The following is a 72,089-nucleotide window of genomic DNA, read 5'->3' as shown; positions in this document are numbered from 1 at the left end:
GGCCTTGTGCGCAATCCTCCTACAACAGTCGTTCGTGAGGCAACAGTCATGGAACGTATGCTTCGGCAGCGGCTCTCGCAGTATGAACGCCAGACCACCATGACTGCTGCATGCTCTCTCGTACCTGCAAATGATGACAGGGAGTCACTTACCGAGCTAATACGACAAATTGTTCGAGAACTGCAGAAGTCCTATGCATCGGCTCCGGCACCTCCCAGTGCCGCGGTTCTTACGGATGTCATTCGGGAAGAAATCGGCAAAGTGGTTCATCCCTCGCCATCAACACGACCCGAACCTCCCACGTTCTCGTACGCGGATGCTCTTCGGGCTTGCGCGCCGTCTACGGGCCGTTTTTCGCAGCCGCCTGCTGGGATTTCTCGACGCTCCCCAACTCCGATCCACCGCACGAATCCGCAAGCACCCTTTCATTCTGGTCCGCGCAAATCTACAGTATGGCGCGCCCCCGACAACAGTCCGTTGTGCTATCACTGCGGGGAGGCTGGTCACATGTATCGCGATTGCCAGTACCGACGGATTGGTCTGCGGGGATACCATCCGGACGCCCGTTTCCCGCGCTATGGCGAACGCCCGCACGAAATCGAGCAATGCTTAGAAAGTAACCGGCTTCCTCCTGCCCAACAGCGAAGACAGTCACGGTCGCCTTCACCTCGTCGGTACGCGTCACCGAACCGTGCTCGACCCGCCTTTGATTCCGCTGGAGTCAACGGTGGAAGCCCGCGCCGGGGAAACTGAAAACGGCGACCTCCGGGGGTGAGGCCGCTGTCATGCGAACCGTCAAATATCCTCCGCCGACGCCATCCCCTCGCGACGTACCGCTGACGCCTTCATTCGAAACTGCAAAAAAACTTCTGCTGCTATTACTGCTTCAATCGACGGTTATCCGGTAACTGCACTTGTAGATACGGGAGCTGACTACTCGGTTACGAGTGCCTCACTGGCGACTCGGCTACGCAAGGTGCTGACAGCGTGGGACGGCCCACATCTGATTACGCCCGGAGGACACCTTGTGTCACCCACTGGACGATGCACCGCCAGACTTGCAATTTCTACTTCGGCTTTCGTAGCGTCTTTCCTTGTGCTGCCCAAGTGTTCTCGGCTAGTTATACTGGGCATGGATTTTCTCCAGGAATATGGGGCGATCATTAACCTTCGTGACTTGTTCGTGACTTTTTCTAACTATGTTTCTTCGGATTCGAATGTGGAGGATGAACATCACCGCGCGGCTTTACGCGTGGTCGAAGACTGCGTGACGTTACCGCCTCGAAGTAGCATCTTCGTCCTCGTTGAATGTCCCCAAGAACAACTAGGAATAGGCATCGCCGAAGGTAACCTCAGCATATTGCTGGATCGCGAAGTTGGCGTCGCACGAGGTCTCGTAGAGCTCCAACATAGGCAAACCACGATTCTAGTTACGAACTTCAGGGGCGAATACAAGCACTTTGCGAGGCATACCACCATGGCCTACTTTGAAACGGTGGCCGAGTCCAACGCCTGTGCTTCGATAACGACAATCTCGATTCCGGAACCCAGCGATGTGGACTTGACCAGTCACATCAACGTCAACCCACAGCTCGACCAAAACGAGAAGGAGAGGCTCCTTACTCTGCTATCGTCATTTAGCGACTGTTTCGCCACCACGTCGAAGGTCAAACAGACTCCTTTAATCAAACACAGAATCATCACTGAACCGACCGTCCAACCAGTTCGCCAACACTCTTATAGCGTGTCGCAAAGAGAACAGGATGCTATTCGTCATCAAGTGAAACAAATGCTCGACGATGATGTCATTCAACCATCGACAAGTCCTTGGGCTTCACCTGTTGTATTAGTTAAAAAGAAAGACGGTTCACTAAGATTCTGTGTCGATTATCGCAAACTGAACAAGGTCACGAAAAAAGACGTTTACCCACTTCCTCGAATTGACGACTCCTTGGATCGCCTGCGACATGCCCGTTATTTTTCTTCAATGGATCTGCGTAGTGGGTACTGGCAAATTGAAGTTGACTAACGGGCCAGGAAAAAACGGCGTTTATAACACCCGACGGTCTCTATCAATTTAAAGTCCTCCCATTTGGATTTTGTTCCGCTCCGGCCACATTTCAACGCATGATGGACACAGTTTTATCTGACCTCAAGTGGAACTCGTGTTTAGTCTACTTAGATGATGTAGTTGTTTTTTCCACCACGTTTGAACAACACATCCAGCGGCTTGAGGCGGTTTTTCAAGCTATCCGCACCGCCGGCCTCTCCCTGAAGCCCGACAAATGTCACTTTGGCTACGAGGAGCTCAAATTTCTAGGTCATATTGTCAGCAGCACCGGTGTGCGCCCTGACCCTGACAAAGCCCTGGCAGTTGCTCTGTTCCCCGTACCGAAGACAAAACACGATGTCCGCCGATTTTTAGGGCTTTGCGCGTATTACCGCCGTTTTGTACCCAATTTTTGTGAAATTGCCGAACCTTTGCAACGACTCATCAAGAACGACGTCACATTTGTTTGGGGCCCCGCACAATCCGATGCCTTCCACGACCTTCAGCGACGTCTACAGACACCACCGATCCTTGGTCACTTTGACACCGAGGCTGACACAGAAGTGCATACTGATGCTAGTAACGTTGGTATCGGAGCGACACTCGTACAGTTTCAAGCTGTTGTTGAGCGCGTTATTGCGTATGCCAGCAGAACCTTGTCTGCTGCCGAAAAAAACTACTCAGCAACTGAAAAAGAATGTCTGGCAGTCATATGGGCTATCCAGAAGTTCCGCCCATACCTGTACGGACGCCCCTTCCGTGTCGTCAGCGACCACCACTCTCTCTGCTGGCTGGCGAATCTCAAAGATCCTTCAGGCCGTCTCGCGAGATGGAGCCTTCGGTTGCAGGAATTTGATGTGACCATCGTCTATAAGTCTGGCCAGAAACACACTGACGCCGACTGTCTCTCCCGCGCCCCCGTCGAACCCGCACCACTAGATACTGACGACGATTCTGGTTTTCTTTGTACTCTCCCGTCTTTAAACCTTGCTCAACAGCAACGCCAAGATTCCGAGCTCCAGCCCTTGATTGAATACCTTGAAGGAAGCCGCCCGCAACCCCCACGGCAGTTCGCGCGTCACTTGTCCTCTTTCTGCCTACGTGGCGACATTCTATACAAGCGGAACTTTCACCCTACGGCAACCGTTTTCCTGCTCGTTGTTCCCGCTACTCTCCGCGACGACGTTCTACGTGCATGCCATGACGAAGCAACGTCCGGGCATCTTGGTTTCACGCGTACTCTCGCGAGGATCAAGCAGAAGTACTATTGGCGAAACCTCACAAAAACCGTGAAGCAGTACGTCAGAAGTTGTCGAGATTGCCAGCGCCGCAAAGTTCCACCACTGAAACCAGCCGGTCTGCTTCAGCCTGTCCGGCCTCCTTGCTCACCTTTTGAACAAGTCGGGATGGATTTCCTCGGCCCATTTCCCAAGTCTTCGGCTGATAACCGCTGGATCGTCGTCGCCACCGATTACCTCACTCGATACTGCGAAACACAAGCCGTTCAGCGAGCTACTGCTTCAGATGTTGCTAACTTCTTGATCAAAAATATCGTCCTTCGACATGGTGCTCCCGCTGTCGTCATCACAGACCGTGGTACGGCCTTCACTGCCCAGTTGGTCCGAGATATTCTGCAGCTGAGCGGAACAACGCACCGTATGGCAACTGCGTATCACCCGCAGACTAACGGTTTAACTGAGCGTCTCAACAAAACGATTGCGGATATGCTTTCCATGTATGTTGCCACGGATGATAAAAATTGGGACGAACTGCTTCCGTATGTGACATTCGCGTACAACACTGCCCTACAAGAAACCACCGGGTTTCCTCCTTTTCGTCTGGTCTACGGACGCGACGTCACCACTGTGCCCGACGTGATGCTCCTACCAACTTCGTCTCAACCTACCGCACCAGATACAGACGCCTTTGTTCAGCGTGCCGAAGCGGCGCGGCACCTTGCGCGGCAACGAATTCTATCCCGACAAAGTCAAGATGCTCGTCGTTTCAACCTATGCCATCGAGACGTCACATACAAGCCGGGAGATCTTGTATGGGTTTGAACCCCTATACGTCAACGAGACCGGTCAGAAAAATTATTGCGCCGATACTTTGGACCCTACATAGTTTTGCGTCGTCTAAGTCCTGTCAACTACGAAGCTATTCCAGCCGACACTTCGCACCACTCCCGTCGACCACGTTCCTCTGACGTTGTTCACGTTACCAGGATGAAGCCTTACCATTCGCGCTGACTCTCATCCACAAACTTTGTGATGCGGCCCCTGTCGCCTCGTCCGTTGTCTTTCTCATTTCTTTTATTTTTTTGTTGTGGCATTTCACATCTCCCCAACTTTATTTATTTATTTATTTATTCATTTATTTATTTTTGGAGGGAGGGGTAATGGCACGCACTAGTTACGCTAGAAGTCGAGAAAGAAGAAGTGTGCGTGGTAGCTGCTGCAAACACGAACTGTAAACGGCCGTTTGCTTAGTACTGACTGACTGGCTTTTCCTCTCGTGACAATATCGTAATAATAATAATTAATTGCTTTCTGTAGCTATCGAAGAGACGACGACGAAGTGTCCTGTGTGGAACGCTGCCTTTTTGTCTCTGAGAATTTGAAGCTACTTTGTGGGAGACGCCGCTCCCTTAACTACGGCGATGAGCGTGGAGTCGCCTGGAGAGGTTCCTGGTCCTTCTACGTCAACAGAGGCCGCACCGAGAAAGCGGTCTAGTCGCCCGAGTGACACCGACAGCGAGGACACTGTGATCTACTGAGGGACCAGTGATGAAACCTCGGATGACAGCGACTGCGGGCCTGTAGCGAAGTACAAAGCAAAGAGAAGACTCGTCAGGACATCTCCTTCCACAAGTAAGGCAACTGTGATCCCGATGCGAAAGCCATCCAACCTCACCATTTTATTTGTGCCTGTGGCTGCTAGCGAAAATCTAAACCGGATCAACCACCAAGCCACATCTGTATCGCTCGAGGCACTTGTTCCGGGTCATATCAAAGATGTAAGGATCAACGCCCGTAAGAACATTCTCGCTATAGATGTCACAAACCGCAGCGCGCTAGACATGCTGAGCAACGTTAAGGTGCTGGATAGCATCAACTTACGCTGCTATAAACAAGACCATCATGACTCTACGGCCGGCGTTGTGTATGACGTAGTTAATTCCATAAGCAATGCGGACCTGCATATACTCATCAAGCCGGCGACAGAGGAAATTGCCATATTGCAAGCCCGTCGCCTGGGAAACTCGCAGTGTGTCAAGTTAACTTTCAAGGGAGAGAGCCTGTCGTCACACGTCAAAGTCGGTCACTTCCGACACATTGTATGGCCTTTTGTTCCAAAGCCGCTTCAGTGCAGGAAGGGTCAAAGGATAGCGCACGTTAGTGCGGTTTGCACAAATACTGCCGTATGCTCACGGTGCTCTGGGTCTCACAGCTCCGACGCCTGTCGTGCAGAAAACCAAAAGGGCGCCAATTGTCAGGGCTCTCACGAATTGCCCACATGTGAAAAATGAGGCGAAAGTCTTGAGGCAAATGGTCAGGGATGGTTCCTCGCACAGAGAGGCTGCCGCTAAAGTGCGACGTCGACGTTCACGTCGCCGGAGATCTAGGAAACCCACTGTTATTGCTAAGGATGCAGTGCGTCCACTGTCAGTCCACAAACTTCCGCATACAACTAGCAATAGCAGCAATGAGATTCCTCAGCAGAAAGTCTCCAATATCATTGCCTCAGGCGAGGAGTGGCCGCCATTGCCACGGCTAGATCCACCAGCGGAGCGACAAGATGTAGCACGCTCGCCGAATCATGCTTCACCTTCTGGCAGCAACCAAGACAACCACAAACAAGTTGTCACCATGATAAGGGCCCTTGTGAACACGCTACGAGCTCTACTGACCGCCATACACACTCCGGCGGCTCGAGGCGCACTTGAAATATTGGATGCCCTGAATCCGGTACTGTCCGGTCTTGAGAAGCACCATGGCTGCTCCTCTACATTCGTTCCTTAAAGAGGTGAAGGAAGCGTCTATCTTCCAATGGAATGTCAGAGGCATTAAATCCCGCATTTCGGACTTTCATCCGCTTGTTCTTAAGAACAAATTTCCAATAATCATCATTTGTGAACCAAACGTTGAGAGCGCCATCCGCCTATCAGGATATGAAGCTCTCATGTCTGCCACCTGTAGCGACCGCAGCGAAGTCATCGTTTATATCAGATGCGATTTCACAGATGTTTTACGCCCAGTGGTACCTGATGACGACAACCAGTAAGTGTGTTCGACTATAAAATGCAATAACGTCGCACTCACGCTCATAGGTGCCTACATTTCACCTTCTAGTCGATTTAACAACGCAAGACTAGGTGCAATTTTAACAGCGATACCTGGACCATGGGTTATTACCGGCGACTTCAATTCGCATCACCCGCTATGGGGAAGCTTAAAGATGGACTGTCGAGGAAGGCGTGTACTATCCTTTGCGTCGGACCATGAGCTCTGCTGCCTAAATGATGGCAGTCCCACTTTTCTGCGGGAATTGACATACAGCAGCTGCCTGGACTTGACTTTTGTTTCAAGATGCCTCACTGCCAGTGTGAAATGGTTCAAGGACAACGCAACGCATGCTAGTGACCACGTTCCAACATATGTTAAAATCGACGGCATACGCAAGTCACGCTCTACTACAGTTCTTCATCACATCGACTCGCCTAAATACACGTTGCTCATAGAGAAGAATTGCCAAGAGATCCAGGACTGTCTGCCTGGCAACATCGAGAAGCTAATTAACGCCGCTGCTCAAGAAGCCACAAGATCTTTTAGGCCTATTCCTAAATTTTCTGAATTCGAAGCGGAATTGGAGCGGCTTCGAGCAATCCGCCGTCGCGCGGAAAGAAGGTACAGGCGCACCAAGTCCATCTACGACCTCAGGGAGGCGAGACGCATACAGAAGAAGATCCAGCGTCGGATCAACTCCCTGCAGTCTCTAAGATGGAAAACCTTCTGTGATACCCTTGATCTGCATAAACCCCTGTCACAAATATGGAGAACAGTGCGTGGTCTTCGACATCACCGCAAGAACGCCACCCCTTCAAACGCCTGGCTCTCTACCAAGGTCGCAGAGAGATCGACGTAGCGCAGGACTTCTGTTTAAGGTTGCTGGTCTACCGCCATCGTTCGCTAGACGTGATCCCCGTGATGTTCCAATCTCGTGGGATTCTCGTATGGACATTCTGTTTTCCATCGAGGAGTTGCAGGCGGTGTTGGCAGCGTGCAGACGTTCCTCATTGCCTGGGCCTGACGGGGTGACATAGGCAGCTCTGGTAAACCTCGGTCAAACAGCCCGGCATGCACTTCTAGACGTGTACAATAATTCATGCCGTGAAGGAGAAGTTCCTGCTGCATGGAAGTCCAGCCGCTTGTGCCTTTGCTCAAGCCAGGTAAATCACCTCTAGACGTGGCGTCTTAACGTCCCACTGCTCTGGCCAGTTGTCTAGGAAAGGTGATGGAGAGGATGGTGCTGACGCGTCTAGAGTGGTATCTAGAACACTGCAAGTTATATCCTGACGCTATGGCAGGCTTTCGACGCGAACGCTCTTCTATAGACAACGTCATAGATCTTGTCTCGTCTGTTCAGCACGAAAAAAAGCCTCAGGAGACTGTCAGCGGTGATGTTCCTGGATGTTAAAGGCGCATATGACAACGTAACCCATCAAGCCATCCTGGACGCCTTGGGCGATGTCGGCCTAGGCGGCCTTGTTTTTCGTTGGATATCCAGCTTCTTGAAGGACAGGTTATTTGTGCAAACAGAGGACTGTGCGTCATCACAACGCAAAACCTACCGAGGCGTACCACAAGGCGGAGTCTTGAGCCCCACTCTAACCTGGTGCTCATCGACCTGCTTCATACCCTTCCGGAATCCGTCCATGTGTCGATCTATGCAGACGATATACGCATTTGGTCATCAGGAGCGACGCGTCCTCAGGTGCGCGCCAGACTTTCACAAGCGGCCACAGTAACAGCAGTTTATCTTCGAGCACGAGGTCTGGAGCTGTCCTGCGAGAAGTTCTCTATAGTCGCTTTCACGCGTAAAGCAATGAAACCGTACGTTATCAGAATTAATGGACAGCCAATTGCCTACGAGAAGACGCACCGCTTTCTAGGAGTGATAATAGATCGAGACCTTTCCTGGAGTCCTCATATCTCCTACCTAAAAAGGAAATTAGTCATGATAACCCACGTGCTCAGATTTCTTGCGGGAAAGTCATGGGGTGCGTCTGTGAGTGCGATGCTCCAACTCTATAACGCACTGTTCCTCGGTCTCCGGCGCTATAGCTTACCTGTACTGGATGGGACCGGTAAGACCAACCTCCGTGCCCTCCAATCTGTACAAGCTCAAGCTCTGCGAATTTGCCTTGTTCTTCCAAGATGTGCGTCCACGGCAGCAACAATAGCCATTGAGCATGACCACCCCATCAACACGTATCTTCAAGTCGACACTTTAAGGATGCATATCAGGCACTTCGCCCGACTTCCATCGCATCATCACGCCTCCCTTCCTGCCGCACGACCTCGTTCAGCGTTTAGCAAGATTATTGCCGCCAACCACGGAACTTTACCGTCAAAATCCACGCCTGCAGCACGGCCATTTCAACCGCTGTGGTGCCTCCATGCACTCCAGGCTCTTCTTGTTATTCCCGGTACCAAAAAGAAAACTAAGATGTGAACTTTCGCCCTCAAACAAACCGTGCTTTCAGTGCTACTTGGAAAGCACAGAGGACGCATCCACGTTTACACGGACGGTTCTGTCTCCTCTAATAGTTCAGCTGGAGCCGTGGTGATTCCCGCAGAGTCTGTCACCCTCAAGTTCAAGACATCTCACATTACATCATCGACGGCTGCAGAACTCGCAGCTATTCGTGCTGCTCTAGAGTTTATTGTTCACAAATCATCACATTTATGGTCCATCTTATGTGACTCAAAGGCAGCTCTTCAGTGTCTGATGTCCCCTTTCAACCATAGACCAATTGAGCAACTAGTCGCAGACATCCGACTACTCCTCTATCACGCAATCAACAAGGGACACAACATCATCTACCAGTGGATACAGGGTCACTGCGGAATTTCAGGAAATGGCAGTGCGGATGACGCTGCCCGGTCGGCTCATGATGGTGCCCAGATTATACTCATACCGCTGTGAAGAACAGATGCAGCCACAAGTCTTCGCTCCCTCGCCTGCGAGCTTACACAGAATCCGTGGAACACCGGTGAATTCACGAACGCACGTCTCCACAGATTTGATCCACGTCTGCAACTCCGCCTAGCACTAGGGTTGCCACGAGCGGAAGCAACACTTCTGTGCCGCCTGTGGCTCGGTGTGGCATTCACGAACTCCTATCCATTCCGCATTGGAATGGCCGACAGCCCTACTCGTGACACCTGCGGCTGCGAGGAGACGATTGAACACCTCCTTTGTGACTGTCCCCGTTACAAAGTGCGAAGAAAAGTGCTCGGGACCGCTCTCGCAAAAGTGGACAATCGCCCCTTTACGGAGGAAAATGCTCAAGGACATTGGCCCAGACGGGTTTCGGCACTCAAGGCCTTAGGGGCTTTGTTGAAGTTTTTAAGGACATGCGAATTGTGCGACCGCCTTTGAACGTTGTAGCGCGTAGTTTCGCGTTACTGTGTGAATTTTCTTTTTTCCATTTTTTTTCTCTTCTTTTTTCTCCTTTTATTCCCTTTACCCCTTTCCCCAGCGCAGGGTAGCCAGCCGGTACTTACACTGGCTAACCTCCCTGTCTTTCCTCTCCTTTGTCTCCTCCTCCTCCTCCTCCTTCTGTAGCTATCGCAATATATTAATTATAGCCGGGTGAGCTTGTAAGAAGTGCCTACTTCAGATGAATTTGGAGGATGGCAGCTGTTTCGAGATAATACTTCCCATTGTGTGGAACGAAATACAAAAGCATTCCTGTTATTTTTGTGCTTGAATGCATAAACGAGCATTTTGTTTAAAAAGTAAGTGAAACAACAGTGCATTTTTAGGGCACGTCGATGGCGCATATCTCTGAACTGGCGTCGTTCTGGAAATTCATTTGAAGTGAATACGTCTTGAAAACTCGACGGATACAATTCATAAATTGCAGTGTATGCTGTAACGTAACTAATTCAAAAGATTATTAGTGAATTTTAGTGAAGTTGATTTTATGTTTCAATTTTTCGTGCAAGTAATGTTCGCCTCTCTGAATAATCTAGCTGAAGGACTAAAGTTATGTTATTTGCAACAGGCTTTGTTTAAAAATTTCATAAAACTTTACAATGATCATCGTGTCTGTTGTATTTGCAGCTGCTGCCGGTTCTATGGGACGAGTTAGATCAGCAGGGTCTCACAAACTGGCACTACTTCGCTGCTCTAACGTGGTCATTAGAATGGTTGAGTCCCGGCTGCTGAACCTGAAAACCAGCAACGAGCGTGGGAAAGCGCATTCCAAAAAAAAAGGAAAGGGAGGCTGGGGAACCAGAGCCGGTGCACCATGCGCACACAGTGAACCTGAAGAACAATAATGGTTTCGCCGTTCGTTTCCCAGCTTACATGAAGTTGACATAGCTATGACAAAGAAGTTAACTGCAGGCATTTATCTTGTTGCTGATTATAAGTACGAATTAACATCTTCTTTCACCATCGCCGTTCGTTATGCGGAAACAAAGATCAAGTTACAACAGCGAGGACGGCGGAACCTTCTTTGCGTTTCCTATGGGGCCATCATGCACACGCAGGCTTTTCGAAACAGAATTCGTGGTTTTCCCCTTTCTATATTTTTTCTACTTCAGGTATCCGCACATAGACCAACCAGGCGAGCTGACAAAGTCCTTTGGCGGTTGATCTGGCCTGGCACGTACTGTAGTTGAGTGCGCAATGCCAGTTTATTTAGCTGCCCTGATCCCAAGTCATGCTTGCATCCAACGACTCGAATCAGCCAATGCCTCGATCAATGCACGAAGTGGGATCAGAGAGGTGCTCTTTTCGTATACGGCTGCTATCCCCATCGCGGAATCTGTGCGCGGGCAACTCTGACCACTCGAAAGCTGCCACTATTTGCTAAAAACATTTACATTTTTTGGGGTACTATACTCTCCAACAATTTTCTCTGGGAGCCGCTGTGGTTGCTTAAAGGCTATGGTGTTGGGCTGCCAAGCACGAGGTGGCGGGATTGAATCCGAGCCACGGTGGCCGCATTTCAATGGGGGCGAAATGCGAAAACACCCGTGTACTTAGATTTAGGTACACGTTAAAGAACCCCTGGTGGTCGAAATTATTCCGGAGTCCCCCACTACGGCGTGCCTCTTAATCAAATCGTGGTTTTGACACGTAAAACCCCATGATTTAACTTTATCTGGTAATAAAAGGAAAACTGAATGAGCGTTCCTTAAAATAGTCTCACATTCTTATACGCGTTAGCTTAGGAAGTGGAGATTTCATATACAACAGTAAAATAAGACGAAAACATCAGCAAGAAGATGTTTTATTTTCCGCGTTGGGCAAATGCAAAGCCGTCGCATTCGGAAGCTACGCTGATTTCAAGCATCTGTTCCGGCGTTGTCAAGCTATGCTGCACAACTTGGCGCCGCAAGGCAGGCGCAGAAACTGCACCCTGGTAGCTTCCTATTCTTTTACACAGAAAGTTGCCCACAAGTCCATGTTTATTTTCATGTAACTATTTTTGTGGACTGATCTCAAAGACAGTGTGATCTACCAGAGCAGTAAAAATTTGGAGGATGCTTAAGCTTCTCCTTCAACAGTAGAACGCGATGCCGTTCAAAGATACCCTGACTGCGTCTCAGGTTTCCCTGCAGATGCAGCTTATGTAGCGGTAATGTTTGCCGGGAAACGCTGGTGGCGAACGCTATGCATGAAGGCGGTCTTTCTGGTAGAAACGCGGCCTCTTGCGTGGACCGCGAATGCGCTGAGGCGAGCGCCATCTGGATGGCGTTGTTGCAAAGGAACCGATCTCAGCATGCCGCTTTATGAATGGCAGAAACACTGGAAAAGGGGCTTATGTTTGAGTTTCCGCGTAACAAAATTATATTTTCTCGTATAGTCAAATTACAATCCGACGCTATCATGTTTGTAGGTTGTGTGTATGCGGTATTTTACGATTTCTTAAAACATTTAACTTGCAGAAATTCAATTCGTTCATTAATGTCTGCGCTACACTGAGGGACTGTGTGGTAGGGTATCCGCAGTTTCGAATGATTTTCTGCTCAAAACGTTGGATTTTCTGCGACACGGGGCTCATAACGTTATGCCGTGAAAATGTCACGGAGACACTGTGCCACCCTCAGGTGGTGCCACCGTCCCCGGAAGCAGCGGTAGTAAGGGGAGCGTTGTCGCATTGTTCATTCGTGACAGCTAGTGTTTTGAGACCTTTCGTTGAAATGCTGCGCCTCTGGTCTGAGATACAGATGATCCGGTTTGAGACGCTGAGCGTCTACAGACACTTAACGGGTTCCGAATTATTTCTCGAGAAAGTGTTGCTGGAAGTACCGGTTGAGTCCCGCGTATGGCTAACGCACAGTCCTTAAAGGAGCACCATGTATACCGCATAGTGCAACATGTGCGGATTCCCAAGTGGTCCTCGAGGAAGTGGCGCTCGAAGTACCGGTTGACTACCGCGTATGGGTAACGCACAGTCGTAAGAGGAGCACCATGTATACCACATAGCGCAACATGTGCGGATTCCCAAGTGGTTATCGAGGAAGTGGTGCTCGATGTACTGGTTGACTCCCGCGTATGGCTAACGCACAGTCGTAAGAGGAGCACCATGTGTACCACATAGTGCAACATGTGCGGGTTCCGAAGTGGTTTTCGAGGAAGTGGCGCTCGATGTACCGGTTGACTCCCGCGTATTGGTAACGCACAGTCGTAAGAAGAGCACCATGTATACCGTATAGTGCAACCTGGGCGGATTCCCAAGTGGTTGTCGAGGAAGTGCCGCTCGAAGTACCGGTTGACTCCCGCGTATGGGTAACGCACAGTCGTAAGAGGAGCACCTTGTATACCGCATAGTGCAACATAGTGCGACAAAATCGCCTCCCAAATCACAATAAACGCATTCTTGGATAGCAACCGGGTTGGTGTTACATTTTTGTTTGCGTTTTCTTGCTGCAGCAACATTACACCATTCGCTAAGATACTTCCGTTTCAGGAATGCTGCGAGATAGTCGCACTCGTGCAGCTGCCAGCATATACGACGTAAACACGGTTACTCACGGCCAGCAGTTACGTGTGGATGTTGTACTGACTGTGTCCAGCCCAGCAGCTGCAACATGCAGTTTACGGCATGCGCGTGAAGAGGCTTTCAGGCACTCGACTGCCGGAACCTTTCTGTCTGACACACTCGTGGTGCCGCATGTAATGCATCACCGGGACGCCCCGATACAACAAGTGGGTGCTAGCGGGAGAAGGCACCGCACAAGCCGGAAGCTGGGACACTTGACCGCCGCTCGGCGGCACCTGTCCGCGGATCGATGGCGGCCGCCAAAGCGGTTAAAAGCGGCCGCCCGTGGTCGACCCGCCCAGTTGCGCATCACGTCACGGAGCAAGCACGCCGCGCCAACGTCCGCCTACCGACCATGGCACAGGTGAGCGTTGCCCGAATCGTGGCTGAAGGGGATAGTGAGGAGGTGCTTGCACACTCGCATAGGCGTCAACCAAAGCTTGCAGAGAATTTATGGAAGCGTGGGAATATTCGAAACTCGAATGCAGAATTGTGTTAGTAATTAATAGATACAGTGTCAACAAAGAAACATTGTGTTCAATTAAATATTTTTCGGATGCCCCATGGGAGCCTTGTTTACAATTGGAGCAAGCGGCAAAGTAAACTCTTTGTGTGGGGCATCGTGCATAGAAGGGCGGAAGAATGTTGATATTCCTGCTAATCATGTGAACATTGCTTTGACTAATCAGGGGCTTAATTCAGAAAGGCTTCCGTTCCTACATATTCTTTGCCATTGGCCAGAATCCTTCGCTGATATTACGTCCAGTATAGGGATTGGCTGAAATTTGCTCTTACAAACAATTCTAGCATAACGAAAGTATTGTTGATTCGGGCCCAGATATGTAAGTGCAAACATGTAATATACCTTCTTTTAGTGGCGTTGATGATACCATCAACCCCTTTTATCACGTGTCCATGAGACACAAGATGAATTCGATATTGCTTGAGTCGAATTCGTTTTCGAATCTAATAGTCACTGTTCGTCAGTTAGTAAACGGTTTTCTCGTGATGCTTTGTGTTAGCTTTTTGTAAACAACGATTTATAATGTCGAATGTCATGATAGCAAAATTGCCAGTGAACTGGAATGGGAACATCAACTGTAAGAATAGTTATTCGTATAAAAAGAATGAATGCTTAAAAATATACAACTTAATTTCATTCGTAAATAGCACAATCGTATTTGTATTCAAATCTGCCTAAAAATTACTATTCGCACACCCCTTAATATAAGACTCTCAGGCGCGTCTTTTAGCTTGCTCTCGAGAAAAGAAAGTTCCTCAATGATCATTCCGACGGAGTCTGCAACATTACAGGCGTGGAGAATACCACTATTGCGGAAGGCTAGAGATCTTTCCAACAATTTTTCTACACCCAAAACGTGCCATGCACGTCCTACAGTGGCTCAGTGGTCTATGCAATTCTGCCTTTCCGAGCACGTGGTCACTCGTTCGTATTTCCCGCAGCCGCGGTCGCATTCGCACGGGAGAGCGACACGAACAACTACTCCTATAAGGCGCACTAACTGAACATGGCTGTAATGATTCAGGAGGCGTTCCAAAACATTGGGAATTGCGGCAAACTATGCAGTTCCATGGCGTTCACTGCCACAAAACTAGGTCACGTGTCTCGCTTTTTTCGGTCACTTCCTGTAGAAATGTGCCAGGAAGTGTAAGACAATCTTTTTCTTGTTTATGTTACTTCATTAGTTCAGCTTGATTTGTTCTTTGATCATGTTTTATCCAAGGCTTTTATAGACTTACAAACATTTCTGAGGTTTCCCTGTGGCTGATAGTGGAATTCCATTCTGTCAAATGGTTTGACCTAAGAAGCTCAGATTGCTTGCTGCAGAAATGTAAATGCATATTCGACATTTACCAAAATGTCAATGTACTACTTTGTACTACTACTAATTTCAAAACTTGTACTACTTTTGAATTCCTTCCAATGATCTGGAAGGAATTCAAAAGTACTACAAGTTTCGGGATAACCGCCGACAAACTTGCGCCTAAGTACGTTGCTGTTCCACTTCTTTAACAAGATCCCAGCTGAAGCAGTAGAGGAGAGATAGACCAGGAGGGCCACTGTACGCTGCCGCACATGTTCAGAATCATGTGTTAAAGGTGACGCCACCTTCGGATACAGATATGCTTCGTGTATCGCTAGGTCAAGTTCCTAAATTGCTCCATGCGCTGCTCCACATACTGATTCATAGACGCATTATTCAAAAAAAAAATTTCAATTTCTTGTGCCACACACGTTTACTTTCGCGTAGCCCGGTAGCCAAGGTGATTTTTAATATGTGATAAGAAAACTAAACAACTCGCGTATGCTTTTGGGAGCTTATGCACCCGCCACACGACTGCAGCAAAGATGCTGGCTGAGAGCAACAAGGGTATGACTTTCGTAAATTTTATGTCAAACAGTCTGCTTCTTTCAGCATCACCTATGTTTCCACAGGGACGCACACAATCGGTCTTAGCTTTACGAAGGCTGCTCTTTAACAGGCATCTTATGTCGTGGTTTCTATTCTGCAGTGAAACAAGGAGGTGGTGGGGCGCCCGCGCTTCTAACGCAAGCTTCGACGATAAGCAACAATTTATACGGCCGGCCCTACACTGCGAAGCGAAACGTATCGCTTTTTGGTGTGCGGAGAATGCGATTTCCCGGCAGCTGTGCACAAAATTTTTTAGTGTTTCCAGACGGTCATGAAGTTTTTGGAAGAGTAATATTTAATATTGCAGCTACTGCTTGTCTTCCCAGCGAGCGTCCCGAGTGCGGCAGCTTTGATGCCTTCTTTGCATACGAGGGTTTATTGACCGGTTGATTTAACGGAAGCTTGCGTACTGGCGAGACGCCTTTGGTAAAAAAAAGAAAACTGGAGGTGCATTCACTGTCATGGCTGCGAGTAGTGGTGCTACAGCTAGCATTCAAAACACCTTCGTCGATTGGGCGTGTGTGTGTGGCCCAGCGCGGATTTGGACGGCTGGTAGCTGCACTATGCCATTCTGTAAAACGTTAGGGTGGTTTGTCACAAAATATAAAGTTTTGCTTTTCTAACAATGTTAATGTTTGTGTACTCCTAGGGCCAGATGTAGTACACCAACACAAATATAAGAAAGGTGGATGACAAAACGGCGTCGCTGTAGCTCTATTGGTAATAGTATTGTACGCTTAATGAAAAGACGGAACTTAGTTCCCTTCTAGGGGTGCTTTTCCTGTTTAAATTTCTTAGACATTACAGAAGTTTTAAAACTTGACTGCGGCATATAATACCGTACTCAGCACTCGAAGCGGCTGGCATTACTTCCACTAGATGCATAACTGTCTAATTAACAAAAATTCACGAAGAAGTTTTAACTTAATAGTAATATGGGTAGTTACGAATTGTAACCTGAGAGTTTGCTAGGCATATCCACTTAAAATCAATTCTTAGAATGACATGGGTTTTGAGATCTGCGCCATCGAGCTCGCGTTAAAAATGCAGTTTTCTTACCCTTACAAGTTTTTAACAAAATGTCATTTATGCATTGAAGCTCCAACGTTACTGCAAGTTCTGTGCGTTTCGTCGCAAAGATTAGGAAATTATATCTCAAAACTCGCGTCATCCTGAAATTCCTGGTTTCGTCCCATCTCATGGGCTACAATTCGTAAATATCCGTATGTGTCATAAAGTAACGAATCCAAATTTAATAACCATCTATTAATTATTAAAATGTACATTTAGATGTTTCGTGCAAGAAATTAACGCGTCTTGGAGTGATCCGCTTCAAGTAATAGAATTATGTTATCTGCCGCCAGCGATTGAAAAAAAAACACCCTAAGAAAGTCTAACACCTTAAGAAAGGCACTACAAGTAATGAAATTGTCAGCCTAAATAACGAGGACAAACCTGCCTGTTTCAGCACCACCACCCCTGTCGGAACTCATTGATGAATTGTCTCCTTGTTTACAGCTCTTGTTTTTGTGGTTGTGCCTCTGTTGCTTCTTTAATTTTTACTGCGAGAGCAGTGAGAGCTAGAAACTGAGTCATGCGTGTAAGTCCATCCTTTCTCTCGCGTGGTTGTCATGCCATCATCGCTATGCCACAAACACCGCAGTCATTGGGTCACTTCCGGAATTCAGTCACTCAATCGTTCCATCAATCAACCAACCAATCAATCAATTAGTCACTTTACAACAGCAGTTCGGGGTGCCTTAAGCGCAAAGCTGCTGTAAACCACTTGAGAGTGCTTGAGGGACCCAGCACTTGACAGAGGTTTTATAGGCCAGATGTGTACAAATGTACGCTAGCGCAATACAGTAATAAAGAAAGTCAATAAAAAGAATAGCGTATTAATAAATTAAGAATTATTACAGATACAGCGAAGGTAATTATTCAATAAATACATGGATTCAGGCAATGCTTAGTACATTAAGGGAACATGAAATGTTGGACATGAGCGCAAAGCACAATAAACTGCAAATAGCCATAGACACAATGCATAAAGCTAAAAATCACCGTTCTAACGGTAATAAGGCAACATAAAATAAGAGCAATAACCAAGAGCTGAAATATTTTTTCATTTGTCTTCTGCTGTGTGTAGCGAAGCCAACATCTCTCTCTCTTCACACGTCTTGGGCAAGGATGGCCGTGTAAGCGTTAGAGATTGTAGTAAATAGCCGGTGCGCCAAGGCGGAACGAGCCACCTGTTGGGGGTGTGTGAGTCATTGTGCTGTACGCGCATTGCATATAATTGCTTGATAAACACTTCAATTCTTCATTAGCAAAGGAATAAGAATAAGGTAAACGAGAATTTACGTATGCTTTATACTGATTATTTTATGACGAGGAACCAATGCGTGTGGATTTAGTCCCCGGGACCTTCGTAATCTTCCGAACCACTCGTTTAAACGCGTAAACATTTCTGTGCCAACCGAACGAGAACCCCGTTCGTCACATAAGAGGAATGCAATGGGTCATACCCCCGTAAGCAGAAAAATTCATTTAAATCAACCATACAACGCACACAACCGCATACGCTTGAATAAAGAACAAGCTCTAAACATGCATCCGAACCATCAACGAAGCATTGCAGGATGTATAAGCGTCGCATCATGTTCGGTAAGGTTGATAATGACAGCAGGCTGCATCAACGTGAGCAACTGCCTCGTTCGTGTCGCCGCGGCGCTGCCAAATTTGCCATAATGTCGCCGAGACCACGGTGGCCGCTCAGTGATGAAGAAGGGCAAAGCACGACTGCAGAGTATCAGCGTCAATAAAGAAAACAACGACTCAACGACTCTTCTCAGAGCGGGGAAACAGCGAGGCGACTAGAGGAGGGACGCCATGCCGCTGAGTCCGGCAGCGACCTTCCAGGGAAGGCTGCAACTTTCAATAGAATAAGCGCCAGAATTGACGGCACACAAGAAGAAATACAGACAGGACAAGACAGGACAAGGAAGCGCCTTGTCCTGTCTGTATTTCTTTTTGTGTGCCGTCAATTTTGGCGCTTATTCTATTGAAAGCTATGCACCAACTAGCCCCACAACGTGTTTTACTGAAGGCTGGAACGCAGAACAAGCGCGGGAAGCCCGGAATACCCAGCATCATCGGGAACAACGCGCCCGACGCCACAGAGAACATCGCATACGGATCTCTGCAAATGAAGAGGTAGTTTTGCAATGGCTTCTATAAATTAAGTCTAATTCAACTTAATGATTACCTAATGTCATGGGTTCGACTCCCGCCAAACGTCCAGGGTTTGAGTGCCTTAACTCTATCTTAATTGTGGCTAATTAACGTCACTTTATTTAACAGCAATGGTCGCGGGTTCGCGTACCGTAATGAACTCTATGTCAATTAAACATGTCTTATCATGTTTGCTATCGAACATGATAAGCGAACGAGCGATGAGGGTTGATAAGGGTTTATACTGGTCGGACGAAGTTCCATACGGTTGATAATGAGACCGGGCTGCCTGGTGAGCAAGTGGCACAGTGCGTACGCATACTTAAACAACTACCCGAGGAGTTTCTGCATGAATTTTATTTGTAACAGACGAATGGTGTTTAAATTTACCCAACGTTCTGATGACACAGAAAAAGAAGCAATAACTTAGGTGGCCAGCAAAGAGCGCATGATATATAGGGAATTTATCTATTTCCGGAAGAAAGCATCTACTGCCAGACAGACAAGGCAAGGGTATTATGACGTCTCCGTTGGAGCAACGTTTATTTGGCCCGAGTACCCAGCGTCGAACCAGCACAGGCACACACCCGATGATGATGAGCACACCCTGAACTGAAAATGAGGATCGATTAAGGTAGTATGATGATGATATAATACAGATAAAGAAGACGAGGTAATAAACGCCCACACTAATTTCCCATCCACATGGAAGCAGCCATTCTGGGCGCAGGCCAAGGTGACGAAGTACGCCGCGTGAAGGGTTTTATGCTGGAGACGTGAACAACTTCGGTGCTGCGACAACGGCGGTTTGTTGCAGCGAAAACATGAATCACGTGATAATTGACGGGTGATGTCTGCTCCATGACTATGTATGGCCCGATGAATCGCTGTTGGAACTTGTCACACAAACCAGGAGCGCGAAGGGGCGTCAATAGGAGTACCTCGTCACCAGGTCGGAAGGACACAACGCGATGGAATGTGTCAGAAATTATATTCCGGTATTCTCAGGCTGTTGTGTTTACACGGGCCCGCTGGCGACACTGAGCGAGTCGTGAAACAAATTCTTCGCTTTACGATGTAGGTGGGTTGACAGGAACGTCGAAGGAAGAAACCTCAAGAAGGGAAGTAAGCGACCGTCCGTAAACTAGGTAAAATGGCGAGTAGCCGGTGATGCGCTGAACGGCCGTGTTGTAGGCGAAAGTAACGAATGGTAGAAGCTAGTTCCAATTTTTGTGGTCAGGTTGAATATTGTCACGTGGTCGTGACGTCAAAGAACACAGTAGCAATACTGTGAAAGGCAAAACTAGGTTTTATTGGGCGAACCTGTGCCCACAAAAGAGGCTACACTTAAAGCACAACGAGAGCGGCGAACACAGTCGGCGATCGTCGAAAATCTGATCTGCGGGTCAAGCGCGTCGGCTTTTATACAGCAGTCGTCGAACGTTCCAGACTGATCGTTCGGGCCGGCGTGCCTTCCACAAAGTTCTACACCATTCGCGTCACGCGATGAAATCAGATAACACAAGGTTCGGCGACAACAGACAGCGTCTAGAAGCATCGATAACTTTCCAGAAACTTCGGATACATGCAGGCGCGTCCCGCGCTGTGCGATAACATTTGTTAGGCGGAGAAACATGGTCGCCCGATAAATATAAGTACACGTGTCGATACCCCCCTCTTAAGAAGCATCGACCCGATGCTGCAAACAAACGAAAGAAATAAAGAAGCACTCATAGCAAAGAAAACAACCAAATAAGGAAAGTTCGTCAGCGTTCATTAAAGGGTTTAAGACGAACCACGTGGACCACTTCAGATCGTGCGCGGCGCCGCTGTGAATGCGAAATGCCATCTGGCACGACCTCATAGTCCAGTGTGCCAATATGTCGGATGACTTTGTAAGGTCCGAAATAGCGTCGCAATAGTTTCTCACTCAGTCCTCGTCGGCGTATCGGGGTCCATACCCAAACACGGTCGCCGGGCTGGTACTCGACGAAGCGTCGTCGGAGGTTGTAGTGTCGGCTGTCGGCACACTGCTGGTTCTTGATACGTAGGCGGACGAGCTGTCGGGCTTCTTCGGCGCGCTGGAGATAGGTAGCGACGCCAAGATTCTCCTCGTCAGTGACGTGCGGCAGCATGGCGTCCGGCGTCGTCGTCGGATTCCTGCCGTAAACCAACTTGAACGGCATGATCTGGGTTGTTTCTTGCACCGCCGTGTTGTAGGCGAATGTTACATACGGCAGGACCGCGTCCCACGTCTTGTGTTCAACGTCGACGTACATCGTTAGCATGTCGGCGAGGGTCTTGTTCAGGTGCTCCGTGAGACCATTCGTTTGCGGATGGTAGGCAGTTGTCCTCCTGTGGCTTGTCTGGCTATATTGCAAAATGGCTTGGGTGAGCTCTGCTGTAAAAGCCGCTCCTCTGTCGGTGATGAGGACTTGTGGGACACCATGTCGCAGCAGGATGTACTCGACGAAAAATTTCGCTACTTCGGCTGCGCTGCCTTTTGGTAGAGCTTTAGTTTCAGCGAAGCGGGTGAGATAGTCCGTCGCCACGGCGATCCACTTATTCCCGGATGTTGAAACGGCCCCAACAAATCCATCCCAATCTTCTGGAATGGTCGACGAGGAGGTTCGATCGGCTGTAGTAATCCTGCTGGCCTTGTCGGTGGTGTCTTGCGTCGCTGACAATCTCGGCATGTCTTGACGTAACGGGCGACGTCGGCGGTCAGACGCCGCCAGTAATACCTTTCCTGTATCCTCGACAGCGTCCGGGAGAATCCGAGGTGCCCAGCGGTGGGATCGTCGTGTAAGGCGTGCAGTACTTCTGGACGCAGCGCTGACGGTACAACAAGAAGGTAGCTGGCGCGGACTGGTGAGAAGTTCTTCACAAGCAGGTTGTTTTGTAGCGTGAACGAAGACACGCCGCGCATAAATGCCCTAGGGACAACGTCGGTGTTCCCTTCCAAATACTCGACGAGACCTTTCAGCTCCGGGTCTGCTCGCTGCTGCTTTGTGAAGTCTTCCGTGCTTATTATTCCAAGGAAGATGTCGTCGTCCTCGTCGTCTTGCGGCGGGGGATCGATGGGGGCGCGTGATAAGCTGTCGGCGTCAGAGTGTTTTCTTCCGGACTTGTATATTACGGTGCCGTCATATTCTTGCAGTCTGTGGCTCCACCGCGCCAGCCGTCCTGAAGGGTCCTCTAAGTTAGCTAGCCAACGCAACGCGTGATGGTCGCTGACGACTTTGAATGGCCTGCCATAGAGGTAAGGGCGGAATTTTGCTGTAGCCCAAATGATGGCGAGGCATTCCTTTTCAGTCGTAGAGTAATTGCCTTCCGCTTTTGACAGCGACCGGCTAGCATAAGATATAACCCGTTCAAGTCCGTCTTTCCTCTGGAATAGGACGGCACCGAGGCCTAGGCTACTGGCGTCAGTGTGGTTTTCAGTATCGGCGTCCTCGTCGAAGTGTGCAAGTACCGGCGGCGACTGCATGCGTCGTTTGAGTTCTTGAAATGCGGCGGCCTGCGGCGTTTCCCACTTGAACTCGACATCAGATTTCGTTAAATGTGTTAGCGGCTCCGCGATGCGTGAAAGGCCCTTGACAAAGCGCCTATAGTAGGCACACATGCCAAGGAACCTGCGCACTGCCTTCTTTTCGATCGGCTGCGGGAACTTTGCGATGGCAGCTATCTTCTGTGGGTCTGGGCATACCCCTCCTTAGCTGATGACGTGGCCTAGGAATAGAAGCTCATCGTAAGCGAAGCGACACTTTTCCGGCTTCAGAGTGAGCCGAGATGACTTGATGGCCTCTAATACTGTCGCAAGCGGCTTAAGGTGATCGTCGAAATTTCCGGCGATGACGACGACGTCATCCAAGTAAACAAGACAGGTCTGCCACTTCAATCCTACTAAAACCGTGTCCATCACGCGCTGGAACGTTGCAGGCGCCGAGCACAGTCCAAATGGCATGACCTTGAACTTATAGAGGCCGTCTGGCGAGACGAAGGTGGTCTTTTCGCGATCCCTTTCGTCGACTTCTATTTGCCAGTAGCCAGACTTGAGGTCCATCGATGAGAAGTATTTAGCATTACAGAGCCGATCCAATGCGTCGTCTATCCGTGGGAGGGGGTATACGTCTTTCTTCGTGATTTTGTTCAGTCGACGATAATCGACGAAGAAACGTAGGGTTCCGTCCTTTTTCTTCACTAAAACAACTGGAGACGCCCACGGGGTTTTCGACGGCTGAATGATGTTGTCGCGCAGCATTTCGTCGACTTGTTGTCTAATAGCTTCGCATTCTCGCGTCGAAACTCGGTAACGGCTCTGGCGGAGTGGTCGAGCGCACTCTTCGATTATTATGCGATGATTTGCGACTGGTGTTTGTCGAATCATCGATGACGTCGAAAAGCAGTCTTTGTATCGTCGAAGCAGTCTTCTGAGCTGTTGCCGCTTAATCACGGGTAGACTTGGATTTATGTCGAAGTCTGGCTCGGGAACTACGGCCGTCGGGGTAGATGCGGCAGAATCCGAGGGGACAAACGCATTGCTCGTTTCCAGAATTTCCTCGATGTATGCGATCGTCGTGCCCTTGTTGACTCGCTTGAACTCCTGGCTGAAGTTTGTCAGAAACACTTTCGTGTTTCCTCCGTGCAGTCGAGCGATTCCTCTTGCGACGCATATTTCACGGTCGAGCAGTAGACGTTGGTCGCCTTCGATGACGCCTTCTACGTCAGCGGGCGTTTCGGTGCCAACCGAGATAACAATGCTGGAGCGAGGCGGGATGCTCACTTGATCTTCGAGCACACTCAAGGCGTGGTGACTACGAGGGCTCTCCGGCGGTATCGCTTGGTCTTCCGACAGCGTTATTGACTTCGACTTCAGGTTGATGATTGCGCCGTGTTGGTTCAGGAAGTCCATGCCGAGAATGACGTCTCGTGAACACTGTTGCAGGATAACGAAGGTGGCAGGGTAAGCCCGGTCATGAATGCTCATTCTTGCCGTGCAGATTCCAGTCGGCGTTATGAGGTGTCCTCCAGCGGTTCGAATTTGAGGGCCTTCCCATGCGGTCTTAACTTTCTTCAACTGGGCGGCGATGTGTCCACTCATGACGGAGTAATCAGCCCCTGTGTCCACTAAGGCGGTAACTGCGTGGCCGTCGAGAAGCACATCGAGGTCGGTGGTTCTTTGTCTGGCGTTGCAGTTAGGTCTTGGCATCGGATCACGGCTGCGTCGTGCTGAACTGAAGCTGGAACGTCGAGTGGTCAAGTCGTCTTTCGTCGGTGCAGTCTTAGCTTCCTGACTTCGTCGGGACGGCGTCGTGTCATTATGTCGTCGAGGTGGTCTCTTCGTCGTCTTCGTCGGCGGAGGAGGATCTTCGTCAGTTCGACGAACAGCAACCGGACTTCCATCGGTTGCTGCTTTTAGTTTTCCGGATATGGGCTCGCAGAGCGGCCCCGGGCTGGGTCGGTGTATGGTCGGCGCTGCGGCGACAGGTAGCGGCCTAGTGACGGCGAACGGGACGGTCGTCTAGGGCTCCACTGAGTGGCTGCCAGGTAGTCGGCGATATCGCGAGGGCGTTCACCTTGCTGCGGGCGCGGAGCATCATCATCATCATCAGCCTGGTTACGCCCACTGCAGGGCAAAGGCCTCTCCCATACTTCTCCAACAACCCCGGTCATGTACTAATTGCGGCCATGCCGTCCCTGCAAACTTCTTAATCTCATCCGCCCACCTAACTTTCTGCCGCCCCCTGCTACGCTTCCCTTCCCTTGGGATCCAGTCCGTAACCCTTAATGACCATCGGTTGTGTTCATAGGAGGTTGTGGCCAAGTACTGCACCAGGGTGGCCAATCCTGCTCTGGTGAGGGAGTGCGTTACCGGTTCTGGTCACCGGGATCAGGCCACACTCCAGGCCTGTTTCTGCAATTTTATCAACACGCGGATTTTTTTTCTTTTTTTTTAATCCGGTGGAAAATTGCCGGCACCGGGATTCGAACCACGGACCTCTTGCACGCGAGGCGGGTGTTCTACCTCTACGCCACCGCTGCATTTTTTTTTTGGGCGCGGAGCGTTGCCGGCGAAACCTCGCAGTCCCATCTCCCGGTAGGGGCATCGTCGGTAGACGCGGCCGGCTTCGCCGCAGTGGTAGCAGAGCGGGCGGTTGTCGGGGGCGCGCCAAATGTCCGTCTTCCTCGCGTAGGTGCGCTGGGCGACGGGTGGTCGTGCTGGCGGCGGCGGCGGCGGACGACGGAACTGCGGTGTGACAGGGCCCTGGCGCTGTCGCGGAGGGGGACCTTGACGGCGTGCGACGGCGGCGTAGGTCATCGCTTCTGGCTGGGGCTGCGGTAATTGAGGTTGCACCTCAGGAGCTCCCAGCGATCGCTGAACCTCATCTTTCACGATGTCAGCGATCGAGGTTACTTGAGGTTGCGACGAAGGCAAGACCTTGCGGAGTTCTTCGCGCACAATGGCGCTTATGGTCTCTTGGAGGTCAACGGAGCCCAGCACTTGGATGGCGCACTGAGGCGTGAGCGCTTGGCGGTTGTATTGCCTAGTGCGCATTTCTAACGTTTTCTCAATCGTCGTAGCCACTGTCAGGAACTCAGCTACGGTCTTCGGTGGGTTTCGGATCAGTCCGGCGAAAAGTTCTTGCTTGACGCCTCGCATCAAGAAACGCACTTTTTGCTCTTCGGACATTTCCGGGTTGGCGTGCCGGAAAAGACGGGGGGTCATCTCTTCTGTGAAGATGGCGATGGTCTCATTGGGTAGTTGGCCTCGGGTTTCCAGCAGAACTTCGGCCCTCTCTTTCCGGACAACGCTCGTGAACGTCCTCAGGAAGTTACTGCGGAACAGGTCCCATCTTGCTAGGGTGGACTCCCGGTTCTCGAACCAAGTCCTCGCGGCATCTTCCAAGGAGAAGTACATGTGTCGTAGTTTATCCTCAGAGGTCCAGTTATTGAAGGTCGAGATCCTTTCGTAGGTTTCGAGCCAGGTTTCAGGATCCTCCGACGTAGCTCCACGGAAGGTAGGGGGCTCTCTGGGTTGTTGAAGTACGATGGGTGAGACTGGGGCAGCCATTGTGGTTGTCTTGGCCAGGATCTTCTTGGTCTTCTCAGGTAGATGTCCGTGCTCCGGGGGCAGGTGTTGTAGACGACGGCTTGCTCGATGGTCCGTGACTACGTTGGTGCTCTCTTTACGGTCAGGGCTTGGATTACGGCTTGTCGGGGGCGTCTGGTACATGGACGAAAAGCACCTCCGCCAGAGGTCACGTGGTCGTGACGTCAAAGAACACAGTAGCAATACTGTGAAAGGCAAAACTAGGTTTTATTGGGCGAACATGTGCCCACAAAACAAGCTACACTTAAAGCACAACGAGAGCGGCGAGCACAGCCGGCGATCGTCGAAAATCTGATCTGCGGGTCAAGCGCGTCGGCTTTTATACAGCAGTCGTCGAACGTTCCAGACTGATCGTTCGGGCCCGCGTGCGTTCCACAAAGTTCTACACCATTCGCGTCACGTGATGAAATCAGATAACACAAGGTTCGGCGATAACAGACAGCGTCTAGAAGCATCGATAACTTTCCAGAAACTTCGGATACATGTAGGCGCGTCCCGCACTGTGCGATAACATTCGTTAGGCGGCGAAACATGGTCATCCGATAAATATAAGTACACGTGTCAATATAAATGGCGATAGATATCGGCAAAGGTGCGATTTAATCGCTCTGTCAAGCCATTAGTCTGTGGATGGTAGCTCGAGGCTGTTTTGTTGGGGGTACCACAGGCGTGCAGGACTTTGTTCAAAAGTTGCGAGAGAAAAGCTTCCAGCAATCCAGCGATTACCAGCGAGAGTAACAGGGAGGGGGCCGTAAAGGTCGATACCAACAACCTCAAATGGTGAGGTGGGACAGAGAATAGGTAGTAATTCGCCGGCAGGAGCAGAAGTAGGGAGTTTGCGACGCTGACACAGAGAACGAGAACCAACGTAACTCGCTACACTAATAGAAAGGCCAGACCATTTGTAACGGCTTCGAATGCGATCGTAGGTTGTATGGAAACCGAGATGGCCAGCCGTCATGTCATCGTTGAATTCTTCGAGGACATGGGCTCGAAGTGAGCGTGGAGCAACGGGCACTTAGCGTTGACCATCCGGGTGGTAAATGCGCCCATACAGCACGCCGTTGCCCGGCTTGAATTGTGCGAATTGGCGTCGAAGCCGCGTGTTAGGTGGGCGAGCGTGTCAGAGAGGTAGTTTATCATACGCCGACAATATGGGTCAGCCCGTTGGCGAGATGGGAAAGTCTGGAAGAAGGCGGTCTTTGGAGGCTAGGGAAGGAACCGGCGTAAAAGTCATATCCGAAGAGCTGCTTTGCGACGGAGTTGTCGAGATGTCGAGTGAGTGCGCAGAAAGTGGTCAACGAGAAAGAGCGTCAGCGTCTTGGTGTTTTTTGCCAGACTTCTGAATAATGTCCGTGTCATACTCTTGGAGGCGCAGAATCCGGCGACCCAGGCGTCCGGTCAAGTTCTTGAGCGTGGAGAGCCAGCATAAGGCACGGTGGTCCTTAACAATTGTAAAATGACGCCAGTTAAGATAGGGTCGAAGCTTCTGTATGGACCAAACAACAGCCAGGCAGCGCTGCTCAGTGGTCGCATAGTGCTCGGCATCGATGAGTACGCGGATGGCGTATGCAACGACTCCCTCTCGCGAAGAGTTGTCGCGTTGTAGAAGAGTGGCAGCGATGCCGCGGCCGCTAGCATCTATACGCAAGAGTCGGTGCAGTGTCATCAAAATTGCAAAGCACTGGTTCAGACGTGAGGGCGCCCTTGAACCTGTTAAAGGCTGCTGCACATCCTTGAGACCAGAGGAAGGGTACACCGGAAGCAAGTAGCTTGTGTAGCGGCGCAGTGACGGAGGCATAGCTCCGTACAAAGCGGCGGAAATAAGAAGCGAGCATAAGGAAGCTTCGCAAGTCTTTAGGCCTTTCTGGGCGATTGAAGCGAAGGACCGCAGTAACCTTGTCAGGGTCAGTACGTATGCCGTCCTTGCTCACGACACGCTTTTTTATTTCGTTTCATTTATTATACCCCCCAAGGCGAAGGGCATTACAGAGGGGGAGTGGTAAATACAAAAGAATAAAGAAGACAAATACAGTTGGTTACATGAGTGTTTAAATGGCACCTGTATCTACAATATTAGCTAAGGCTTCACGGAACTGTTCATATATAGTAAGGCCTACAACTTCAGCGGGAAGATGGTTCCAGTCACGTGAGGTTGGCGACAGGAATGATTGTGAGAAGCTTTTAGCGTTGCATGACAAAATGCCGACTTTGTACTGATGATCGATGTCACGAGATACATAAATTGGATGGAGGATGAGGTGATCTCGTAGAGTATGATGATGGCACAACTCGTGGAAGAGGGCAATACGAGACACTTTTCTGCGAGATGCCAGCGATGGGAGGCAAAAATTAGATTTAGTGTTAGTTACACTCGCTGTTCGGTTGTAGTGAGCAAGAATAAAACGTACATAGTTACTTAGAACCATCTCGAGGTCAGTCATTAGTGATATTCAAACTTGGGTGGTATTAAAGATTTATATAGCAAAAGCTTCAAATTAGCAGGTATGTTGAAAAGCTGCGTCGTGGGTAGCCAAGAATGCGATTAGCATTTTGAATTATGTTCTCAGTATGGAAAGACCAGCTGAGGTTAGAAGGGATGTAAACACCAAGATATTTATATGAAGACACTGATTTCAACGAGATGTTGTCAATGTAGTACGACGGTATGGTAGACGTTTTCCTTGACACACTCATGACTTTCCATTTGTTAATATTTAGCTGCATTAACCATTCGTTGCACCAGTTCCCTACCGTGGTAATGTCCGTTAAGTAATTCGATAGCGTTAGCAATGGCAATTTCTCTCAATGTGACGCAATCATCAGTGAACAGATGGATATGGGAGTTGAAAACGAGGGAAGATCATTAATGTAAATTAGGAACCATAGGGGTCCAAGGACGGAACCCTCTGGAACACCTGAACTGATTTCTGTAAAACCGGAGTTAGTGCCGTTAGCATAAACAAATTGCGAACGGTTGAGAAGAGAGCACTCAATCCATTTGAAAAGGTTGCAGTCAACGTTAAGTTGCTTTAGTTGGTGAAGCAATAGTTTGTGACACACCTTGTGGAATGCTTCTGAAAAATCTAAAAGTATACAATCAGCTAATGATGATTGGTCAAGAATATAGTGTAGTCCATGTGTAAACGATAATAATTGGGCTTAACAGGAGTAAGAGTTCCGATAACCGTGTTTTGTTGACGTAAACAATGAGTTCGATTCAAGGAAATTAACCAGGCTGGTAAAAATAATAGGTTCGAGCCTTTTACAGCATGTACTCGTGAGATAGATTGGACGATAATTATTATGGGATGCTTTGTTGCCGGATTTATACAATGGAATCACCTTGCCTATTTGCCGCTCATTAGGTAGCGTACAATGGTCAAGGGATTGCTGGAATAGTTTGGATAGTATGATAAAAGACTAATCTGAAGTGTATTTTTTAAGAATGTTGAGTTAATACAATCGTATCCGGGAGCATAATGAATGCATACTCCATCAATAAGCTTACTGGCACCGTACAGAGCAACAATTTTGGAGGGCTTGTTAACATAGTTAAAGTGCTGTGTATTTCGCATATGTTCGCTAGATGTGGCTGTGAAATTTTCTGACAATGTATGGTTTAGTATGGTATGACAAGAAAGGTGTAAAGGAAATTGGAACACCGGAAAAGTCGGTTGAAACAAGGTTGTTGCCAGTCGAAGAAATATCTGCACGCCAAAATTTTTCAACTTTTGTGGTAAGCATTGAAGGGAGAACGCGTGGATGGAAGCGCCTTGTGGCGTCTTTGGGCGCCTGCACGTGTGGCGTTTGACGCCGCCGTGTGCGGTGCCCAGCGTTTGCTTGCGGGTGAAAGCTTGGCAATGCAGTAGAAGCACTTCTTGTTATTTGATAAACGCTTAATGTGATTATTGTACCAGGAAGAGTTTGTGTGAGTTGTAATGGCGCGTTGTGGAATGTACTCTTCAGTTAGATGGCTGACGATAGCTGCCAGCATGTTCCAATTAGTTTGTTCACTATGGTGCTCATATCATCAAGGAAAACGCCGATAAAAGAATATGGTGCATTATTTATGCCCTGATAATTTGCTCTGTAGTAGTCTCGTATTATGTTTTTCTTCTTGTTAGTTTTCGGGCGGTGTAGTTTAATATCAAACTCTAGAAGCAAGTGGTTGCTAATTCCTGGCAGGTACGTTACAGGCGATACTATGTCGGGTCAATTAGTTAGGAAAACATCAAGTGCATTCGCCGTGTCAGCTGCTATTCTAGTTGCCGGAGCGCACATCTGCACGAGTGAGAATAGGGAACACACAGCTAAAGAATAGCGAGCTTGAGATGAGAGTGGGGACATTAAAGGGGGTCGCTATTCCTTGTTATGTTTGGTAAATTAAGATCGCCACGTAGAAACAGCAGTGATGAAGGAAAGCGTGTTGCAACGATGTTAACAGCGTCATAAAGTTCGTTACTAAAGTTAGGTGACGACGAAGGTGGACGGTAGCATATCCCTATTACAACTTTCTGTTGATTAAGTATTATTGCTGACCATACTAATTATAGATCAGTCTGCACGTATATACATGATGATGGTGTATCATTGCAAATTGCAAGAAGCACGCCGCTGCCTCTCTGCGTGCTACGATCACAGCGACAGAATGAGAAGCGATGAGCATTGACGAAGATATCAGCGTCACAGAGATGCGCAGTGAGCCATGTTTCCGTCAGAGCGATTATTTTAGCGGAACATGTATCGATTGCTGGTGTGAGTGAGTCATAATTGTTAAGGACGCTTCTGATATTAGTAAAAAGAAGCGATAGTGAAGCCGAGGATGTCTGGCCACTACCCCTCACTCGTCCCTAGGAAGTGTTGTCAGAGACAGCGGCAGCGGGCGAGCTGGCATGTGCACTTCTCGTATCAGTGCAAACGACAGTGCCAGTGACAGGGCCATACATGTAAGATTTCTTGTTCATAAGCAACTTGTTGTGGCGCAGATTGTGGTTTGGGGATGCAGGTTCCGTTTTGGCAAAGTCGAGTAACTTTTTTCGTGCCAGACGTGTTGCGACCGAGTATTCTTCACTAATGGTGACCTTACTTTCCTTCAGGCTGTTGGGTTTGGTGAGTATTAGGTCTTTTGCTTTGAAGCTCAAAAATTTTGCAATGATAGGACGGCATTTGTTAGGTGAGAAACTTTCTAAGCGGTGCGCGCGTTTGATTTCGGGAGGCGAAAGGGGGTCACTTAGGCAATCACTAAGAAAAAAAGTCAATTTTTCCTCAGTCACCTGCCAGGTTTCATCGTAATCTGGGATGCCACAGAAAATTAAATTGTTACGCCGTGACCTTTCGTCAAGATCCTGCCGCAATTGCAAAGTGGTGACCAGTGCGGAAAGGTCCTCTGTTTGAGTCTGAATGGCGGCAATATCCTGGCTGAGTTCGTCTAACCTTTTATAGTTTTCCTCTAGCTCCTCTAAACGGTTTTGAATCACAGTGATTTTGGTTTCAATGGATTTCTGTCCAGCTTTAATGGCTTTAACGTCAGCCGCCAATTCCGTTTGTGTTTTAGAACTATGCAGCGAACGGGTGTGTACGTCCTTTACCAAATGAAAAATAACTTTCCTCTGTTCAGTGGGATCGGAAGGTAAAGATTGAATGTCTAAAAGAGCTACCGAGTGGGTGGTTGTGAGCCCAGGGTTGCTCTCAACAATACCCGCGCGCCACAACAAAAGGTTCATAGAGAAACAATTACAAAAACTTCTCGCAACACTTGTGGACACGGGAACAGTAATAAGCAGACGTTATTGCTCCTAGGACCTTAATAGATCTGCTGGCGAAGCGCCATTTCTTCGTGATGAGCTAAAGGCCAGGGTCGGTAAGGCACGTCAGAATTTCATCCGGGCGTTGCAGGTGCTGAGAAAATGTTCATGAAAAAACGACAATATCATCCAGGTAGCAGAGGCAAGTTTTTTATCTCAGGCAGCGCTGTACGGTATCAATCATGCGCTCAAAAGTCGCAAGTGCATCGCAAGACGGGGTGTGGCCGCAAGACCTACGGCTATATTAAAGATTTCCTAACCAATAGAACAGCAACTATCCGGATAGGAAATGAACGGTCAGAGCCTGTGGAGCTCGGAGACAGGGGTACCCCACAGGGGTCTGTCCTGTCGCCTCTGCTTTTCAACCTAGCACTCCTACCCCTGCCCGAACTACTCAATCAGATCGAGGGCGTGGACCACGCGCTCTATGCCGACGATATAACGGTGTGGAAGAACCGCGCGGGATCCGATGCCTGGGCGGAGGAAGCCCTGCAGAGAGCGGCAACGACCGTCCACGAGTATGCCAGGACCTGCGGCCTGAGCTGCGCTCCACAGAAATCGGAGCTGCTCATGGTACAGCCCGGAAGACCAAAGAAAGAGCCGCCGCCGAACATAATCATCACCATCGACGGCACAGAGATCAAACCAACGCAGCAGATCCGGATACTGGGCCTGCTGTTGCGCAGCGACGGCAAGGCGCACGCAGCCGTCAACAAAATCAAGACCACATCCGAGCAAGTCCTGAGCATGATCCGGAGAGCCACCAACCGGAACAGAGGAATCAAAGAAGAAGACGCACTGCGCCTGGTGCAGGCATTCGTCGTGTCACGCGTAACGTACTCCGCCCCGTACCTCCCACTTGCGAAGGTGAACCGCGAGACGCTGAACACGACGATAAGGAAAGCAGTCAAACTCGCCATGGGCATCCCAGTCTACTCGTCAACGCAGAAGCTGCTGGAAATGGGTGCCCACAACACGGTGGAAGAGCTGGTGGAAGCACACCTATCCCAGCGGAGAGTAAGGCTGAGTCGGACAGAGCACGGTCGGGCCGTCCTACGCAAGATAGGATGGCAAATTGAACAGCTACCGACAACGGAGCCGCTCCCCACAACGTGGAGAGACATTATTAAAACTAAGCCACTCCCCAGGAACATGCAGCCGGGGAGGAACAACGAGAGACGCTCTGCGCGGGCCAAGGCACTGGCTCGACAGCTGGAAGAGGACCCCGAGGTCCTCTACGCGGACGCCTCGCTTCCCAAGCACGGAACCAGAGCAACGGCGGTCGTCACCACCATTGATAAACTGGTCACAGGCGCGTCGATACGGACGACGAATACAGCCGAAGTAGAGGAAGTGGCCGTGGCCCTCGCACTCGCACAACCGGGAGTGAGGACCGTGGTCACAGACTCCCAGACCGCCTACGCAAGCTACCGCAAGGGGAACATCTCTCCCGCGGCACTAGCGATCCTCACCAAATGCAAATCACCGGGACGGGCCGTTGAGCTCGTGTGGGTCCCGGCTCACTCGCACGTGGAAGGCAACGCACTCGCCGACCACTATGCCCGAGAGCTTTCAATCCGGGCCGAGGACGAGCCAGAGCTACCGCACCCCGTGACAAGCTACAAAGAAATCACGCAAATGTACAGAAGCGGCAGATGTAGGCTTCCCCGTCCGCATCCGCAACTCAGCCGAATGCAGCAAACGATCGTGCCACGCACGCAAGCGGGGTCGCTAGCGCATCCCGTGCTCTTGCACAAGATGTTCCCAACAGAGCATGACACTTCATGCCCTTTTTGAAGACGGTCAAAAGGCACTCTAGCACACATCCTTGCAGAGTGCACTAAGGTCAAGAACCCCCCGCCATCCCTACCCCCCACCCTCCCCAGTCCCAACCCCCCCGAGCGATGGGAGACCCTGTTGTCCAGCCCCGACCTACCGACCCAGCTCGCGCTGGCGGCTAGGGGCCAGGAACTGCTGGACGCATATGGGACCTGAGAAGAAGGTTCCACCCCATCTGGTGCCAGCGCGCACCAACCGTCACTAAGGGCTCAGCACAAAAGTTGATTCTCTCTCTCTCTCTCTCATCGCATAGCCCGAAAGGCATGCATGGCGTTGAATTCCTAAAGTCCGTCGGTGGTAGCAAACGCAATTTTTTCTTTATAATCTTTGTGTATGGGAATTTGCCAATAGCCAGAACGGACAACGAGGCTTGAAAAGTATTCGGCGCCTTGCAGAGAATCAATGGTGTCGTCAATATGTGGCATTGGATATACGTCCTTTCGAGTGATCTTATAGAGGGCTTGGTAATCGACGCAAAAGCGCACGGAACCATCTTTTTTGTCGACCAAAACAACAGGAGATGACCAAGGGCTAGCTAAGGGTCAGATGACGTCTTCTAGCATGTCTGCGACATTTTCTTCTATGATTTTCCGCTCGGCTAAAGATACGCGGTATGGGCGTCGGCGCACTATAGACGCTTCGTCTGTGTGAATGCGATGCACTGCAACTCTCGTTTGGCTCAAAGTCGACGAATGGACATCAAAATAATTTGCGTGTTTGTTCAACAAAGCAAGCAGCTGCTGCATCTCTGAAGGTGGCAAGTCACTGCTGATGGCTGCAGTGAGGGAGAAGGTAGAAGCAGTAACACAAGTAGAAGGGTCTTTGGAGGGCATAGGTTTAAGGGGCACGACGCACACAAGCCCTAGGTCGGCCGCGCAAGCCACTCGGGTGCGTTGAGGAAGGGTAATTTTCCCCGATGTTGCGTTCATGGCGGTGACAATTGTAATATCGAACCACGCCTGGTGCAAAGTCGATGCTTTTATGAAGCCAACGGGAAGAGGGCAAGACCGAGACGTCACCATGGTCAATATCGTTTGATAGAATGGCAACAATTCGATGTCGGCCAGGAGGTAGTTTGGTATTTTCCGCAGCGATCAGGTGCACCGGCGCGTATGTTTCTTCCCCGGTCAGATGTACGACGCGTCGCCCACAACAAATGGCCGCGGAAGCAGAAGAAAGAAAATCTCACCCTAAATTAAGTTGATGAGCGCACGGGGACAACACAGCGAACTGAATATGGGGCAGGATGTCATCGATTAGCACGCGGGCCGTACAAAGAGCGAAAGGCCGAACAGCGCCCCCTTGGGCTGCAGTTAGCGTCCGTCCATCGTAAGACGTCGCGACTGGTCTGAGGCAGGAACATAAATCAGCATGCATAACGGAAATTGTCGCACCTGTGTTAAACAAAGCAACGACGGGCACTCCTTGGACAAACACCAGAAGCATATTGGACGGGTGCACTGTAGGAATTTCAGTCCTGTTGACGTGTGCAGTTCTTCCTTCAAACAGTGCATCGCTTAGTTTTCCGGACGAACGGTGGAGTTGAGTAAGACGGGCCGTAGTAGTGACGTGGAGCGGCGTCCGGCTGGATGGGCTTCGGTCGTTGCGTGCGGAGACGTATAGCGGAGCGGTGGTGAAGAGAAGCGCCGGCTTTGGAAAGTGGATCCACTGAAAAATTTTCGTTCAGACATTTCGTACCCCGACGCTCGTCCTGCGAGTGCTTGTGGCAGAAACGTCAAGTATGGCCACGATAACCGCAATAATAGAGCGTGGATCGTGGAGGACGCAAAGGCGGGTAGTAGGGAGTGCTAGGTGCTCCGGGAGTCAGTGCAATCAAATGGGCCGATTAAGGCGCAGGCGGCATGGACGTAATGTTCTGTGGAGGCGTGGCAACAACGGACGCGTACGTTGTTAACGGCACCGTTGAGTTGGCGTTACCTGGAGGCGAGGCAGCAACTTGCGCGTACCCTGGTAGCGGACGAGACACTGATGGTTGCACGTACGCGGAGTAGGTGAACGAGGCCAGTTCATCCCAGATGACGTCAGGGAAGGCCGTGCCAGAAGGCGCACTATGGCACACCGACGGCGATGACAAGCCAATTCATCGTAATTCTTCGCATATCATTGCTCTTATCACGAGAAGCAGTGGTGGGTCCACCGTGGAAGATTAGTCGCCAACGTCCGGCTGAAGGCGAACACACGCTGACACGCTCGTCCAGACGCTGTCCCGTTGTGGCGACGTCAGTGATTGCAGCGGGGTTCTTGACGGCAAGGGCATTGAAGGCGACTGTTCTATAATGCCTTCATAATGTGGCGTACTTTGCCTGACTCTGAGGTAGATGAACTCAAGAGGCGGCAGAGCGCAATAATATCCTCGATGTGTAAGACTCGCCTGGCTGTTGTTGGCGAGTATCGAGGGTTTGCTTGGCGATGGTAGAACGAACCGTCGGGGCACCAAATACATGGCGGAGCTGTTGAAAATGATGAACGATCAACGTAGGATGATGATGGTAATATACAGATGAAGAAGCCGAGCGTAATAAACGCCCATAGTATATTCACATGTGGCCTCAACAACAGCAGACAAATTCGCTCATCAATACGTTCGCTCCGAGCTGAGGCCTGCCTCTTTCTTTACCATATCGCAGAAAATCAGAAGAGTAGTACCAAGTTTGGCAGAAACGTGGCTCGCGCGCAAACCATCTTTTAGGGGAAGCATTCAAGTACCTATAGGAAGAGAAACGCTAGCACGGGTCCTCTAATGTCCACGTTGATGTAAGATATATTCGTAATCTGGTTACGTATCAGGTATTTTTTTCTCATGACGGCCCTCTTAGCGTTCAATGCGAAACGATCAGTATCTAGACAAACATTTTGCCTTTATTCTTATTACACAAATGGACTTTATTACGCAAGCGTATAGGCAAGCCCTAGAGAGTGTCTGAAGAAAACTTTTCTCTCGATAAGCCAAGAATTTGCAGAATTAATGAATCTTACGTTGAAGCTTTAAAATAGATGCAAAATACTGCAGTGTAGGGATTTCAAAACGAATTAATAGATCCATTCGATTAACAAGAACAGAATATATTGTGGACAAGTGCATCAGCTAGCGACATCGATTAATATTGGTTAAACCGTGGGTTTAGTGAGCAGTCATTGGTTTGTGGTCTATCGTCAGGAAAAAAGAAAGAAAAGTAGGAGAGTACGGTTAATTTTTGATAAAGTCAGGTTGCATATTTTGACAATTTCCGTATGGTGAAGTGAATGAGTTGATAGTTAACCCGGCCGCGGTAGCGCTTGTTGCCTATAGAGGTTGGGGACTATATTTTCCGTCACACAGGTAGTATATCGGCGGGAGCGAAATGCAGAAATGTGCGCGCACACAGGTTTAAACACGCGCTCACATTTGTCAAAAGAAGACTCCGAAGCCCTGCACTATAGCGTGCTTGATAATCCTTCGTGCAGCCACGTGACATTCAACCCTGAAATTTACCTTTACTATGAGCAAAATTCCGGTAATAACTGACAGTCTCAATACATTTAGTTATTTTAAGCGCCAATACAAGCAAACTAAAGAAAATATCGTAACGCCAGTGAAAAATCCGAGTATTTGTTGTTGGATTCCAGCCTTAGCTAACTAGAGAAATCTTGTCCATTGGCTTACGCAAAGCCTGAGGTTAGTGAAAGGTGTGGCTCCTGAACTGACTGGTGGAAAGAGTGAGCCATATTATTCGTGAGGATATTAAGGCTAGGCGCCCCAGTAATCAATTCCGCGACTCGAAACACGGTAAAACGGAGTACCCTCATGACATCTCCGATAATGCAGCAACGCCACCGATTCAATTCGCATAGTGTAAGAGCGAAAACCCACAGCAAACAGTCAGCGTCGCCTGGCACCTTGCGTCCCCTGGGAGAAGAGGCAACAACGATAGGCGAGAGCGCAACGGCGATCCGGCAGGTGTCCATACAAACCGGCGCTGCGACAGGAACACGCGTATGGCATGCGAATCGATAGAGCGAAAAGCCACGTGCTCCTCAACGGGAACCGGAAAGTACAGGAATGAGTCGCTCACAACGCAATAACAAAGCTCCGAGCACCAAAACCCCCCAAACTTTTGCAGGACGAAACAAGTGTGTTCCACGCTATGAACCAAGGATGCGGCGCCAGCGCGCCAGCCGCTGCCATAGAAGGTGAGCAAACACGGCGCGCACGGTTTGTCAACAGCCATCGACGCCAGCGCGGCGTTGTTTTCCTTTGTATGATGCGTACGACCAATTTACGTCCGCCGGCTGGACAACCCGGCAAAATATTTTCGCGCAAAAAGCACGATCGATGGCTGTGGCCGCGCAGCATATCCCGGCACTCGGAACACGACTGCGGTAAAGAAAGTGGCTGAGAGACTCCCTGCTTGTCAAGCAAGCTCTATGCAAAACGTACGGGCAACAAAAACAAAACATGAACGCAGGATGAAAATTTCTTGAGTTTAGAGGGACAGAGAATGTCGACGCTTGATCAGTCTACACTGGCAAAGCATTTGTTTTTCGTTCAGAACTCTGTGCTATTACCATAGGCGCATACTTTTTATTATGGCGATAACGAAGAAATGAATATACCGCAAAAGACAAGACAGACGCGCGCGGCGCAGTGCGCCCACCACTTCTGCCGCGATGTGAATAGGCTCACAAGGCTTGTCATTTACTGCGTCATGCAGGCACAGAGATGCTAAATGGAGAGCATCCCAACGAAAATAACGCTTTGTTCACCCTGTGGCTGTTGGTCATTTTTTTATAGAAGCACGATTCTTGAGAGGAACCACAACCAGCTTGCGTTCTCTTCAGCATCTAATCGTAGATATTATGACAGCGGTAGTGATATTATGTAGCGGTAGCGAAAAAAGCTTGGAGGACGCTTAAGCTTCGCCTCCAAGAGTGGAATGCGATAGCGTTATCGCACCCCGTTCGCACCACCCACTGATTCGCTCGGCATGCACTTGAGTCACACAAAGACGAAACGTGCGCCTGAGCAAGCGGAACGAACCAAAGAACTCGGTGTCTCGGAGGGAGAAACGATCTACGCGAGCCAAGCGTCGTGATCGGCACGGACAGCCGCGCCGTGACGTGCCATGAAGGCGGACGCGATCATGGGGCTGACGCCTCGATGGGATCGTCCTCTATCTCGCTTGGGAGTCCCACGCAGGCGCATGACTCCTCGCCAGCAGCACGGCACACATCGCAGGGGACGCTTTCCTACCAGACGCGCTACGGCGCAGCGATCACGTCAGAGGCGTCCCGCATCGGATGCTACACCTAGGAATCGCGCTGTGAGCCGAAAGAGGAGCCGGGTCGCCTAAACACGAGGGTTCGAGTGACGCACGCTGCAAGTTGGAAGGGGAAAGAGCGAGAAAACTTATTAAACGCAAGGGTATTGGGGCATCCTTGCACCGGTCCCCGCACGGCCCCAATGCGCTCAAAGGAGACGAAAGAGAGAAGCGGGCGAGTGGCGTGCCACCTGTCGCGGCATTGCCGTACATTGAGAGGAGGGGGTCTTCTGTGCTTGGCGCAAGATGGCTGTGTGTGTGTGCCACGCGCAGAAGAAATCTAGCGGAAACGTACTTCGCTACTCGTTTAACTGCGTCTTCTGTAATTTACGTGCTCATAATTATCCATATACACCGCAGTTTAACTTTCTACGGCCCGTTTCTAAGGCAACAACGCATTCACTAGAGGCGCTTTTGTCCTACTTTGAACCATCGAGCTCGTGGCTGAGTGGTAGCGTCTCCGTCTCACACTCCGGGGACCCTGGTTCGATTCCCACCCAGCCCATCTTGCAAATTGTTTTTATTCATGAATTGCCTTCCGCCATTTTCGCTCACGGCCAACGCCGCCGACGACACCGGCTTTTCTGCGACACGAGCTCCTTAACTCTAACGCGTTAAAAACCCCGCGGTGGAGGCATATAGCGGCTGTGATGTTGCTTTGCTAAGCACGACGTTGCGGAATCATATGCCGGCCACCGTGGCCGCATTTCGGTCGGCGCTAAACGCCAAAACAACTGTGTCCTCTGCATCTGCGACACGTTAAAGATCCCCTGCTGGTTAAAATTAACCCGTAGTCTCCCACTACGGCGTGGGTCATAATTAAGTCGTGGTTTGGCACCTAAAACCCAAGAAATTGAATTCTCGGGAAAATGAAATGGGAATGCGGTGATCATGCGCTGCCTAATCTATATATGTAAAATGTTTAATGAAGAATGAGTTCCAAGTTGTGTATCTCGGTCATCGTGCATGCTGCGCGAACTCGCCGAAGCCGCTAGGTTCCCTTTAAGGGAAGCACAAACTTCTATTCGGTATTTTAATTTGGCGCCTGAAGAACATTGCAACACGATGTCGAGTATGTCTAAGTATTTTCACTTAATTAGGTTGCTTTTGTCAGAATAAACGTTTTTTAAGAAATGGCTAGGTTCCAGCTCGTGGTACTTCTCTATAAGTTGAGACTATTCCTTACTGATGAACACTTGGCTAGAACTGAGCAGACGGGCTTAAGATTGGTGAGTTCGTGGTAATTGGGTGCTGCAACTTAAACATGGCCACTCGTGTGTAGCTGCTCTTGCTTTTCCTTTATGTAGCTTTTCTTGGTAAGGGGGTCTTTTTGTCGTTCAATAACTGTAATTTACCCATCAACCGTAACTGGAAAATACAGAAATTGGCCAAGCATTGGAACGCGCGCAGTTTACAATTGTCATCGCTTTTAATAACGGTAGCAATACGGTGGTGCTATGACGTCGGATATTTTACAACCATTTCGCGAAGGCTGTCACCTACAGACTGGTATCCTGTTGCAAAGATACCCACCCCATTGTTGTATCGTCGCCATGTCTGTGGTACACATAGTCTCCAAAATCGATTTGCTGGCTTTTGTATCCGCACCGAAAATCGAGTGCATTGAGCACATAACCATTAAAGATAGATGCACAACTTGCATTGCAAACAGCTCGCCTATTGTGGAACATTGCCAGCATGGCAGCATTTTTTCTATCACTGCGTTGTTACGATGAAGAGTGTAGGAAGTATCGCAAACCATTGGTCTTCCGACGAATTCACATGACAGCTGTACTTGAGCTAAGGAAAGGGCATAAAACTGGGCCGAAAGTAAAGAAGAAGAGGCCAATACATGCCGGTGTTCCGGCGTAGTGATTCGAAAACGCACCAATCTGCATTTGGCGGTGGTCGTAATTTTCGCTTTGTGTGACTGGACGCCTCCTGGGCAAGACACCGAGGCCTGCAACGACTCTGGCGCGACTTACAACCGCAAGTCGTTCAAATATGACGACAGGCTTTGGTGCAGCTACGCCAACAAGCCGTGCGATGTGGCTCTCAAACAAATACATTCCACCGTAACGCGATAGCCACCGCGCCTGCGCTTGTGTTCCTATTATTCATATTTAGTCACACTCAATCCAAAGGTGCTTCGAAAGTTGATGAGCACTCGCCAGCCGCCACATCAAGTTCGAGATGGGGTCGATTACACTCAGCGGAGCTTACCGCTGTCATAGAAGCCGATTTCGCGTATTTAATTGCCGTTGTTAGACGTGCACTTACAGTGCACCAATCGGATGATAAAAACTGCTTCTATAGCTCAGTTTTGACCTTAGTGGCAAGAGCTCGTTAACTGGGTAATACTGCGCGCTGATACTTATGCAAAACAAGTACGGCGCACTTGTTTGCATCGGTACGTTAACAGCCACTCCTCGCGGTTCGCTTCAAGTACGGTAGAAACCGCGCACCGTTGGCACGAAGTAATGATGAAATGCTAAAAAACATATAGGAACACTTCTCATGCGCATATCAGAATCTTTCCATCACACTGAGAAGAAAACGCATGTGTCCCGGACACGTCGAAACTGGCGACTACGACCACCTAGTCGTTGTTTTGGAGAAAGTGGCTATACTGCTGATTTTTACAAGTACGTGCTCCTCACTTTCTGCGTTCTTCATCAGCCATATAGTTTGTGTGTTCGAATGGCGAGAGTAAACTCCGCGCACATAAGCGCTCATTTAGAGAGCGTGTAGACGGTCAAGAGAAAATGACAAAGCCTGCCGTACTCGCGTGGCAACGAGCGCTGATGTTTATGCCGGAGTATAGAAAGGGCCATCACTTGCTGCCTGCTTGACATAAGAGGCAAACTTTGTTTCTTGGTAACTAATAAAGTTGTCAGCATAATTATACACATACATATAACCCTCTCCGTAGTTACGCGTCGTTCATGGAATCGCCGGCGAGTCCGACCATCGGCCCTCGACAGGGGCGTACCAACTGTTTTTCGAGTGGGGGGCAAGTAATCTCTCTCTCTCTCTCTCTCTCTCTCTCTCTCTCTCTATATATATATATATATATATATATATATATATATATATATATATATATGTGTGTGTGTGTGTGTGTAAAGTGATCTTCGCAGTATGTGCCAACTGGGATCGCTCCGCCGCCGCTACTCTGTCCGCATTGACGCCCCACGCCAGCAACGGCAGGTGCACTGCCCTGCATATAATTTCCCCTTTCACTTCTCTGCAGCACATGTTCCTTTTTCGTATGCTTTACCACAAAACTCCGACACGGAGTGGGAGCTCCTTCCATAGGCTGCGGAGCGGACCGGTAGGAGGTTGGGTAGGTGCCGCTCCACAGACCAATAAACGATGACACGTTATTTTATTTAATGTGTTAATGGCATGTTGATGTGTTGGAAAATCGTCATTGGAGATTATGCGGAAGTTCAGTTTCCCGATTTGGTGGAGAATGCATACTAAAAGCGGGCCCAGGTGACACGTACCCTGCAAAGTCTGCCTCACTTGCGCATTACGCGATTGCCATTGAAATAAAAAAGGCTGAAAATGCGTCAGTGAAAGTTACCTTTGTCATCGACAGATTTGCTTTTCAATGGCACATTATGAACCATTACCGTCTAGTGTTGCCAACATTTTCGGAAGCATGTCACTCAAGTTAGACAAAAAAGTGACTAAAGTTCTCGCTATACCTGTCAAGTGGATCTTAAGAATGTAGGTTTTTTGAAGGACTCTAATATAAGCTAGCATGAAGTAAATCATTTACGTAGACGTGTCACGTTGGTCTAATGTTCGCGCAGCTGAAGGAAAACAGTGAATTTCTCAACAGAGTATAGATGCCTTTAGCTTTAGTAATGTATTTGCTGCAGGAGAGGCGAATCTCTGAGTTTAGAATATGAATAGTTGGTGCGTAATAATTTATTCGTATACGAAAATGCACTATTAGGTATTTTAGAATATCAAAACTAACCGAATATTTCGCAACAATCGACTGTACAAATCGGGGTTACTGTTCTCCACATGCTAAACAAAGTATCGCAGAATATAATTATTAGAGGTAAAACAGCGACAAAGTTTTTGACGCAATGCAGAAACAAGATGGATAATACAAGCTTTGTTTTCGGTTCTGTGTTGGAGGTGTGGCGCTGGTTAACACTCGTTGGGTTTGTGAGGATCCGTGACTCTCACGCGTCCCCTGATATCTTGGTTTGCCGCATAGCTCCCATCTCCAGCAATCCTGCTTCGTCGCGTGGCCTGCGTGATGCCGTGATGCTCGCGGCGGTCGGAGTGGTTGAAGCGCAGTACGAGAGATGGCGCGAGTGTCGCGCTACTAACGCCGCCTACAGGAGGAGAAGTGTTCAAAGGATAAGGCGCTGCCTCTTTGGTTCTGGACGGCAAGCAGCGCGGACGTGCCGCGTGTACGCCGATCCATGCTTGTGCGAGACCGTCTCGTGAGGTTTCGTGCGAAAGAGCCACCGTTCGCGTGACCGTACGCGCGAACGACCACGCGTTGGGATCCAGCAAGGGGCGAACATATTCGCTCGCTATCCGGTCGCGGTGAGTCGGACTTCTGCGATTTGTCGCGGGCCCATCGGCATGTTTTGTGGATAGCAACTCGGCTAGCAGGAATTGATCTAATGATAGGTGCAATAAATACCCTTGTGATTGTTTGCACTATTGTGTCGCCGTTCCTTTGTTCCAAGAGGAAGGTTGTGAGAACCCCACATCTGGCTGCCCAACGTGGACCTCTTGGGGCATCGGACGATAAATTTAACAGTTTTGCTTCGTTCGAGACCTTTGTTTGAACCGAAGCGTAGGGCTAGCGTGGATTTTGATCGCTAGCGTTGGCGGCGTGCTTTCTTGAGCGAGGCGACGGTGGCTGTAGTGTGTTTGAACATGTCAACGTGCTAAGCCTTTTCGCAAGTGTTTTTTTAATGACATTCGTCGGTACGAGAGCCACGTGGTCTGCATCCTGGGAGAGCGAGGCTTAGCGCTTGCGGAGCATTGGCAAGCCTGAAGCGAGTGAGTACGGAAGCCTCGTGGGTGGCCCGAATTTCTTATGTAAATAGCTTCTTCTATCTCTTTGACTCTGATGAAGTCGCGGCTCTGGGAGCCCGGTGGGCGCGGGCCACGGGTGCCACAACGGGCTGACTGGTATTGCGGCCTGGTACGGGTAGCTCCGACACCGTCTGGGACGGTGGGCACCGTCAACTCGGATGTTGTGTGCACCGAGCGGGGTAGGACCACCTAACAGAGCTGACGTTTCCTCGAGGCTGCCTGTTTTGCGCCCATTTTGGGTGTTGTGTTTTGGATGCCGGTTGTTGTCAGGGTAGCGACGCTTTAGGCCTAAGGCTTAACGAAGCTGCCGGTCGCACGTGGGGGGACACAACCTGGTGGACCATGGCGTTGAGGTGCTGCACTTTGCTCCCCTCATTCTAGTTAGCCTCGCACGAATTGAAATTACTCGTTCGAGAAGCGAGCTTCGTTCACGTGAACTTAGCGTCTGAGTAGCTGCCCGATCTTTTGCTAATGAACATCGTACCACGTGGGCGATGCGCATGCGGAATTCCTCTCCCTTCCACTACTTTAGTGTTTGCCGAGTGTGTTGAGTGTACGCAGCATGATTGGAGTCCCCCCTGCTTTGCCGTCACCTGCACAGCGGGGCATCGTCTGCGCTGATGCCCCAGACTACGATCGAGCCACCGGGCAATGGTGATGCGGTGGCGAGTTCGGCGCAGAGGCTTCGGCGGCCGCCTGTATCCAGCTCGCAACCCTCGGCGGCGGAGAAAAGAGTCGGCGATCACCGACAGCTACCGCGGCTCGCCTGCAGGGCGCGTCGGCGCGAGCGACGCTTGCTCGTGCCGACTACTGCGTCGCCGTTTCCGGAGTCCTGGCCTGGAATCGTGCCGTCGAGTCTGCAGAGCTACTGCTGCGACCAGCGGACGCCAGCTGTGTACCCCAAGGACAATGTCTGCTCGCATGTTATGGACAGCATGGGAACATTTCCTCGGCGCGGCCACTCTTGCATGTACCATCTTGTTCGCGAAGCACGCGTTGATGTTAGACCGTGTGACGTGTTTCGCCGGAATATGTAATGATTTAAGGTTGGGGGGATGTGGGGATGCGTGACTCTCACGCGTCCCCTGATATCTTGTTTTCCCGCATAGCTCCCGTCTCCAGCAACCCGGCTTCGCCGCGTGGCCTGCGTGCTGCCGTGATACTCGCGGCGCTCGGAGTGGTTGAAGCGCAGTACGAGAGATGGCGCGAGTGTTGCGCTGCTAGCGCCGCCTACAGGCGGGGTTACTTGGGCGCTAAAAGGATAAGGCGCTGTCTCTTTGGTTCACGACGGAAAGCAGCGCGGACGTGCCGCGCGTGTGCCGATCCATGCTTCTGCGAGACCGTCTCTTGAGGCCTCGTGCGAAAGAGCCACCGGTCGCGTGACCGTACGCGCGAAAGACCAGGCGTTGGGATCCAGCAAGGGGCGAACATATTCGCTGGCTATCCGGTAGCGGTGAGTCGGACTTCTGCGATTTTTCGCGCGCCCATCGGCATGTTTTGTGGATAGCAACTCGGCTAGCAGGCATTGATGTAATGATAAGTGCAATAAATGCCCTTGCGATTGCTTGCACTACTGTGTTGTCGTTCCTTTGTCCCAAGACGACGGGTGTGAGAACCCCAACAAGTTACATCCTGTACACATACATAACTACACAAAATGCATGGACGTGAGAACTCCCGCTGCCTTAGCACAATTTGTAGTGCAACGGGCGCGTAATGCAGAAGTTGTGGATTAGGCTCTTACCGTCAGCCCCAAGTTGAGTTTTCCTGCATTTCCCATTAGCTTTTCATTTTTGCACCTGAATTAGAAACTACAAATAATTTATCCTAAGCTTTCCCTTTCTTCATTATCTGTTGATTTTATATGGTTCTGACTAACAAATACGTGCCAGCGTTCTTACAAAAACGGTGCCCTTACAATACTGGGTCCCTCGTTTTCCCTCTTTTCATCTAATACTGGACAATCGGCTATAATGTGCTTATGGCGTGGCAATTGGTCTTTCTTGCAGCCTGGTCATACAAGAGTTTTATCTCTTACGTTGCAATCAGTGATGTTTTTTCTTGTAAAAGGCTCTGCATTCTCTCTGGGGTACACACATACGTTCTTAGTGTTTCATTTTCCTTTTCCAAAATTTCTGATATTTTCAAACTATTTATTGTGTGCTTTAAAAGTTAGTTTCAAATGCCTGTCATTCTTGGAAAGCTTGTTTTGTCAGCAGGCTTAAAGATGTCAAGCAGCTATTCGTGTAATTATTTTCATGACTCTTGTGATCTTGTGTTTAAAACGATCTTAATTGTGCGTGATAGTTGACTATCTATTCCGTGCAAGCAGGTTCCTAATTATATTGAAAGAAATATTCCTGCTGTATAATTAGCGTAAGCGTTTGTCTATTCAGTAATCGATCCTTAATATTCGTATTCGATTCGTATTTGAAAAATCGATATTGAATCGCCTACCTGTATCATTTACATACTGAATTATGACAGCTCAAATTTTTCAGTATCTTCAGATTGGAAACCAGCAAATACAGCACAATTCAAAAGAACACGAGCAACTTAGTTTTCCTAGCATGAAAATGCATTTAGTCTGCATATTATCCTGAACATTCGTGCTTCTCGGCATTCGTGGTAGCATAACTAGATTATGTGGAACGCACTTGGCCGCATGTTGCTAGCATGGCAAGGACAACTACCAGAGCTTTCTCCAGGTCAAATGCCATATTCTCACCTTGATCTAGCGTAAGCTGCCGTTCCGATATTTACGCCTTTCTTACGCCGTCGATGTCTTATTCGTCTGCTGTGTTCGAAATCTGAACATAAAATTTATTCTACTTGCTTTTGGTAAATTAGTTCTCTGACACGCTTGCCAAGCGTCTACTAAACGCATAGATTTAGTGACACCGCTGAACCCGCAGCGTTCAAACACATTCAAGAAGGTTTTGTAAATAATAAAGGAATTTAAATTTCGTGCCCACAATGTCAAGGCTATGATGACCACTGCGATGTGAAAGACAATCACAATGTGAGGGCCACCGCGTTGGTTCTTCATGGTCACGGAGCCTGCGCATCGTAAAACGAGTGTCGGGCGTTTAATATCAAAGCGCGCTCTTGAAGGCCATTTTCCAGGCAATCTTTCTAACTTAAAGTCGTTAAATTGTCGCCAACTGTTCATTCAGGTCACTAAAAAGTCATTGATTACCAAATAGCAAACCTTGCCGTAAACAGACAACTAAAGCACTAAACCTAGCGTCAATATCGCTAAAATGACAACACTGTTTAAATACGGGTAAATTATAAAAATTATTTTGATTTTGTGTTTTCAAAGATGCTTAGTTTAGACGGCCCCAACAAACACGGCATGATGCAAGTGATGGTAGATTAAACTCGTTTTGAGAAGCCTAGCGATAGCTTTCTGAGCAATGCAGGCTTGCAAGGCACGTACCGGAAGCGTCTCGCACCGCGAATCACGAGGCAACCCTTGGATGCTTAGTGCGGCCCGCCGAGCGTCATCTGCTAGAGCACGTGGGGGCCGAGGCCCGAAAGCACGTAATAAATAAATCGTACCTATGTGAGCCAAATTCTGCGAGAAAACTTGGCCTCAGCTGCTGTTTGTTGTATTTGTGCACGGTGCAATCGACAGTGCCCACTTTCACAAGTGTGTGTGTGCAAGGGCGAGGGGATAAATGGTCTACTTTTCGTTTTAAATTTTGACTGTGGGGGGAGGGGCATACCCTCCCCCGAAACGGTAGATACACCTATGACAAGCATAGCGTCACGCACGCACAGGCAAATATAAACACACCTAACTCGTTGACCATGAGCACTCATCATCATCATCATCCTTTTTTACGTCCACTGCAGGACGGAGACCTCTCCTTGCGATCTCCAATTAGCCCTGTCTTGTGCCAAAGGATTCCAACAAGCGCCCACGAATTTCCTAATTTCATCACTCCACCTAGTCTTCTGCCGTCCTCGACTGCATTTCCCTTCTCTTGGTATCCATTATGTAACCCTAATGGCCCAACGGTTTTCTAACCTGCGGATTACATGACCTGCCCAGCTCCATTTTTTTCTCTTAATGTCGACGAGCACTGGTTGTCACAAAGCTGACGTGATGAAGGGCGCCGGCATCGAGAACCAAATGCTTCGTGCTGCCTCACCTTCACCGCGACCAAATAAGTGAAAGCAATTTTCAAATTTCTGGGAACCTCAATTGCGCTATTGAGGTTCAGTTGCACTACTGACAGACCAAGTAGCCCGAATCAATGTCTAGATCAAGAATTGAAAGAATACTACAGACTTCAGGAGGTGGAAAAATTTACCAGCTGTTACCGAGTAGACTCTGTGTGTATATAGATACCAGCGATGAGTGCGCTGAAGAACAAATGTAGCTGAGACTCCACGTGCAGCTGGTGGACAGGCCAGACCCCCATTTCCAGGGCTTCCGGCTGTTTTCTGTAGACCCAAGTGATCTTGGTTGGGACTCTAGGCGCACATATTTCCAAGTTTCAAAAAGGGGGGGGAGGCAAATGACCTACTTTGCCCCTCCCCAGTCCTGAGAAAGTGCCCTCCCTCCGCTCTCAGAAGTACACCTTTGACCTTCGATTAAAAATGGCGATGTACCGCGGTATTGGCACTACACCCTGTCGCCGCTTGCCACTTGTGTGCGCATCCTACAATGGTAAGAGGGGTTCACTTCGCGTCGGTATGGCGAGGACTGAACTATAGAAGCAGTTTACTTCGTTGTACTTGCTTATCCAATGTTTCAGGTCCGCCGTATAGTGGACGAACTCATAGGCCATGTTAGGCCTGATGAAGCTGCGCTGCACGAGATTGAGGCTACCTCAAACTCAATGTGGACGGCTGGCCAGGGCTGGAAATCGTGCATTTCAACTTAGGAAGCACGTTTCGACTAAATTAGAGCGTCAATGAATATTGTTACGGTGGCAAAACAGGACAGTGACGACGACGGTATGGACGATGAAGTGGCAACAGCCTCTCAGGATTCTCAGCTGCTGTTTACGTACCTCTCGTAAATACAACGTGTGAATAGTTTCATGCCCGCGACATTTTGGTGGACATGCGGGGTAAGCGTCTTCGCCACGGAGCTTCGCAGCGGACGTTTCACCCAGCCTGGGAACGTGCTTCCAGTGGAAGGAACCGCGTCGGCAGCTGCAGTGCCGACTACGCATGCCCAGTACGTTGCTCCACCTGAGCGGCAAGACCCCGACAAGTTCACCGGGCTTGACGGTGTTGACGTAGAAGAATGATTGAAAATGTATGAGCGCGTCAGCATGGTGAGCAGGTGGGATCCGACCATAATGCTGGCCGATGTCGTGTTCTATCTCAACGGAACACCACGAACGTTGTTTTACACACACGAGGAAGAGCTAACCAGCTGGGAGTTGCTTAAAGAGAAGCTGTCCGAAGTTTCCTGCCTAACCATTAGGCAGGATACCAGCAAACTATCGCAGGAGACGAAAGGTCTGATCAAGAAACGCCAATGTATGAAAGCATCTAACCCTACAGCTAGAATAGAACTTGCAGAACTTTCGAAGGTGATCAACAAGCGTAAGACAGCTGACATAAGGCAGTATAATATGGATAGAATTGAACATGCTCTCAGGAACGGAGGAAGCCTAAAAACAGTGAAGAAGAAACTAGGAATTGGCAAGAATCAGATGTATGCGTTAAGAGACAAAGCCGGCAATATCATTACTAATATGGATGAGATAGTTCTAGTGGCTGATGATTTCTATAGAGATTTATACAGTACCAGTGGCACCCTCGACGATAATGGAAGAGAAATTAGTCCAGAGGAATTCAAAATCCCAAAGGCAACGCCGGAAGAAGTAAAGAAAGCCTTAGGAGATATGCAAAGGGGGAAGGCAGCTGGGGAGGATCAGGTAACAACAGATTTGTTGAAGGATGGTGGACAGATTGTTCTAGAGAAACTGGCCACCCTGTATACGCAATGCCTCATGACCTCGAGCGTACCGGAATCTTGGAAGAACGCTAACATAATCCTAATCCATAAGAAAGGGGACGCCAAAGACTTGAAAAATTATAGACCGATCAGCTTACTGTCCGTTGCCTACATACTATTTACTAAGGTAATCGCAAACATAATCAGGAACACCTTAGACTTCTGTCAAGCAAAGGACCAGGCAGGATTCCGTAAAGCCTACTCAACAATAGATCATATTCACACTATCAATCAGGTGATAGAGAAATGTGCGGAATATAACCAACCCTTATATATAGCTTTCATTGATTACGAGAAAGCGTTTGATTCTGTCGAAACCTCAGCAGTCATAGAGGCATTACGGAATCAGGGTGTAGACGAGCCGTATGTAAAAATACTGAAAGATATCTATAGCGGCTCCACAGCCACCATAGTCCTCCATAAAGCAAGCAACAAAATCCCAATAAAGAAAGGCGTCAGGCAGGGAGATACGATATCTCCAATGCTATTCACAGCGTGTTTACAGGAGGTATTCAGAGACCTGGATTGGGAAGAATTGGGGATAAAAGTTAATGGAGAATACCTTAGTAACTTGCGATTCGCTGATGATATTGCCTTGCTTAGTAACTCAGAGGACCAATTGCAATGCATGCTCACTGACCTGGAGAGGCAAAGCAGAAGAGTGGGTCTAAAAATTAATCTGCAGAAAACTAAAGTAATGCTTAACAGTCTCGGAAGAGAACAGGAATTTACAATAGGTAGCGAGGCACTGGAAGTCGTAAGGGAATACATCTACTTAGGGCAGGTAGTGACGGCGGATCCGGATCATGAGACGGAAATGATCAGAAGAATAAGAATGGGCTGGGGTGCATTTTGCAGGCATTCTGAGATCATGAACAGCAGGTTGCCATTATCCCTCAAGAGAAAAGTATATGATAGCTGTGTCTTACCAGTACTCACCTACGGGGCAGATACCTGAAGGCTTACGAAAAGGGTTCTACTCAAATTGTTGACGACGCAACGAGCTATGGAAAGAAGAATGATAGGTGTAACGTTAAGGGATAAGAAAAGAGCAGATTGGGTGAGGGAACAAACGCGAGTTAATGACATCTTAGTTGAAATCAAGAAAAAGAAATGAACATGGGCAGGACATGTAATGAGGAGGGAAGATAACCGATGGTCATTAAGGGTTACGGACTGCATACCAATGGAAGGGAAGCGTAGCAGGGGCGGCAGAAAGTTTAGTGGGCGGATGAGATTAAGAAGTTTGCAGACATGGCATGGCCATGGTTAGTACATGACCGGGGTTGTTGGAGAAGTATGGGAGAGCCCTTTGCCCTGCAGTGGGCGGAACCAGGCTGCTGCTGCTGCTGCTGCTGCTGCTGCTGCTGATGATGATGATGATGTCCGACGTTTCTGGCAATACGACCGGTCGACAACTAGCTGCCAAGCAACAACTCGCCACGCGTGCCCAAACTGCTACCGAGTCGTATGTCTCCTATATTCAGGACGTCCTCACCCTCTGTCATAAAGTCGACCCGTCCATGCCAGAGGTGGACAAGGCTGGACACATTAACAAAGGCATCGCGGACGACGCATTCAACCTTCTGGTCTTTTTAAACCTAGCGATGTCGACGCCATCATGAAGGAATGCTGCCGGTTCGAGCAGGCGAATAGTCGCCGTTACACAATCAGTTTACACGGCTTCCAAATACTGCAGCAACCTCTTTTTGTACCCGCCCCACCAACCAACCTAGCTTGCCACCACCAAGCGAAAACGTGACATTGTACGCCGCGAACTCGAAGCAGCGTTTCCTGCCTCGCCTCAAAAGGCGTCTTGTAACAACACTGCTGAGAGGATATCGCAGATTCAGTCCGTGGTTCGCCCGGAAATCCCTAATACGGGCCTTCCCAGCGCCTGCTCCTTGAGTCGTCCTGACACCTGTCATGCTCCTATGCCTCGGTCCTATCAGTCCACGTTACAGTGCCCGTTATCCCTACAATGCCCGCAATCCGTCACACTGGCGTACATCTGACGACCGGCCGATCTGTTCCTGCTGCGGCCGAATCGGTCACGTTTCCCGTCACTGCCGGAGCCGTTGGCCGTCCCCGCCTCGAAATACCTTCTGGAATTCAAGTTTGCACGGAAGTTCTTCACCCCGTCGCTTCTATAACGCTTCCAACGCCACTACCTCGACTCGCCGCTACGCTCACTCGCCCTCGCTTCAACGTCGTCAGTGACGTCCGCCCCTGCTTCGCCGCTCACCTGCCCGACCTATCTAGGTCCGTCGCAGCAAAAAAACTAGGCAATGCGGCACCTCGAGGTGGTGTTGCAATGTCGGACTCGCTGCAAAATCCCCCTTTGACGCTGTTTATGAGACATAAGCTTATTGACGTCCAAGTTGATGGCACACCTGCCACAGCGCTCATAGATAACAGAGCACACATATCGTTCATGGCCAGCCGCCTTCGCCGCCGCCATTTAAGAAAAACTGTTACACTTGCCGTTACTCGCTTCGTACGAATCGCCGACGGCAGCACGGTGCCCGTGGTTGGAATGTGTACTGCGCCTGTGAGCATTTCCTGCTGCCATACTGTCGTCCTGTTCAGTGTGCTGGAACAATGCTCCCATCACCTCATCCTAGGCCTAGACCTCCTCTCTGACCATTCAGCGCTCATCGATTGTTCGTCAAGTACTGTGCGTCTTGGCCTGCCTCCGACACGTTCCTCCGACACCACACAACATTCACCTCAGACCGACTGATTTTGTTCATGTTCCACCATAGGTCTTAACATACTTCGAAATTTCGCCTTCTACTCCAGTTCTTGATGGTGGTTACATCTCCGCTCCTATGACTGTCATCGTTCTCGACCACAACGTTACTGTCCCGCATACAATACTGAGGGTCACAGGCAATCGCACGCACCTCCTTGTGGTGAATTTCGGGCTCACTAAGCGAATTCTGCCTGAATATATCACCCTGGCTATGATCACTGCTTTAGAAGTTAGCTCCGTTGAGACTTTTGCCTTCGACGCTTCCTGTGAGCCTTTGCGGTCTGCCAATTGTATTGATAACGACATTCAGAAAATTATCGCCCCGAATCTCTCACCTGCGGAGGCTGAACAGCTCTGTAGTCTATTGCTTTCGTACAAGGAAATATTCGACCACAACAACTGACCTTTAAGTAAGACGTTACTTGTCAAACATCATACACATACAGGCTGTAATACACCAATCCATCAGCGACCCTACGGAGTTTCAGCTATGGAGCGCCAAGTCATCAAAACGGAAGTAGACAAGACGCTGGCGAAAGACATCATTGAGCCATCGTCAAGTCCCTGGGCGTCATCTGTCGTGCTGGTCAAAAAGAAAGACGGCGCATGGAGATTTTGCGTTGATTACCGCCACCTCAATCGCATCACGAAGAACGTCTACCCACTACCTCGTATCGATGACGCGCTCGATTGCCTATACGGGGCACGTCATTTTCCGTCCATCGACCTACGGGCCGGATATTGGCAGATAGCTGTGGATGATCTCGATCGTGAAAAGACCGCCTTTATAACGCGTGATGGTTTTTACCACCTCAATGTTATGCCTTTGGGGTTATGCAACGTTCCGGCTACCTTTGAGCGTTGGACTCATTACTCCAAGGATTCAAGTGGTCGATTTTTCTCTGCGACCTAGATGATGTTATTGTGTTTTCACGCACATCCAACACACATAGAGCGCCTTTCAGCTGTACTTGCTGTTTTACGCAAGGCCGGTTTACAGTTCAACTCCAAGAAATGCAACTTCGGCCACCGCGAGATTACTGTCCTTGGACACTTCGTTAATGCGACTGGCATCCGAACGGATGCGGAAAAATTCGCGCCGTGAAAGAGTTTCCTCTTCCACAGTTCGCAAAAGATGTCCGAAGCATTGGACGCTTCACTCTCCTTGGTACGGGATTAGAGGACCGAATATGCCCGTGACGCCATCGCCCACGCAGACCACGCGCGCCAGCTTGCCCGTACTCGTTTGTAGGCATCGCAGGAAACTCAACGTCACAGTTACCAATCGCCGCCATCGTAACACATACTTTTCACAAGGCTCTCTTGTACAACTTTGGTCTCCTGGCCGCCGAGTGGGGCCCTCTGAGAAACTCCTTCCGTGCTACAAAGGCCCTTACAGCATTCTACGTCAAGTGACCAATGTCACTTACGAGATAACCCCCGTGACCTCCGTCATGCCAGCCGGTACCACATCATTTGACGTCGTACACGTCTGTCGGCCTAAGCCTTACTATGCCCTTACGAATAGCCCCGTCTGAAGCACCGGGACGGTGCTTTTTCCGCCGAGGGTCGTGTTACAGTGGACAAAGAGGACAATGACGACGGCGGTAAAGACGACGAAGTGCGAACAGCCTCTCGGGATTATCAGGTGCTGCTTATGTATCTCTCGTAAATACATCGAGTAAATAGTTTTATACCCATGACAATCTATACACAAGCACAGATGCTGCGACATTTGCGTTGTCTGTGCGATGTTCTCACGCGGCGGCCGATCAAAAAGCGATAAGCACACTGTTCTTGTCGGCATCGTCAGCAGGAAAGCTTGTCACACTGCGACGACTCTCTCTCGTCGATAGCGTCTTCGCCATACTTTACTAGTATGAAAATATAGGTGTGAAGGAATAAGAGAGGTTTGGGCCCAGGACCACTCACCAAGGAACGCAATCGACACCCGAGTGCACACACAACACAGAATTCACAGGGTGTTCAAAATTAAGCCTTATGGTTTTCTTAAAGTTATGCACTGGGAGGCACCCGAAGACCACCTGTTCAAGTAAGCTATGTGGCCAGAGGGACAAAAAGGGAGATGATAATTATTGCTGTGAGCATCCCAATAAACTAAAATTGAATAAATAAACTTTTTTTGACTAGCGTACGTGGGTATATTTGTACTGAAAAGTTATAGGCAGTCGTGTTTCTACACAGTATAAGTTGGAAGACTTCTTCTAGCCTGTCTGTGCTCTGCGATATCCGACTCCATATTTTAATTGTAGTTCGCGTGATTACGCATGCAAGAAAGTTAGGATCGGCGCAAAGCTCCTCCCTGATGTGACGCAACAGCCGCGTCACATCAGGGAGAGAGAGCCAGACACTCTCTCTCGGTAATGGAGTATTTTCGCTCCGAAGGAGGCAAAAGACAACTGGCGTACGCAATAACCCGGTCATGACCACGCTGAACTTGCGCCAAGACAGTACCGATTCCGTGGCCACTTGCATCGGTGAGAACCTGAGCAGGGCATAAAACGTTGAAGTGGCCGAGAACAGGTGGGGTGGTGAGTAAGGTCGTGATACGAGAGGGAGCGGCAGCTTGGGAGAAGCCCCATGAAAAAGGCACACCTTTTTTTAGGAGGTCTGTGAGAGGCCGTGCTACGGTGCCAAAATCTTTAAGAAAACGACGGAAGTAACTGAAAAAGCCGACGAAGCTGCGGGCATCTTTTCCTGAGTGCAGCACAGGAAAGTGTTTGATGGCACGAATTTTTCATGGGTCAGGTCGGATTCCAGAATTGTCAACCCGATGTCCAAGTACAGTTACCTGACGATGGCCAAAATGGTATTTTGTCGAGGTGAGCTGTAGGCCAGCTATTCGAGAAATACCAAGAATGGCCGAGAGTCAGTCAAGGTGTGCGCCGAACATGGATGAGAAGACTATGGCGTCACCCAGGTAGCAACGAGAAGTCGTCCAGTCAAACCCTTAAAGTAAACAGTTCATCATGCGCTCAAAGGTGGATGGAGCGTTACATAAGCCACAGTGCATAACCTGAAATTGATAAAGTCCGTCCGGTGTTATAAAGGCTCTCTTTTTACGATCGAGATCATCCATAGCAATCTGCCAATACCCGGACCGAAGATTGATGGATGAGAAGTACTGGGCACCATAGAGACAACGAAGGGCGTCATGTATATGGGGTAGTGGATAGACAACCTTCATTTGGATGCGATTGAAGTGCCGATAGTCAACGCAGAACCACCACGAGCCGTCTTTCTTATTCACGAAAACGACAGATGACGCCCAGGGATTGACGATGACTCAACGACATCTTTTGCTAGCATCTTGTCCACGTCTGCCTTGTTGACTTGGCGCTCCAGCGCTGAAACCCGGTAGGGTCGTCGATGAATTAGCTGAGCATCTGCAGTGAGGGTACAATATTTGACAACGGATGTCTGGCTCAAGGGACGCTCATTTAGAGCAAAAATGTCTCTACAAAAATACAGTAAGTTAGGGAGAGCTTTAGCTTCGCCAGGCAAGAGGTCCGGAACAATCATTTTTGCAGTGTCCTCGTTAGAACAACTGGCAGACTTGCAAGGCTCACAGGAGTCGTGGACAGCAAAAGACTCAACGTAGCAGTCTGGTAAGCACTGATCATGACCAGGGATATTCCTGTTGGTAGCACTTGCTTCATGAGGCCGAAATTCACCACGGGAGGGCAAGTGCGGTTGCTAGTGACAGTTAGTAAGGTATGAGGGACGGTGCCGTTGTGCCTGAGAACAACGGCAGCAACTGGTGCAGTGATACAATCACCATCTGGAACTGGCGGCGAAGGTAACGGTTCGATGTACGTCAAAACCTGCAGGAGCGCATGAACAAAATCGGTCGGACTTAGACAAATCTGGGGTTGAGCTGGAGGATTGGAGAGCAGAGGTAGGTCAGGGTGGACAGTACTTGAGGAACAATCAATGAACACAGAATTATCACAGAGAAAGTCTAGGCCAAGTATCAGGTCAGGGGGCCGTGGGCAAGCACAGTGCAAAGGACGACAATATGGAAACCAGCAATGTTTACGTGGGCAGTACCCAATACGCCAACCATTCTGCCGTCAGCGCTGCGTACGACCAGAGTGATAGCAGGTGTGAGAACCTTCTTTAGATTACGCCAAAGGTGAGCGCTCATAATGGAGGTGTGTTCGCCGGTATTTATCAGTACTGGGACAGGTGTTCCATGTACTTGAACATCTAGTAGGTTGTGTCTTGCTAATAGCATCAGTGGTGGATATTGCGGCAAATCGGACGGTGCAGCACCAACATGAGGTGCTGCATCGTGAAGTATTTCGGCAGGGTGGCTCCTGATTACGGCGGCGAAGTTGGGGCGGATGTGACTGAAGACGTTGTGGGGAGGACGAGCGAGTGGTGGTCGGCACCAGCGGCGCCGGAAGCGCCGAGGAAGCAGCGGAGCGAAGCGGAGGAATACCAAAAGGGGTTTCGGTGCGGAGGCGTTCTACAACTGCGGCAGTGACGGGAAACGTGAGGCGAGCGATTGTAACGGTGGTCAGCAGCAGCGGCATCGGACGCGCCGGGGAGGCAGCGGAGCGAAGCGCTTCGGGGCGAAGCGGAGGGCTACCAAAAGGTGTTTCGGTGCGGAGGCGTTCAACGACTGCGGCCGTGATGGGAAACGTGAGGCGAGCGACTGTAACGGCGGTCAGCAGCAGCGGCGTCGGAAGCACCGAGGAGGCAGCGGAGCGAAGCGCTTCGGGGCGAAGCGGAGGGATAGCAAAATGTGTTTCGGGGCTGAGGCATCCAATGACTGCTGGCAGTGACGGGAAGCGTTAGGCGAGCGAGCGTAACGGAGGTCAGCACCAGCGGTGTCGAAAGCGCGGAGGAAGCCACGCAGCAAACCGGAGGGATACCAAAACGTGTTTCGGGACGGAGGCGCTAAACGACCGCGGCAGTGACGGGAAACGTGAGGCGAGCGACTGTAACGGCGGTCAGCAGCAGCGAAATCGGAAGCGCCGAGGAGGTAGCGGAGCGAAGCGGAGGGATACAAAAATGTGTTTCGGGGTGCAGGCGTCCAACGACTGCAGCAGTGACGGGAAACGTGAGGCGAGCGAGCGTAACGGCGGTCAGCACCAGGGGCGTCGGACGCGACGAGGAAGCGGCGGAGCGAAGCGCTTGGGGAGGAAGCGGAGTGAAAAGGAAAGGTGTTTCGGGACGGAGGCGTTCACGACTGCAGCAGTGACGGGAAACGTGACCAATTCGGCCGCAGCAGAAACAACTCGGCTTGTTGTCCGGTGTGCACCATTCCGATGGATTCCAATAACGGGAAGAAAAGGGCGGGCTGCAGTTGGGCATGGTCACCATCATCATCATCATCACCACCACCACCACCATCATCATCATCTTCTTCTTCTTCTTCATCAGCCTGGTTACGCCCACTGCAGGGCAGCAGCCTCTCCCATACTTCTCCAACTACCCCGGTCATGTACTAATTTCGGCCACGTTGTCCCTGCAAACTTCTTAATCTCATCCGCCCACCTAACTTTCTGGCGCCCCCTGCTACACTTCCCTTCCCTTGGAATCCAGTCCGTAACCCTTAATGACCATCGGTTATCTTCCCTCCTCATTACATGTCCTGCCCATGCCGATTTCTTTTTCTTCATTTCAACTAAGATGTCAATAACTTGCGTTTGTTCCCTCACATAATGTGGTCTTTTCTTATCCCTTAACGTTACACCCATCATTCTTCTTTCCATAGCTTGTGGCGTCGTCTTCAATTTAAGTAGAACCCTTTTCGTAAGTCTCCAGGTTGCTACCCCGTACGTGAGTACTGGTAAGAGACAGCAGTTATACACTTTTCTCTTGAGGGATAATGGCAACCTGCTGTTCATGATCTGAAAATGCCTGCCGAACGCACCCCAGCCCATTCTTATTCTTCTGATTATTTCAGTCTCACGATCCGGATCCGCGGTCACTACCTGCCCTAAGTAGATGTATTCCCTTACCACTTCCAGCGCCTCACTACCTATTGTAAACTGCTGTTTTCTTGAGATACTTTAATAATTACTTTAGTTTTCTGCTGATTAATTTTTAGACCTACTCTTCTGCATTGCCTCTCCAGGTCAGTGAGCACGCATTGCGATTGGTCTCCTGAGTCACCAAGCAAGGCAATATCATCAGCGAATCGCAAGTTACTAATGTATTCTTCATTACCTCTTATCGCCAATCCTTCCCAATCCAGGTCTCTTAATACCTCCTGTAAACACTCTGCGAATAGCATTGGAGAGATCGTATCTCCCTGCCTGACGCCCTTATTTATTGGGATTTTGTTGCTTACATTATGGAGGACTACGGTGGCCTTGGAGCCGCTATAGATATCTTTCAGTATTGTTACATATGGCTCGTCTACGCCCTGGTTCCGTAATGCCTGCATGACTGCTGAGGTTTCGACAGAATCAAACGCTTTCTCGAAATCAATGCAAGCTATATATAAGGGTTTCCTATATTCCGCTCATTTCTCTGTCACCTGACTGATAGTGTGAATAGGGTCTGTTGTTGAGTAGCCTTCACGAAATCGTGCCTGGTCCTTTGGTTGACAGAAGTATAAGGTGTTCCTGATTCTATTTGCGATTACCTTAGTAAATACTTTGTAGGCAACGGGCAGTAAGCTGATCGGTCTATAGTTTTTCAAGTCTTTGGCGTTCCCTTTCTTATAGATTAAGGTAATGTTGGCGTTCTTCCAAGATTCTGTTACACTTGAGGTAATGAGGCATTGCGTATACAGGGTGGCCAGTTTTTCTAGAACAATCTGCCCACCATCCTTCAACAAATCTGCTGTTACCTGATCCTCACCAGCTGCCTTCCCCCTTTGCATACCTCCCAAGTCTTTCTTTACTTCTTCCGACGTTACTTGCGGGATGTAAAATACCTCTTGACTATTCCATTTTCCATTGTCGTCGTGGGTGCCACTGGTACTGTATAAACCTCTATAGAACTCCTCAGTAACTTGAACTATCTCATCCATATTAGTAATGATATGGCTGGCTTTGCCTCAACGCATACATCTGATTCTTGCCTGTTCTTAGTTTCTTCGTCATTGCTTTTCGGCTTACTCCGTTCCTGAGAGCACGTTCATTTCTATCCATATTATACTTCTTTATGTCAGCTGTGTTATGCTTGTTGATTAACTTGGAAAGTTCTGCGACTTCTATTCTAGCTGTAGGGTTAGAGGCTTTCATACATTGGCGTCTCTTAATCAGATCTTTCGCCTCCTTTGATAGCCTACTGGTATCCTATGTAAAGAAGTTAGCGCCGACTTCTAACGCACAATCATTAAGATTGTGCAATTGTGCAAGATTGTCATTCATTGCTTCAAGACTAAGGTCCTCTTCCTGAGTTAGAGCCGAGTACCTGTTCTGTAGCTTGATCCGGAATTCCTCTAATTTCTCTCTTACCGCTAACTCATTGATCAGCATCTTATGTACCAGTTTCTTGCGTTCCCTCGTCAAGTCTATGCTAATTGGAGTTCTTACCATTCTATGGCCACTGCAGCGCACCTCGCCGAACATGTCCACATCTTGTATGATGCCAGGGTTAGTGCAGAGTATGAAGTCTATTTACTTTCTATCCTCAGCATTCGGGCTCCTCCATGTCCACTTTCGGCTATCCCGCTTACTGAAGAAGGTATTCATTACCCGCATATTATTTTGTTCTGCAAACTCTACAAATCACTATCCCCTGCTATTCCTAGCACATATACAATATTCCCCCATTGACTTGTCTCCAGTCTGCTTCTTGCCTACCCTGGCATTGAAGTCACCCTTCAGTATAGTGTGTTTTGTTTTGACTTCACTCATGGCCGATTCCACGTCTTCATAGAAGCTTTCGACTTCCGGGACATCATGACTGGATGTGACTGGATGTAATACCTGCCAACCTCTCGTTAATGCTATATAATTCCTGTATGTTAACAGCTTATTAATCAGGAATCCGACTTGTATTTCTTGTCTCTATGCTAAGCCATTGTAGCACAGGATGTGTACGCTTTTTAGCACTCTATATGCTTCTTTTGTCCTTCTAACTTCACCGAGCCCTATTATATCCCATTTACTGCCCTCTAATTACTCCAATAGCTTTGCTAGTCTCGTCTCACTTGATAACGTTCCTGCGTTAAACGTTGCGAGGTTCAGATTCCAATGGCGGCCTGTCCGGACCCTCGAATTCTTAGAACCCTCGGCTGCGTCACAGGTGTGATCACCGCCTCGGTCAGTTGCTTCGCAATGGGGACTGAGGGCCGGGGTTTGATTGTTGTATTCATATAGGAGGTTGTGGCCAAGTACTGCACCAGGGTGGCCAATCCTGCTCTTGTGAGGGAGTGCGTTACGGGTTCTGGTCACCGGGATCAGGCCGCACTCCAGGCCTGTTTCAGCAATTTTATCAACACGCGATTTTTTTTATTCTGATGTAATGTTGCGCGGAACCGGGATTCGAACCGGGCATAGTCATAGGAGGACTCATACCGGCGTCAGGGCGATTAACAGAGTAGGCGGTGATGTCCAGGTTAGGGACTTCCTGACAAACCATGGACTGGATCAAGGATATTGTTGTGGAGGAGGCTTCCGGTCTCTTTCTCCATCATCTTTGTCTCCCCACACCCATTCCCCATGCAGGGCTGTTGGTGTGTCGTCCACTGAGGGGCAGTTGCGGCGCTGCAATTGTCTGTTCCACTTCCATCTTCAAAGTGACTACGACGACGACGAGTTGTCCTAGGGTGTCTGCTGGGGCGAGGCGAGAAACACAGCTTCGAGTTCGCGGCGCACAATGCGGGTCACGTTGTCGGATTAGGGTGCCGGATTGTCTTCAGCTTTGTAACAGGATGTCGCGACGGTATTTGACAGGCGGAAAAATTTATGGGCGACACGGTAGTTCATCGCTAGCTCGAAGCGACGGTATTTCTTTAGGATGGCGTCGACAGTAGAAATGTTAGAAACCAAGAGATTAAATGCGTCATCCACAATGCCTCTGAGGATGAATGAATGGCTTTATTTTCCACAAAATGATTTCTATGGTGAGGTTTTGGGTAAAAAGTTGCGCGCAGGCAGCTTGACCAGCCCAAAAACCCATGAAATTCAGGCAACAGGAGTCAGCGGGTGCTCACATGTGATTGCACAGGACGACAGACTTCTACTTAAAGAAATGTATGTATACCAATAGGGAATACATTTTAATTATTACAAAAAGAAGTAGTCTGTGTGCACAAAGAAAACATTAAATTTAAACGTGAGCATGCTACGTTAGTTTAAAAAAATTTTATAAAGAGAAACTCAAGCAATATGTTCAGTACAGTACATACTGAGAAAAAGAAAAGGAAAAGGTAATATACAGCATAGCGCATGCACAAACTCAATAAAGAATAACAAAGTTACTCTGACCAGTAGATTTGCAAGCTCCATAGGGACAGAACATCTATTCTTGCAAGGCGAGGTTGTTTAGTAAAGTAGGAAGTGTGTGTCGAGGCATTTACTGACCGTAATTCGTTCTTGAATATGGAATGTTCCATTGTTCAGGTGCCCATGTGTCAGTCATTGGCTGCAACGTATTTATGTAGACGACCTATATTTCGGATACCGTTAACTGCATGCTTGAGTTCCTTGCAATGTCATTGCCAAACGGTGATGAAAGAGATTCTGAATTCTAAGTAGATTGAGTGTTGTGAACAGTAGCTTAGGGAGACATCGTAAGCTTATCATATATCAAACGTATTATTCTTTCTGCAAGATAGAGAGACAATGTATATTGGTTTCGGAGTCCGCACCTCATACTAGACAGTAGTAATTTAAATGACTTAAGAATAAACCATTGTAAATTTATATTTTTATGTTGCGTGGAAGATATTGAAGGCACTGCGGCTACAACTTGGGACACTTTTCGACCCAAGAACTTGTAATTGATGTTCCCCGTCATGTGGTAATCGAAGAAGACACCAATCGTTTCCATTGTTTTTACAATTTCAGTTTGGGAGCTCCCTCTAAGGAAATCTGCTTCTGGTATAAGTTTCTTATTTTGGCTTTAAACAGCATTGCTTTAGTTTTGTTAGCATATTAATTTGAACGTCGTTTTCAACAGGCCATTGGTATATTTTCCTTGAAGCGAGGGTGCTGTCGTTATGAGGCTATGTGCATCCTTCGATTTAAATAAGGAAGTTGTGTCGGAAGCCCAAATAACAAATTTTGTGTTAGGATCGACTTTAACCAAGTCATTTACGTAGAAATTAGCAAAAGGGGTCCCAACTTCCTTCCCTGTGGAACGCCAGTCTTGACTGGCCTGACATGGGATACAGCGTCAATTTGCACTTGCATTTCAAGTACGATGCGATTAAGTCGAAAGCTAGCTAGATATGCCCCGTATGCCATAATAAGTTAATTTTTGCAACAGTACAGCCTAATTTATACTGTCAAATCCCTTACTGTAATCTATAAATACTCCTAGCGTTGAAAAACGTTCTTCCAGGTTATTCAGAAATAATTTTTTTGTTCAAGAAGGGCAATTTTTGCGTATAAACGTTTGCGGAAAGCATAGTGGCAACTAGAACTAAATCCCCTTTTCAGTAAATGCCGTTATACGACAGCCAATAATTTCTTCTATTCCTTTCGAAAGATGGGTAGTATTGAAATTGGTCTATAATTACCCTTTGTGTCTTATCTCCTTTTTAAATATTGGAAGTACGTTGGCAATCTGCATTCTGCATGGCAATCTGCACGGAAAATGGTGGCTGCTTCAGACACAGTAGGAGGCACAAGAAAATGAAGTACAAACATCTGGACAGGTGTACTTCGTCGGACTCTTCCATGGACGTGTCGATTTTGTGACAAAGGGCGAGGACAACTTGAATATAGGAGACGTATGACTCGGTAACACTTTGGGAGTGGGCAGAGAGCTGCCCTGTGGCGGCTAGCTGTCGACCAGAGGGATTGCCAAAAAGAACGGACAGCTTCTGCTTGAACAACTCCCAGCTAGCAAGTTCCTCTGCATGCCTTTGGAACCAAATACGCGCAGTTCCGTCCAGATAGAAAATCACATTGGCCAGCATTATGGCCGAATCCCACCTTTTCCTCTTGATGAGACGTTCGCGCATGGTGAGCCATTCTTCTACGTCCGTACCGTAGTGTTCTGGGGTCATGAGGATGTGGAAGGGCGACGTACTGGGTCTGGGTAGCCGACGGTGCTGGTGCAGGCGTAGTCCGAGTGTCGTCCCCAGAAGGCACCGTCACGAGCTGGATGTGACGTCCGCTGCGGAGCTCCATTGCCAAGAAGACGGGTACCCCGCAGCTCCACCAAATGTTACGCGTATAAACCTATTTACAACATATCTACAAAAAGCGAACGTGGGCGCTGACGGAAGAGAGACCAGTTAAACTGTGTCAACTTTTCGTCGTCTTCAGGACCATCGTCGTTCTCTTCTTCGCCTCATCGTAACAATATCATGAGAATAGGTCTGCCATGGCCTGCCACAGGCAGACTCTGCCAACTATAGTCGGCCGAATGTTGGTGCCGCGCCGTGACATCGACTTCTTAACGACAACGGTCTCCTGTCGGCATATTGTGGCGTACCAGATGTTAACCGAATATCGTTGTGAATAGCTGAAATTTCTACCGAAACACATCACGTCGTCAGCACTGCGCCGACAATACACGCGTTCGCGTCCTCGTCCACTAGGCCGCCCGCGCTATTGCATGCGCGCGCGTCGTGTGATGCACGACGCCGCGCAGCACGTCTCCGGCGCTCGCCGCTGCTGTGCAGCGCAGGCACACTCGGAAAAGGCAGGTTTGCCACATTTCTTTCTTATTTTGTTTCGCGGCTTTCTTCCGATTTCTTTTTTTCCTCTCACGAAAATTTTACTTCTCGAATTCCCACATGGAAATTCCTAATTCCCTTGTTTTGATCCGCTTAATTTAACCACCCTATTAATGGCCAGTCCCCCACTGTAGGTACTCGGCGCAACCACTCAGGTCAACAAGTCCCACGTTGGAAAGGGATAAATGTCAATAGCAACAACAACAAGCACTGGTGTCTCTTTCCCGTGGTCGAGCAAGAGCCCTCGGAACAGCACTGCTCTCTCCTCGGTTACTGCAGCATCACGTGGGCTCACCCTTGCGAGAGCAACTTTAGAGCGGTTTTGCGTGCTCTGGATTGACACACTAGAACGTAGCAAAACAATGAACTCAACATACCATGGCGGTGTTGTGGAATGATGAATTGGCTGTGTTCGCTGTGATAAAAAGGAGCCCATGCTAAAGAAAAGAAGAAAGATAAACGCACAGTAATTACCTTTAAAAGATTTCCTTCCTGTGGCAATGAGCCGCTCACTCTTTTTCCTTCTTAAAGCGTAAAATATTTGCCAAATATTGTGTGATGGCATTCCCGATAAAATAGTATTTCTTCCTGCTTAATGCAAAGATAAGGAAAGCAGGCGGAAGTCTGTAAACTCAGTAGGACTTTAATTTCTGACGGTACCATGAACGTGCCGTCCCGAAGAGTCATTTTGTCATTTTCTTCTTTTGCACGGTACAGTCCCACCTCACTATAACGAACAAGGATAAAACGAATTGTCGGATATAATAAATTCAATAGAAGATGTCTTGCGGATATCAGAGTGCAACAAATATGTGCTTATAACGAATGCCGAATCTAACGGCGAATTTTTTGCATGTTATACTACTTGAGGTTTGAGTGTGTACCCAAGGCCGCGTCTACTAAAATGAGTCATGTTGACCTTCATAATATGGGAAATGTATATTCAAATTGCGTGCTGCTTCTTGTAGTGTCGTTTTTAGATTATGAGCTGTCCATTCGGTAACGTTAGAAACAAGAGTGAAAGTAAACATCTAAATAACCAGCACGTCGACTTGTTGCGCTGGATGTTTGAACGTGCAATTTCGCGTACAGCCTGTTTGCGAGCGATTAGCTTGTGTTTAGTTCATTTCACAGCTCAGAGCAAGGAGCCGCGCTGTGTTAGCCATATAACGACACCTTTACTTTGTCTTTTCGTTCAACCTTAATTTGTACTGTTCATCTTCAGAATGTATCGGCCCTTCCTTAAAGTAGCTGTGGTCGAGCTCATCGAAATGGCACAAAATTCTTGGCCTTATGCCAAACATTCTCCGAAACTAGCATTCATGAAAAATTTATTTCTGCTGAGTTAATGAAGTTAAGTGTGTGCCATCAAGTGCTTTTTTTTAGATTGCTACGAAACCTCACATACTATAAAGTCTAGGATCAAGAAGGGCGCAGGGGAGCTGCAAAGCACGTTGTCGATATATGCATGCAAAACAAACTCGGCTAATAGGAAGCATGTACAAAGTTAAAGCACGAGGAGGACCGACGAAAATGTTTAACAACGGAATAGTTATCTATGTTTTCGCAGTCCGACAAAATGTTAAGGGGCGAAATGCCTGTAACCGCGCCTTCCTCTTGCATTCGGCAGTGTCCCCACTCGAAAGCAAACCAGCTACATCAAGTAAATAATGCGGTTATCTGTGAACACTGTGTGGAACATTGTACGTACTGGACTTTGGAGATTATTTATCGCCTGTTTGGGGGCCTCGCATTAACTCCTGGACGCGCTATCGTGGACGCTCTTTACCGGCGTTTCCTCAGCGCTTCATTGGCAGCAAAAGTGGCAAATAGACGGAAGAAGATTGAACAGAGCGTGACCGTCAGCCATTGTTCAATTTCGAGTTTTCTCATCTTGTCAAAACTTTGTGACTCTCCGCATATCCGCACTTGCCGTTCCCTGGCCTCCACCAGAGACCTCGAAGTTCGGCAAGAAAATTTCAAGTATTTTTACAGGTGAACTGTAGCTTGTCGCTAGCCAGATGTTTCCATGGGCCTCTTCTCGTGACCCCCAATGGCATCAGTGAGCTTTTACGACAAACAGCGGTCCTATTGCTTAGTGTCTGGGCTTTGCCTGTTTTAGTGCGTAGCAGTCTTTGGCTAGGTGACCATGATAATATCCTACGCCGTTTTGTTCTTCCTTCCGTTTGGTACCCCCCATAATACCATAGCGTAATCAAAGCTTGAATAGGTCAACTTATGTGAATGCACAAACTTCTTTATGATTACCACCATCTACTTGTAGGCAGACGAACCTCCGACGTGATATTTTGTCAGAAAGCTGCCAGGTTCCAGCACACATCCGCCCAAAGCCTGTGTCGCACCATAGGCCAGAAAATAACAATTTCTGAGTGAGTTCATTGCTAGTATTACTTTGATTATGACAAATCTGTGACTACGACGCGTCCTTAGAAACTGCTCATTGACGAGGAATAGAGGCGTCAGAATGCGGCGAGAAAACGTATAAAAAACGCAACACTTAAGGAGGCGCAGTTAGGTCGCTGTCGAGGACTTGCACGTGAAAAGTACATGCGTAAAGGCAAGCGGCGAGAGAATTTCGTATGCAGCAACTGAGAGAAGCTTCTGAATTGGACACATTGAACGAATGCGAGGACGTCGGCGGGCAAACTAGGCGCGAAAAAAAGTGCTACAACAATAGGCACTCTTAGGAAGGAGGAGTCATAAGGGAAAAGAAATGGCAGGAGCTCCCCCTGGGGAATCGGTATTAGTGCATAGCATTTTTTGAGTCATTACATATAATAACTTATACTTGGTGTTCTAGCAAAATTATAACTTACAAAACACAACGCTGGTGTTAAAAACGGGTTTACTAGCGAGACCATCATAGTATACGCGCTATTCTTTTGCAGTTGCTTATCTCTTAAAATACAGCAGTCTTGGTTACACGGGTAGAGTATAGGCTTCATAAGTAAGAATTCCATAGAATGCTACGCACGGTATGGTGAGTCCAAAGCGATGAGTTCCCGCCCCAAGTTTTTTCTGCTCTAACGTTTATTTTTATTTCCTGCGTGCCCTTTTCCCAGCGTAAGGTTCAAAACTAGACTGGCTTCTGTGCCCTTTTTCTTATCAATTACTTATATTAATATCTTTTTTCTTCTACATCACCTGAAACGATATAAAATGGTAAGTATGGCTAGGGAAGAGTGGAGCCTCCTTCTATACGGCGACAGTGTACATTGTCTACAGTCAACATATAATGCGAGTGTAAGCACGGTAAACGGCTTGGCATAAACCCTATATAGCAGTACCAAAATCTCAATATTTTGCCCATTCATTTGTCTTTCTTAAGCTCTGTCGCTTCTTCAGCCGCACTTTAAGTAATGTAAGCTGTAGTGCAATTACGTACTGGATTTCGTCAGCTTAATGGCCGACTTCTGCACGGGCCACATTGATCAAGTAATGGACAGGTGTTACGGCATCATAACCAAGGATACTGTACTGCTAACCTCTTGCAGGCTTCTCTGTCCCCCCTGCTGCTCATCTTCTTGCTATTGGCTCCCACGGCTCTCCTGACACCCAGAGTGGCGGCAGCAGTCGCCCCCTGGTGGGCGGAGCAGGCATCTCCGGCGGGGCTGACCGTCCAGCGTCGTTCGCCGCCGGCGCTGGACCTCCAGGCGGCGCTTCTGGCAGCGCTGCCCACCGGTGACCTGTGTCCTTCACACGCCGGCGTGCGGGACCTCTGCCAACAGTGCGCCAAGGTGACCAAGGACCCCAAGGCGTTCCGCATGTGCTGCAGTAACACACGCGAAGCACGTACCTGGTGCGCTAGCTTCCTCGACTTCGGACTCAACTAAGCATGCTCCTCATGGATGTAGTTTTGGCCTCTCTCACCGTCAACGATGCCTTGACAACCATAGCAGCAACTACGAAGCTATCCCCCAGACCACTGCTATGGATCCGTTCTATTACGTCGCCTGATTCCAGCATGGATGCCAGACAATCTTCGCTATTTATTCTCGCCACCTTTTTTCCTCGTTATTTCGCTCGGCAAAATCGTGCAGGCAGTGCGATATATCAAGGTGACTTTGTTATCCTTTTCATGGCTATTCTATCTAACTGCCTTCTATAAAAGAATGAAATGCCGCATGAATTTTGTAACCGCACTGCACTGTGCTTTTTAGAGCACCCGGTTGCCAGAGAAATGTACACAGCGTTCAAAGATAAAGTAGGAAAACGTTTTTTCGACTGATATTTTTCGCAACGCTCATTGTATTTAACAAATTGTCGAAAGCAGCACACTATTCCTTGTATACATAAACGCTCTTAATGCTTCAAGGGAATTGTTTCTTTTAATTAATACGAGTACTGATGTTTTCGCCATTAGGTGGATGGCTAAGTACTGCCAGTGTTAAGAGAGCTGTTCGACCAAAGCTTCCGTATCTCTCTGCATTTCTTGAATACCAGCCGTTGCATTTACCTAGCACACTGAGCAGCTCACTGACGTGTTGTTAGAGCCTCTGCAGCATTCATTTCCACATTCGGGTCTTCATATCTTACCCTTCTTGCATGTTGTCGATGTTGGTGCCTCTGAACTGGGTGCGGACACAATCGCGAAATCCGCCTTAGAGTGTGTATCCGTCCCATTTATTTCTTTTCGCGAATAAACTGTACACTTCTGTGTAGTGAAAACTTTTGACATGCTCCTTTTTCCAGGTACCCTTATTGCTCGATAAACTGCAAGAGAGTTCGGTGCTTGGCTATCCCATATTGAGCTTTCCTCGAAATCGGGGTTTAGTTCACGTGGGTGCCAGCACGTGGTGTATTGACCTTATACTTTTTAAACTTCCAGCGGTGACGTAGTGATGACGTCAACGAACGAAATAAAAGAAATAAATTATGCAGATCCCACGCACTGTGGGAATCGATGTAAGCGAAGCTTTCTGTGCTGAATGCTTTGGTTGACGATAATTAGCGGTGATGTTGACGGCTAAAGCTTAAATTCTTCAACGTTTTAGGCTAACACGAGAGGGGTGAGTTGATGTTAAACATTACCTTGCGTGCACCAATGCTGCTTGTCTGCGTAGTACACAGAACACGCAGGGAAATGTGTTTGCTTGAGGCGGTGTTGTGCGCCACATTTTATAACTTCTGAGAGGGTTGTCATTTCCTCGCATGGCACATCGCATTGTGGCAGAAGTATTAAACTTGAACTGGAATATGGGGATGTAAGTTCTAAAACCACACTCGGATTATGAGGCAAGCCGTAGTGGCAGACTCCGGATTTATTTCGACACCGTGATGTTCTTTAACGTGTCCCAAAATCTAAGTGCACACGCGTTTTCTATTTCGCCCCCGTCGAAATGCGGCTGCCGCGATTGGTATCAAACCCACGACCTCTAGTTATGCCATAACCACAATGCTAACGCGGTGGCCACAGAAGTGTTGATTTGACGGTCGACTGCTTCCCTAGTGTCTCCTGGACTCTGCGGTGCGCTTTAATTAATGCGGCTTTGCTTCTGTATGACCTGCGTAAATTGCCTGCTTGACACACCTGCATGTCATTTATTTTTCAGAAATAGCAGCAACGTACTGTGCCCTATCTTGAACTTAAGCTTATCCTGTTTCCCCGCAACCGCTGTCGTATAGTGGTGGGGTTTCCTTGCCTTCTCACGTCACCTCCCCCCTTTCTTATATTGGAACGGCTTCTTCTCCCTCTCCTTCTACTCCTCTCTACCGTTCTATCTGCGTCCCCTCTGGCCTCGCACTTTAGTAGAAAGGGAAGCGCTGCAGTTTCTGCGACGCTTCTGAGGGGAGTCACGGATAATTACAGCTGTCAAGCGGCTAATGTGGCGACGGCCACGTAGCTCCAGAGGGCATTGTGCTCATTCGACGTGGTAGCGTGAAAACGATCTTCCCCGTCGCCTTTTCTCTCTTACTCGCGCTGTCATCCATATACACGCTCAGAACCACCCCAGACGCGGTGTGCGCTACAGCAGCCCGCAGCAGCAGCAGCAGTGGGAAAGTCGAAGGAAGAGGCAAAGAAAGTTTCGCTTTAAAAAGGTATGCCGGCGCTCTGAACGTCACCGCAAAGCTTGTTCCGGCAGAGTTATCACTATTTTTGATAAAGAGTTGTTGGCCGTTTCTGGAAATCACACTATCGTTAGACCATTAAGTCGCGACCCGGCAAACAGCGATGATTGATTCCGAGCTTTTCAGAGCCTTCCCTAAAGGAGGCACGCTTCCTTTATTTCTTTATTTTATCGTTACTAAGTCGACGTGGAAGGATAATCGTCGGAAGCTCGCCGCGGCAGCTCTTCTTCAGTAGGAAGGCGTTGTGTATTTGTTAGCAAGGCAGCGTCCGAAGGTTGCACAGTGGCTATGCGAGAAGCCCTTGTGGAGGGCTCTACATTTTGACCGATCGGTTTCTTTAGCATGCCCGCAATTAATTCCGTAGTAGTTTTCCTCTCAGCGCTCATGGGCTATCGCAGCAGCTGCAAATCGAGAAAATATATGCTTATGGGTTAAGCATCGGGGTGCCCTTATTTGCTCATGGTGGTCCATGAACAAAGTAGTTTGGCACCTCGAGGCAAAAGGCACGACACAAGGATAGTGCTAACTGCCTCTTTGCCGTCGTCTATGTCCATGGTATGGTCTAAGGTGCTTGATACTAGGCTACATTTACTGGCAGGCAGACCAATATACATTACTTGCAGTTGCGAAAATAATGCCCGTCATTGTTGTCCATGTGGAAGAAGACCACAATTTAAGATGATAGTGCAGTAATACATGCGTGATTTGTCTGTTTTCCATATTGGCTGCCACGCTGCCATTCTGCCTTTACAACACAGCCGCAATGTGGACTAGCAGATATCGAAAGCCAAAGAGGCTGCCCACCTAATGGCATCGAGCACAACTCCTCGCATTTACTTGTATTCAAGAGTTGTGTGACTGTGAAGGAAATCAACTAATGTTGGCAGTTCGAGGTAAGTGAGAGTCGTCACAAGATACTTCTTTGCATCCTCATCGCCCGAGGATCGCTGTCCTTATCTCAGCCGTCGAAGAATAGCATGATGGAGTGCATTCTCTCTGACGGCATAAGGTCTGCGTCCTAAATTTGCTCTCCGGCTCGCCCAGGAACGACTGACAAACAGGTATCTCGTTTATAAGGGCAGTCGTGCAACAGTTCCCGGGCGCTGGCATCGGCCACAAGGAAGACGGCATCTCTGTTCAGCGCCTTTCGAGCTTCTCACCTTATTTGACCCCAGCGGCCTTCAGCTGGATTCTTTCTACAGCCAATTTATTTGTCGCGTAATTCGCCCACCCTGTCAAAGTTATGGCTTTATCAA

At 48.9% G+C, this 72,089-nt stretch overlaps 1 protein-coding gene across 1 annotated transcript; it reads left to right on the top strand.

Annotated features, from left to right (window-relative positions):
• Positions 1 to 13,646: 13,646 nt before the first annotated feature.
• LOC142568062 (uncharacterized) lies at positions 13,647 to 69,436 on the top strand. The gene is made up of 2 exons (XM_075678145.1): positions 13,647 to 13,698; positions 68,259 to 69,436. The coding sequence occupies exons 1-2, from the start codon at positions 13,690 to 13,692 to the stop codon at positions 68,595 to 68,597; spliced, it is 348 nt and encodes a 115-aa protein (XP_075534260.1). The 5' UTR covers positions 13,647 to 13,689; the 3' UTR covers positions 68,598 to 69,436.
• The last annotated feature ends 2,653 nt before the right edge of the window (positions 69,437 to 72,089 follow it).

The sequence above is a fragment of the Dermacentor variabilis genome, unplaced genomic scaffold (assembly GCF_050947875.1).
Source record: "Dermacentor variabilis isolate Ectoservices unplaced genomic scaffold, ASM5094787v1 scaffold_16, whole genome shotgun sequence".
Classification (NCBI taxonomy): Eukaryota; Metazoa; Arthropoda; class Arachnida; order Ixodida; family Ixodidae; genus Dermacentor; species Dermacentor variabilis.
This window is presented reverse-complemented; position numbering and strand designations above follow the sequence as displayed.